Genomic DNA, 72,089 nt, shown 5'->3' on the forward strand with positions numbered 1-72,089 from the left:
TTATGCATTTATCTTCTCGTCTCCTAATTTCTATGTCTTTAATTTCTTTCTCTTGTCTAATTCTTTTGTCAAAGTCTTGCAGAACAATTTTAAATAATAGTGATTAGCAGACATCTTTGTCTTGTTCTTGGCTTTAATGAAATTGCTTCTGGTATTCTCAATTAAGCACGATGCTGACTTTGGATTGAGATAAATATATTTTATCATATTAAGGAAACACCCAGCTATTCCTAATATTAAATGATCCTTGCATTTCTGAAATAAGCTTCACTTAGTCATGGAGAATTACTTTTTGTCTACAGCAGTCTAACTGCATTCAACTCCCAGCACCATTAGGTACTAGTACTTGGATCAGGTAGAACACTTACCCTGTTTCCTTTTCTTTTAAAATGGAGATAAGTAGGTATCTACTCATTGGGTTCTTCTTTGAACCAACTAACATGTGGAAAATGGAGCAACTTTTCATATGCTTAAGAAATATTAGCTTTGTGTATGTGTGATGGGCCTGCTTGCTTTTTCTGAACTTTTCCTTTTTTTTTTTTTATTGTGAAAATACTGTACAGAGGGGTTACAATTACACGGGCAAGATAATGAGTACATTTCTTATCAAGCATTGTAGCCTCCTCCTTTGTTTTCCCTTCCCATCCCTTCTCATCCTCCCCCCTCCTCAAGGCTAACACTCTACCACTTGAGCCATACCTCCACTTTTGGCTTTTTGGTGATTAACTGGAGATGAGTCTCATGGACATTCTCACCTAGGCTGGCTTTGAATCAGGATCTTCAGATGTCAACCCACTGAGTAACTAGGATTACAGGCATGAGCCTGTGCACTCCTCAGAAATTAAATATTTTAGTTCTGTGAAATCTGCTCATGACCTCTTTGCTCTTTTTTTATTGAACCCTTTAAAATTATAAAACTCATTCATAGCTCATAATAGTTCCTAAACGGGCCTTGGGCCAAATTTGGCTTACAAGTCCTAGCTTTTTTACTCCTCTTACACACAAATTCATCCTAGTTTTTTCTTTCCCCTAGTAATCATATGGTTAATGTACAAATCTGATTAATTTGAAAGTGATCCTGGAATTTATGAGAAGCAGTTCAGTTTTCTTTTCCATATGGCTTATCTCTAGAAGCATGTCAGCTTTTCCAGTATCATTCATTCCTATTGTTCATCTTTTCCTCCAGTAGTTCAAGATACCACCTTTATTGTTCTTGAGTTTTCATAAGCAAGTGAAATTCAGCCTATTTCTGAATCATCTCTTGTGTTTCATTGGTCCATCTCTTCGCATGCTGAGGTCACATTTTCAGAGCTCAGCTTCCTGTTTTATTATACAGCAGGACAATTCTTCCATTCCAAGTGGTTTTCCAGGGTCTCCTTGGGCTAATCTTGAGCATTTGTTCTCAATGGACCTTACTGTCGATGTGTTTAGCTCCAGAAAAAGAGCTGATAGCACTGGGGTTGGGAGGTGTCACATGTCTTCTGTAAACAGTAGACTCCCAGATTTGAACCTTGTTTAACGTTACGGGACTAAGGTAATTTCTCCTGATTGAATTTTGGTAGAAGTCTATTTATCTCTTTGGTCTAAGCTTTAGATTTATTGGTTAAAGTTATTCATAGTATTAGCTTAACTTTTTATCTCTAGTGTATCAGTCGTGGGACCTGAACTCTGGGCCTGGACACTGTCCCTTAGCTCTTCAGCTCAAGGATAGTACTCTACCACTTGAGCCACAGTGCCACTTCCAGCTTTTTCTGCTTATGTGGTGCTGAGGAATCGAACCCAGGGCCTGATGCATGCCAGGCAAGCACTCTACCACTGAGCCACCTTCCCAGCCCCTGGTCTATGGTTTTTAATAGAAAGCTACTTATATTTTACATAACTTCATCTGTGGAAATCTTCAATAACTGGACTGAAGTTCCATTCTTGCAGAAACTTGTGGTTGCTTCTGCTAGTCATCTAAGATTATAACAGACCCAGGTCCACTGGAAAATTAAACTCAGTTTTGAAGCAGTACTTTGGACCATATAAGTAATATAAATGTAAGCTATAAACTTCTACAAGGGACAACATTCCTGGTAAATAACTAAAAACAAAAACCCCATTTTTTTCCCTCAAGGCCAATAAAAGGCAGGCCATATGTCTTTGCTATGATTTCTTATCTAGCATTTCTGGTTTCTTTAGCATTTTTTCTTATATTAAACACATTCTTTTATGGTCCTTGCTTTGAGGGAGATCTCAAGGAAAACCTCCCATCTTAAGTAGGCCCTGCTCAAATAATAAGACAGAGATGTCTGCCTCCTGTATCCATCCTTGTCTTCATGACAGAAGCTCTAGATAAGCGGGGATTAGCACATTATCTCCAGGGTAGTTTCCCCTTGTTTCCATTGAGCTGCCACAGCATTATTTACCTCTATAGATTCTCTGTCATTGCCTCAGCTAAAAGATTATACATATATATTATTTTGTTGGTCGTGGGGCTTGAACTCTGGGACTGGGTTCTGTCCCTCAGCTCTTCAGCTCAAGGCTAGAATACTACCTCATGAGCACAGTGCCACTTCTGGTTTTCTAGTGGTTTATTGGAGATGAGAGTCTCATGGACTTTCCTGCCCAGGCTGGCTTTGAACCGTGATCCTCAGAACTCAGCCTCTTGGGTAGCTAGGATTACAGGCTTGAGCCACCAGCACGCAGTTTTATATTTTATATTTTTAACTGAACTCTGAGTAACCCCCATTTTCCTAATTAACCAATTTTTCTCAACTTTTTGTTTGCTTTAAAAGACATTTTCAGGGGAGACTTTGATAAAGATGCATTGTATTCATAAGCTGCTTCCTTGAATGGCAATTCCTTTGTAAAAATACTTAAATAAAAAAAGAGAACAATAATGAAGACATTATGCTGTTCTTTCCCTACCGTGAGTTGTACATTTAATGTCTGTTGTACTTATTTTTTAACATACAAGTTTTAGAGCTATAAATACCCCCTCCCCAATGTACTTTTCAGGAAGAAAAAAAATGCTTTTAAAAAATGTTTTACATTTTTCTATCCAACTCAAAAATAGTTAAAGAGCTTAAAAAAGTTTAGATTGTAGACTGGTATTGTTTTCTAGTTTTATTACATGTTTTACTGGTAGATGCCATTGTAATAGTTCTCCATTCTAAAGTTTGTGCATGTTTTCTGTATGTTCCCATACACAGTCATGGAACCTGAAAATAAAGTGCAATAAAGGCACCATGTTTAGAGTAAAACCCAGTATGTATCAACTAGCTCTACTTTATTTAGATCTTCTCATGCTCTAATTTTCTTTATCCACTTGATCTTTCACAAGCTGACAGTTGCATTAAAATCTCCAACTAAGGTACTGCTTCTTCCTGCATCTCTTACAGTCTAATAAGTGGTTAGTGCACTTTGCTAGTATTTAATGCTTCTCTTTTCTACTCTTTTTCATAAGTCTACAAACCATTTCTTGTTTTGCTTGGTTTATCTTGTCCAACTTCTCTGGATCATTCTGAATCACACAATATGGAATTAGAGTTCATTTGACACGTGTCTTCTATTTCAGGCACATTTACTTTTATTAATATAACAAATATCTCTGATCCCCTTGTATAATTTTAATGTTTTTCACCTTTGTAGTTTAGTTGTACATACATGTGTATTTTCTAATAATCAGCAGTCTTAATTTTTCTCCTAACGACAGTCTCTTTATGCTTCCCATAAATTTTCTAGGTCTTTAGCCAGTATCTATAACACACACACACACACACACACACACACACACACACACACACACACACACACACACACACACACACACACACACACACACACACACAGGTCTTTAGCCAGTATCTATAACACACACACACACACACACACACACACACACACACACACACACACACACACACACACACACACACACACACACACGTACGTTTGTGCCAGTACTCAGAAATCACATTCGTGCTTGTTTTTGTTTTTTGCTGGTCCTGAGGCTTAAACACAGGGCCTGAGTGCTTCTGCTCAAGGCTAGCATTCTACCATTTGAACCACAGCATCACTCCAAGCTTTTTTCTGAGTAGTTTATTAGAGATGATAATCTCTTGGACTTTCCTGCCTGGGCTGGCTTTAATCCACAATCCTCATTTCTCAGCCTCCTGAGTAGCTAGGATTATAGGCGTGAGCCATTGGTGCCCAGCTTTGCTTGTTTTTTGTTTGTTTGTTTTTAATTGCTCATGGTTAATACTCTACCTCTTGAGCCACATATCCTCTTCTGGCTTTTTGCTAGTTAGTTGGAGATAAGTCTCTTGGATTTGTCTGCCCAAGCTGACTTCAAAACCTCAATTCTTAGCTCTCAGCCTCCTAGTACTTAGAATATAGACATGAGCCATTGGCAGCTAGGCAGTCAATATATTTTAATCCTCTAAGCTAAACAATGATGAAATTTATATACTTCTGCTCTCTACAAAAACATTCTAATAATATAACATGAACAGTCACTTACCTATTTCTTAACAAAAGCTACTGGTTTAACATGCTGATCAGTTAGAAGCTGTTTAGGAAAAATGGTCAAACTCACACACATTTCACTTCAGTAAGCTTCAAGTATAACATGGTATTAATGAGACTCAAACCATGAGACCAGTTTAGTGTGAGCCAGTGGGATGGTCAAATTACCAAGCTGCTAAGTCTAAAAGGTATGATGGCATCAACAGACTGTCACTATTGAGAAACAAAATGCTCATCCAATTGTGGGTAGTGACAGCCAGGTTACTAAAGAACAGTACTGGGAACTGGGGCCCATCATCCTGTACATTTTGAGCCCACATATTTCCTGTATAGCTTCTCCCAAGACGAAAACATGAAGGAAACAATCAGACTTATGCATCAGGAAATGCATTAGCCTTGGGCAGATTTCCAGTTCAATCTACTCTTAAGCAGTCAGTAGCTCCTACAAATAGGTGGGTTTGGTTAAGTTTCCTGAGGAATGTGACCAAAGGAATGCAAACCTGTTTGCATCTCAGTTCTGATATTTGCACCATGGACCCATACAGTAGGGTTCTCATGACTATACCTGAGCTCAATGGAGGACAATAGCTCTCTAAATCAAACAAGCCAGTGTACATCAGCACCTTCACATTGTCTCCTATTTACCTCTCCTTGATCTTCTGTATGCTTACTTTACAGTGGTCTAAACCAACCATGCTCTTTACTTTTTTTTTTTTTTGTCTGTCATGGGGCTTGAACTCTGGGCCTGGGCACTGTTCCTGTGCTCTTCAGCTCAAGGCAAACACTCTACCACTTGAGCCACAGTGCCACTTCTGGTTTTCTTGTGGCTTATTGGAGATATGAGTCTCACGGACTTTTCTGTCCGGGCTGGCTTTGAACCGTGATCCTCAGATCTCAACCTCCTGAGTAGCTAGGATTACAGGCGTGAACCACTGGTGCCCAGCTTTGCTCTTTACTCTTGGAGAGCATCATCCTCTCTTCTTCACTTAACTCCTGCCCATTTTCCAGGAACACATCTTTGCCCTAAAGCTATCACCCCACAAATAAGCTTTTCTTCTCTTCATCAGAGACTATGAACTTCATAACAGAAATGCTTTACCTGTTATCCTGATCCTAGCAGAGCTTGGCAATAAATGTCTTCTTCAGGATTTCTAAAAGCCAAGACTATCAAGGCACCTACTTTGCTTAGTAGTCAGAGATGATTAGCAAGATGTTCAAAGCAGTCTGCCACCTATCTTCAATAATTCAAAACAAGTCCTCCTACCTTGGCAAACAAATAGTAAACCTTTTATTTTCTTTTACTTGGAGATGTGGGCCTCACTATGTAGCCCAAGCTAGGCCCTAACTCAAGCTCTGCTGAGGGCTGTGATTACAGGTTGAGACAAGGCATTTTTACTGCCATAGGTTTGGAAGCTTTTCTTGACTTTTTCTTTGGTCTCATCACTTTTACATACAATATATATTGTTATAAGAAGACATCGCAGAAATTTCCTATTTCATTTTGATGTTGTAGACCAGAGAGGGGATGAACCCCTTTTAGTTGCTGGACAGAAGAACAGCCCACTAGGAGCAACAGGTTGGTGGTAAAACCTTTCACCAATTGGCCTACCTTGTGCAGTGACCCATGGGGTCATTCTTACGTGCATAGCCCCCAACAATTCACTTATATTATGCAGAGATATTAGTTGAGATCAGACATCTTGATGTCAGACTTGAATCCTGTCAGATGCTGATTATCTCTGCAACTTTGAACAAGTTAATCTTAACTATAAATCTAGTCCATTACTTTAAAAGTAATTATCCTAGAGTTATTAAGGAAGAAGAGATTACAGATGGTACAGAATAATCACTTTGTAAATACTCATCATCATTAGGGACTGTGAAAAGGTTTAGTGGTTGCAAATAGTACATGTAAGGGACCTTAATACCCTGTTTTAGTGCAACTAGCTTCTTCCCTAGAGGTTCCTAAGGAGCCAGGCTCAGTGTCAGTGTTCAGTGAATGTTTACTTAGTTCAGTGACCAAAGCTATGGCTCTAGAGGACCTTTGCTATTTATATTGGCTGTCCAGTACCTTAAATATGACTTCTGGGTTGAAGGAATTTATACACCCCAAGTTGAAGTTTGAGAATACAGATAAGCCCTATAGCTTCCTATAGCTAGCATACAACAGTAATTCCTACACTAAATTTTAAATCAGAAACTAGTGATTTATCAGTCAGGAACCACAGGATTCCTTATGAGAGGGGACATCCATAGACCCAGAGCCACAGTAGCAGTGATTGACAGTGAGGTGGGAAATCAAGTTCCACTTTATTAATAGCAAGGCCAGTGCCTAAAACAACAAAGTTTCCTTAATAAAATGGGAGTCCAAAACTAAAATGGTACAAGAAAGTATGTCTGTCTCATCACCTACAGCCAAACACTGACTGGTTGTACAAAGCCAGACTAAAAAAAAAACATTTGATGGAAAGCATCTTTATGTAGAAATGGACTTGGGGTCCTCTTCTCAGTTCAAGATTCTGGGAAGGAGAAAGAGGAAGAACCATGACACAAACCCGAATGAATGGCAGTTCTACCCATTAATAAACAGGCTGACCCATCTTGGATTCTGATTAGCAGTATCTTCTCCCTTGGTGGTTTGTAGGAGGAATGTATGAGCAGAGGCCTTGAGTAGGCTGTCCTTAGTGTTTACAATAATTATTAATGGAGTGCTTCACTCAGTCTGTCCTTCAAGCTACTGTATTAAGATAGTATGTCAAAGGCACTCATTAGCATATGTTAATTGAAATAATGGAGTAGCGACAGAGAAAGACATCTAGTCTGTGTGGTGTGGGACTGGCCTATAAACCAATCTGCTTGCCTGTGGAAACAAAGAACAAAAAAAAAAAGAGAGACAAATCAGGAAGGAGCAGAAAAGGGGAAAAATTTTTTTTTTTAAAAAGGAAGTCATTTCACAATCCCAATATTATAAAGATCAACTCAAGGACTAAATTTTGGCAGCTGGAAATCACTGTTGAACTCAGCAAGAACTTTAATGGTGGTGAGGGTGGGTTTGAGCATAGCTGTTCTCTGCTCTATTGCAGTTCTTAAAGGACTCAAGCCATCCCTTCCTCCCCCAGCTGATGTAATTGGTCTGTGGTCCAGTTGGGGAATGGGGAATGGAGATTTGTTTCAAAAGCTCCCCAGGTGATCCTAATGTGTAGCCAGGGTTAAAAAAACAAAAAAACTGCTTCATTGGATTGCAGAATTAATAGACAAGAGTGCAGGGGAGGGCAGTATACTTCAGTGGTAGGCAAGAGATCAAAGGGTAGAAGAAGGGCATTTTTGCTTGAAGAGGATGGCTTTGAACATATTAAAGTGCAAAACTGTATGTGACAGGATTGAGAGACTGTATTAGACTGAACATGGCATGGATTAAGGGGAGGGCCTAGGTCACAGGATTCTTCTTTCGAAGTTATAAGAAGGAAGAAGTGAGGAAGTGTGCATTGGAGGATCTGTGAGAGTGGGAAGTTCTACCTAAGGTTGTTATGGGCCCCAGAGAAGTGACAGTAGTTGGTGGGATTGAGAGGTGGAGGTTGCAAGGGTTTTACAATGACCAGTTCACAAAATTGCTGGAATCAAAGGAGGCACTGCCTGAGATAAATACTGAACAATTTGAGTTGTCACTGTGATTTTGGGGTGGCATCAATTTGCTTGGTCTTAAGGTATTTTTCACAGGACAATTGAAAAAATAACATATCTATATATATAGATATATATATAGATATATAATGATGAAATGGTCATATTTATATTCTCTGACACTTGTCTTTCACTTTTCAACTGAAAGTAACAGAAATCTGCAAGGGTCAGAACTTTTAAAGAAAGAAAATGTTAATTAACTGGTGTCTTAAAAAGCCTTCTTTTGGGGGGAGGGGGACAATACTGGGGTTTGAATCAGGACCTCACCCTTGCTTGCTCAATTGGCTACCACTTGAATCATGCCTCCAGCTGAGTCTTTTGCTGGTTATTTTAAAGTTTATCCAATTTTTCTGCACAGGCTGGCTCAGAACTGAGGTTCTCTAGATCTCAGCCATTTGTGTAGCTAGGATTATAGGCATACACCACCAGCACTACTCACCAAAATAAGAATTAAAAGCCCCTCAAAAGTGAAGAAGCAACATGGGACAACTTGTAGCACATTTTGGCAGATACCACAAACTCCTTAGTCACAGTAACTTTAGCAATTGGGCACTTGACTCCTCAAGTTTTAGCAACAAGTCATTACTACAAATGACACAAATAATAAATAAAATGTCATGATTTCTTTTCAAAGCTCTTAAAATTAAGGCAGCATATTCTGAAACAGTGAACTCATGACTGAGACAACAAAAATAGCCAGATGTTGGTGATCCCCAGTCCGATATTCACCAAATCAGGGCAGGGAAGCAGGGCTGTGGGAACTGATTCGGCATACTCTGAACTCTCTTAGCAGATTACCATGAATATAAGTGGCATTTATTGTACACCTGCTATGTACCCAAGGTAGCTTTAAAAAATTCATTAGCACATATTTACCCATTTAAAAAGGTTCTTCCCATCCATCTTACATATCATCCTTTCTCAGTATTTCCAATCTTTCAGGATCCTGCCAAGAGAAAATCTGGGAAATAGACATTAACAGTAGTCATATACAAAAGACTTTACTTCTGGAGGAGCTATAGCACCTGACCTTATGATACTGGTATGTTAAGACATCTCTATTCAACTGTGGTTCAGTGCCTATATTCAATACCCTGGAGAGCTTGTTAGAAGCTTGCTGGGCCTCCCCCACCCCATCTCTGGATCAGCAGGCTGCCAACTTAGGGGACCACTGGGACCAGGGAACACCCTTTGAGCCCCTGGTTGGTGCATCTTCTTTTCTCTTTGCCTTCCGACTTCCCAGCCTCACCAAGGTTGCTTCCTTCATGTACATCTTCAGTCCACTCTTCAATATTGTGTTTGAAATGTTTTAGTCCCAAGTCTTGACAGTTTTGTCTACATTCAGGAAAATAGGTTCTTTTAGCCATAATTGTTTTACTGGACTTACAACCTTACAGTCCACTCTTTAGTTATGCTGCTCATCTTTTTGTCCATATTGCTGAGGATCTTCATGTTTCTCAGACTTTTAACACAGGAAAAAAGGTGCTCTGGGCCACTCAGTGCTCAATTGTAGAATTTACCATTGTCACCTTCTGCTGTTTCAGGTGTTTGTTTTCCTTTCTTTCTGTCTTGGGGCTTGCCCTCAGAATCTGGGCATTGTCCTGAGCTGTTTTGTTCAAGGCTAGTGCTTTACCACTATGAGCCTCAGCTCTCACTTCATGGATATTCCTGCCCAGTTTAGCTTTGAGCTACAATCCTCTCAGCCTCATGACCAGCTAGGATTGCAGGTGTAAGTCAACAGCACCTATCTCGTTTCTGTTTCTAATGATTTTTTTTCTTATTTGTTGCTATCAGCAGTAAACTCTGCTGTCTTAACAGGAGGGGAAGATAAGAAAATAGTTAAGTACAATTAGCAGATCCAGCACTAGCAAAGGAAGCAGTTGACGAGAACAAACTTCTCATATGATCCCTCATACTACCCTGAGAGCCACAACACCCTCTACGATACACCTCCAAATCTGTATTGACAGCTGCTAGAGCAGGCCACACTCAACTCAAACAAGTGTCACAAAACACACAGGAACTGAATTCAGCTTCAAGGTTGAGGTTTTTTGTTTGCTTTTTTGTCAGTCGTGGCGCATGAACTCTGGGCCTGGGCGCTTTCCCTGTGCTCTTCAGCTCAAGGCAAGCATTCTACTGCTTGAGCCATAGCACCATTCTGGTTTTCTAGTGGTTTAGTGGAGGTAAGAGTCTCACAGACTTTCCTGCCTGGTCTCGCTTTGAATCATGACCCTCAGATCTCAGCCTCCTGAGTAGCTAGGATTACAGGCATGAGCCACCAGTGCCCGGCTAGGCTGAGTTTTTTTCAACAGTCTTTTCCTCCTCTCCAGTGTGAAGGTGGTTGCATGTTGCTCACACCACAGCCATGATGTTAGAGCAACGACCTGAAATGAGCCAGGCACAATCCGGACCCTTTGCCTAGAGCCCGAGTGACAACTTCATCATACCAGCTCCTTCATCTCTACAACTGTCACCTTCTCAATTAAAAGTGGCTTCAATGACAACTTGTAGGCTGTGGAAGACATGCAGCTATTACAGTGTCTCAAATCTCAAAATACAAAGCTCAATCTTTATCTTTTTAGGATTCACACCTAATTACTTGTCTTACATGTTAAGTGTGACTTAACAAAGGATGCCACTTATTTCGATGTTACCACTGCCAATGGCTAGATCCTATTTCATAATCCAGTAAAACATGTGAAATCTTTCACTGCAATTGGTTTTTAACTAATTCAATTGAAAGTATGAACTATTTTCTAATCTGCTACTCAAAGTTACTCTGCCCCATTTAAATATGATAAAACATAAATAGCCACTAAACTCTTCAATTACTACCAAAAAGCAATACAGGAATGTTAATACAAATGAAGTTATCCCTTTAGAATGCTGCATCTGAAAAATAACCTTAGGTAAGGAAAACTAACTTATCAAAGTTTTTCATGCAAGTAGACATTGTCTTGACTTTATTCCATTGTGGGGGAAAAAAAAACACAAAAAGCAGGATGCAGACAGATGCTTTGTATAGTCAAATGGGATGAGTCAAAAACCTATGAATACAGAAGAACTCAGTTTCAGTTTTACTTTTGAGCAGGTCAAACACTTGAGCTCAACCATCATCCTCAAAGTATGCAACACCAGCAGTTTCTTCAACAATGATTACAAAACCTGATTGTAAAGCTATACTTTTTCTTGAAAGGTAACTGACTCTTCTTAATTCATGACTCTAAACACCATGCCATTATAAAAAGGAAACTGAAAATTTTAAATACACTTGATATGTTAGCCTCTAGAAATGGTTAATACAGAAAATCAAGGTTGATTAATCTAGCATCCAGCACCTTAAAATGAGAAGCATAATTTATAACTCTGCATTGGTTAGTATTTGCCTGTTTAATATTCTATTGTCTTAGGTGACTAATTTTATTCTCATTTATTACAGGTAATGTTGCATTCCTGTGGTAATCCCTGTTAAAAAGTATTAAAAAATATATAGAAAAGCATGCCCAAGAAAGATAAGCATTCATGGAAAGCTCTCATAAAAACGTGGCTCTCAGACTGACTCAAATCCATTAACAAAAAACAACAGATTACAATCCAATGAAGAAAAATCTGGAAGTTTAGGCTTTCAGTTTTTGCTGTCATGTGATTTTCAAGCAAATCACTCAACCCTGTTTTCGTAAAATGGCATATCTCCGTAGAGATGTGTAAATAATTAAGGTTTTATATCATGGGTAGACTGACTAGGTAACATGGTATGAAGATGCACACCTCTGCACCATGCCTTGGTCACAGGAGCGATTTCTGCAAGAGCCACTGAGGATAACATAAAGAAAAACAGGATCATTCATAGTTTTCTCCCTTAAATCCAATCACGCGTTTTAAAATTGTGTCCAATAGTCCACTGTGGGATTAGGTGAGAATTCATTTAACAACAAAACCTACCTTCATCACTGAGATAATTCAGTAGAGCCAGTAGAGCTAACAGGCACCACCTTCTCTCTACCTCTGTGGGTACAGCTCACAGGGAACAGAAGTGCAGTCTTGACACTCCAACAGAACTCTCACTCCTTCAGGGGTGATTCTGAAGATGCCTGGGCTTTAACACTGTTCTCCCATCCCACATCCTCCATCTGCCCCAGCCTCCACCATATCCCTTGTGGGGGCCAACTCATATCATCTCACACTTACATAAAGTACAATGACAAGATTCATACCCAACCACCTGCCCACCTCATTGACAACGAAATTCTGGAGTTTCCACCGATAGGAACTGTAATTTTTAAAGAGAACACAGTAAAGCAACACACCAATAATTACACTCTGTGTGGGAGGGACAATTTCACTCTAGGGAAAGGAAGCACAGTACCACCCACACCTACATTAAAACAAAACACCGGGGCATGTGTGTATGCACATGCTCCTTTCCCAGGTGACCAGAACAGTGAGCATGTAACAAACAGCTTTCATGTCCTTCAGAGTAAAAGCACTCAGTTCATACAAAAAAAGAACCCTCTGTCAACCAGACCCCTGCATGACAGACATTCTTGATAATACTTTTGAGAAAGCTTGTCACTTTTCTCCAGCAGCTCCCGGCAGTCACTTATTCCTCAATTTGACAAAGTAATATCCAACTTCAGGCACGACTGTATATATAACTCTACATGCAGCTGAGCAGTCATGAACACACCAAGTAGAAAGGCATGTCAAAAGACATTTTTTCCTCTCCAAATCATGGCCCCAAGAAACCATTTTTATAATAAAAGTGTCAGTTTCTACTGTAGGTCATTGACCTCTAACAGTAACAGTGAAGTTCCACTTAGGACATAAGGCTTACACAGAGACCTGAAGGATGACATCATCCACTGACCATGTCAAGTTTGCTGCCCACCTAAACTATGTCTCCATATCATTACAGCAATGTGTATGTATAGACAATGTCCTCTTTCAGCAGAACAACTTTGGAGATGAGGGAAAGGACAATGCAGCTGCAGGTGATCCTATTACACCAGCTGCAGGCATGAAGTTCCCATGCTGCTGGTGTCTCTTGAGGCCACAAACTGAAACCTTGATTGACATATGGTATTGGCACTCTAGATGAACCAAGGCCTAGTTCAACAGCAAGCCTCATCTCCTGCAAGCAAAGCTCCATTCAGGAATTGGTTTTGGAACTGGATGTAAATTTGGGACTTCCTCAAATATTAAAAGCTTTATACAAAAGATATGCAAAAGCCATTTCTAGTATTTCAGGAACAACATCTGCAAAAAAGCAACAGCTCTCTAACGGAAGCTGTAGATAAAAGGATAATAACGTAATAAACAGGACATAGCATAGGCATCCTTCTCTTGAATTGTGGCTTCCATACTTTACTAATTAAAAGAAAGAAAGTATTAAGATTCCCACAATATGATTCTCTAAGTGCACAAGTCCTCAGCCAGGTGTGAAGTGAAAGAACTGGACAGTGGAGCTAGGAGAGACTGCACACAGTTTCAGGTCCTGTGGTGACAGTGCTCTCTAGCTGCATCCAGAGCCCTTTTCCTGGGGTGTCTTAAAAAACGTGGCTGCAGTTGAGTCAGTGGCTTTGTCTATGGTAGAGGTCCTGATCAACCACTCAGAGTCTGGAGACTGTGGGACTTGCACTGTCGGCGGGGCTGCTGGAGCTGGCTCCATCGCTTCCATGTGAACTGGTTGTAGCAGTAAAAGGAGGAAAACAGTCAGGGGAGAAGAATTAGAAGGAGAGACATATAACACTAAAATATCCTTAATCCTAATAATTCATGTACTTTAAACCCAAGTGGTTTTTCCTTTTTCTTCATAAAATTTTAAGCATTTCTCCATTTGAGAAAACAAATACCTTCAGTAGCACAAATTCACAATGTAGTAAAAAGTCAACCATTGAACATTCACATGCTATACTAAACAATATTACAGACAGGCTCTTTCTGTTTCTGTTTTTCCTTTCTCTTTCCTGCTCCTCTCCTTCCCCTTTTGGCAGAATGATGGGTTTAAACTAGGGCCTCATGGCTTGCTAAAACTACCAAACATTACCACACATTTCCAAATGACTCTGGTCGGGGGCTGGGAAGGTGGCTCAGTGGTAGAGCGCTTTCCTTGCATGCATGATGCCCTGGGTTCGATTGCTCAGCACCACATAAGCAAAAAGAAAAAAGCCGGAAGTGGCACTGTGGCTCAAGTGGTAGAGTGCTAGCCTTGAGCTAAAGAGCTAAGGGAAAGCGCCCAGACCCAGAGTTCAGGCCCCACGACCGGACCCCAAAAAAACCAAATGACCCTGATGCAGTAGTACAAACCACCATCATTAGCTCTCACTGCTGAGAACAAATAGGCATTAAAATAGAGTGGCACGTAGTAAAGCTCAGATTTTACCCTGCAGTCCAATAATTCTCCCAGGAATGTAACTGGAATGTTAAATTTTTTCTTTAACAGAAGGAAAAAAAAATCAGAAAATACAAGAGCATACCCAGAGTTCATTTCAGATTCATTTCAGATTTCAGAGTTCATACATCCACAAATATATACAAACATGAGTTTCTTTGTATTTAGCAGATTTCTGCATAATATAGGTCTCCTGGCTGAACCATATTTGATCGTGTGTATATACATTTTGTTTACCCATTTATCTGGCTATGGACATCTAGGTGGTCTGTACTTTTTGACTATTGTGAATATTAGTATCTATATGATCTGCTTTTCATTCTTTTTTTCTTTTTTTTGGGTCCTGTCATGGGACCTGAACTCTGGGCCTGGGTGCTGTCCCTCAGCTCTTCAGCTCAAGGCTAGCGCTCTACCACTTGAGCCACAGCGCCACTTCCGGCTTTTTTCTTTTTGCTTATATGGTGCTGAGGAATCGAACCCAGGGCCTCTGGCATGCAAGGCATGCGCTCTACCACTGAGCCACCTTCCCAGCCCCCTGCTTTTCATTCTTTATGGAGAAACAATTACTAAATCACATGCCATTTTTATTTACTTTTCTAAGGAACTGCCACAGTTTCCTCTAGTGTTGTGCCATTTTTCATTCCCATCAGAAATACACAGAGATCCAATCACATCTTTGCCAACTCCTGTGCTCTCTAGGTTTTGGTGTAGCTATACTAATGAGTGTGAAGTAGTTTAGAACATTTGCACTTATTCTCTCAGAGTCTAATGTGACACTTTGCATGAGAGCATAAAACAGTATACAATCTAAATGTCTTTAAAGAATATTTAATTGTAGTGGATTTATTACCCTTATACATGTAATACTAGACATATGGCAGTGAGAACTGAGTAACTGTGGCAAAGCAAAATCCAAATGGAAGAACAGGACTGGGAGAAACTTGTAACATCAAATAGACATAGTTTGAATTCTTTTACAGAAGGTTCAGAAACATGCCAAAACAGACAATATATTGAAGATACATATGTGTATTAAAACTACTTGAGAAGGGCTGGGAAGGTGGCTCAGTGGTAGAGCGCTTGCCTTGCATGCATGAGGCCCTGGGTTCGATTCCTCAGCACCACATAAGCAAAAAGAAAAAAGCTGGAAGTGGCGCTGTGGCTCAAGTGGTAGAGCGCTAGCCTTGAGCTGAAGAGCTGAGGGACAGCGCCCAGGCCCAGAGTTCAGGCCCCACGACCGGACCCAAAAAAAAAAAAAAAAGATCTAAGGATCACAGTCCAAAGCGAGCCCAGGCAAGAAAGCCCATGAGACTCCAACCACTAGAAAATGGGAAGTGGAGCTGTGGTAGAGCATTAGCCTTCAGCAAAAAAAAAAAAAAAGCTCAGGGACAAACAACTATTTGAGAAAAAAAAGGCCAAAAGAATGATAAATAACTGAAAAGAAAAAAACGAAGTAACTGTTACCTCTAAGCAAAGTGGGAAGAAGCATTTAAAAGTAATATTCTTACTTGTGGATAGGAATGGGAGAGAAAAACTGGGAGAGAGGAGGGAAGGGGTGCCCCTTTGTACATCACCTTTATAACAATGATTTTTTTTAAGTAATATTGTTAACTGGGTGCTGATGGCACCAGTGGCTCTCATCTGCAATCCTAGCTACTCAGAGATTGAGATCTGAGAATTGCGGTTCAAAGACAACCCGAGCAGTAATGTTCCCAGAACTCTTTATCTCCAATTAAAAAAAAAAAACTGGAGGTGGAGCTGTGGCTCAAGTGGTAGAGCTCCAGCTTTGAGCGTAAAGGTTCAGGGGACAGTGCCCGGGTGCTGTTCAAAGCCCAGGACCAGCATAAAAACAACAAAAATAATACTCTTTTTCTTAAAGCAGATAATGGGTTCATGGATATTACCTGCTTGTCTTTACACTTCACATATCTACTAAATGTTCTTTTATGGTCACTCAGTATTTCCCATGTAAATAATAGAATAATACCTAAAAATACTATTTCAATTTTAAGATACTATTAGTTTATCCAAAAAGCAAGTATCTAGGGAACCTATTCTATGTGCTAGGTATTGGACAACATATTGGGGGCTTATCAGGGAGAAAAACCTTGCTGTTCTGAATGCACCCCTAACTAATACCATTGGACTGATGTTCAGAGTCTCATGTAACTAACGGATTAACTGTTAAGGATCCTTCTGAATGATGCTCTAAGGTCACAAATCCTATTACAGGGAAAGGAAGGTCAAGAAAGGCTTATGGAATACCCAAAATAATCTAGCCTCTTAATAGAATCTCCGATCGTCCCAGTTCCCATATACTATGTGTTTAGTCTATGAAGAACTGGCTCAAATCTATCATCTCATGAAGAAAATCATCTCAAGAACTCTAGTTTTCATCCTTGTGCTTCTTCTTCTTCTTTTTTTTTTTTTGGGGGGGGGGTCCGGTCGTGGGGCCTAAACTCTGGGCCTGGACACTGTCCCTCAGCTCTTCAGCTCAAGGCTGGCGCTCTACCACTTGAGCCACAGCGCCACTTCCAGGTTTTTTCTTTTTGCATTATGTGGTGCTGAGGAATCGAACCCAGGGCCTCATGCATGCAAGGCAAGCACTCCACCACTGAACCACCTTCCCAGCCCCATCATCCTTGTGTTTCTTATAGCTGCTTAGTCTCAATATTTAGAGAAAGTCTTTTTTTTTTAAATTATTCTTTACCAAATGCATCTTTTTTCCTTTTTATGTTTTTAAGTATGAGACTAGTATTTGAACTTGGTACCTGACCCTTTCAGTCATTGGCTGGACACTCTACCAACTGACCCATGTTGCCAACCTCTCCCAAGTACATTCTAAAAGATCAAACAGCATGTTTACTTCATCCTGAGGTAAAGATTGGGGCACCAGTCTCAGAAGCAGGTTTGCACACTTACTCCCTAAGGTCCAGGGCACAGCTCTATGCACTAAACATCTGCATGCTATTAAGCCATAAAGGGGAGGGAAGAGAAGATTAGAAGAAGAAATAAGGTGCTACACTTCCAAGATGGGTCTACTTAGTGACTCAATGAAGGGGTTCTTTTCCCTAGCCTTTTGCTACCACTAGAACAAAAAGACAAATATAATATCACCATTCCTTCACATTCTACCTCTCTAACCTTATTAATATCTTTAAATTCAGTTCAATTTCAACTCAAAAGTTTCTACCAATGGGGGAAGGGGAAAGAGAAAAGATTTGTGGCTGCATGTTTAAGAAAGAAGCTGAATTCATCACAATGACAGGGGAGAGTGTTGGCAGAGATCTGAGCTATTTATTCTTTTAGGAAAATCCTATAAAGAATGACACAAGGAAGCCTCTATCTGCAGTCTTGTTCATCACACTGGTGAAGAGCCGATAACAGATGTATGCAGTAGCGTGATTTACTGCCAGGAGCTGGCCCCTGATGTGTATTAATACAGCGGCAAAGCAGGACGCACCTCTCTTCATCACTCATTTCTATAAAAGAGGTGGAATCCGAGATGGCCCGATGTTAGGCAGAGCAAGCCCATTTGTTCTACTGACTGATGGCATGGGCTCAGGCTATGTCCTTCACCTCCATGGGGCACTCAGGTTGTGGGGAGGGAAAAAAAGAAAGAAAATGCTCAGTATAGCAGGGCCTAGTCAACAAGTGAGAGAAGAGGATTTGGCATCATAGGGAAAATATTTAAAGCTAATGTTTCTTTAATGCGCTTCCCTGGTACATTTAAAAAACTTTAATATCGAATAAGCATTTTAAATTCTTCCCAATGGTTCTTTTCTTATAAAGAATGAAAAGCTGGGCTGGTGTGCTCAGGGACAGAGTATTTGCCTAGCATGTTGTGAGGCCCTCTATTACTGGAATATTAAAAAAAAAAGTTAACAGCTAAAAGTAGAAGCTAGACATAAGGAAGAAAAAAACACAAAGGTAAGAATGCTTTAACACTATCAACTGGATGAGATCCTGAGACTGAGAGAGGATCAGTTTGATCAATTCTACTGTATGAAAAACCATAGAACACCTTTAGTATAAAAAGGACAATTCTAGAATAATAGGGGATTGGATCTGATCTTGGCTTAGGATTTATCAACAAGTCTCATTCAGGAAGTAATTTAAGCCTCATTTTTTTCTTAACTGTAATTGGGAATAAAAACAGCATTAATCTAATAAAGCTGCTGCTTTACATGAAAAATAATGAAGTAGAATAATGCAGTACTCTCCACACAGCACTTCAAAAATATATAATAATTATTAGGTCTATGATCAAGATTGTTTAGTATGATCATACCCCATCAAGCAGTCATCCCAAATACATCAAAGAAGCCAATTTCAGAGTGTGCTATAAGTGACTAAACAAAAGAAGGTAGATGGGTTTCATATCTGCTTGAGGCTTATTCTTCACTTAGTTATCAACTGATCAGAAATATCTAATACTTAGTATAAATTAAATATGCCTCATTCAAAATGCTTGGGACCAGAAATGTTTCATATTTGGGAATTTTTTGTACTTTTTTTTGTTGTTGTTAGTTATGGGGCTTGAATTCTGGGCCTGCGTGCTGTCCCTCAACTCTTCAGCTGAAGGCTAGTGAACCACAGCACCACTTCTGGTTTTCTGGTGGTTTATTGGAGTTTTACAGACTTTGCTGCCAGGGCTGGCTTTGAACTGTGATCCTCAGATCTAGGCCTCCTGAGTAGCTAGGATTACAGGCATGAGCCACAGGAGCCCAGCTAATTTTTTGAACTTTTCAATACTTGCATAAATGAGTTACTCTGAGATGGGACACAAGTTCAAATACAAAGTTCATTTTTGTTTCATAAACATCTTACACACATAGCCTTGCAGATAATTTTATACAATATTTTTACTGCTCCTGTTCTCAGACTGCAAGTTGTCATATGCAATCCAGGAATTGTGTGTGTGTGTGGGGGGGGGGGGTTGTTTTGTTTTGTTTTGGTCCGGTCATGGAGCCTGAACTCTGGGCCTGGGCGCTGTCCCTCAGCTCTTCAGATCAAGGCTAGCACTCTACCACTTGAGCCACAGTGCCACTTCCGGTTTTCTGGTGGTTAACTGGAGATAAGAGTCTCACGGACTTTCCTGCCTGGGCCTGCTTTGAACCGAGATCCTTAGATCTCAGCCTCCTAAGTAGCTAGTATTACAGGCACGAGCCACCCACACCGGGCTGAATGGTAATTCTTTTGTATAACTACTTAAAAGGTAATAAAACCAAGTTTCAGGTTCTGAAGCATTTTGAATTTTCTTATAAGGAAAGTTCATCCTGTATTTCTAAGGAAAATAACATAATCTATGATATTCCATACCCATGTCCTTGATGACACACATACAGTAAAGTACATAAACCTTCAGTGTATAACTCAAGAATCTACCTATGCAAACAGCCATGGAAGCCCCATCTGATTCATGACATGTAGGATTCCCCTCTTGGTCACTACTTCCCACCAAAGGTCACCACTATTTTAGTTTCTACCAAGTAAAACATTAGTTTTATATGAAAAACTAAAAGAATTAAGCCTGATAAACCATTTTAAATTCACAACATCATACCTAGTGAAATACTACACTAGTAAAGAAAATAAAATTTTAGCTGTTTAGCAATATCATGTCAGCTACTAACTAGATGCCAATTAAACCTCCTTCCCCAAGTTAAAAAAGAAAGAAAAAAAGGAAAAAAGAAAGAAAGAGAGAAAGAGAGAAAGAAAGGAAGGAAGGAAGGAAGGGAGGGAGGGAGGGAGGGAGGGAGGGAGGGAGGGAGGGTACCCACATGATTCCTTACTACTGACCAAACTGCCTCTCAACTCAATTTTCATTAACACAGACCTATTTTCCTGGCAGTGCTACTATCAGCTATGGCTAATAGTAGAATACTGGATTTCAAATTCTAGAAAATCATATGACAAGGTGAAAAACGCAAAGATTTTAGGGTCAGAGAGCACTGGGGAAATTCTAACAGCCTCAGTTTTCAATCAATTACATAAAACAAGGCAGATGCCAATGACCCAGGCCTATATTCCTATATTCCTAGCTACTTGGAAGGCTGAGATCTAAGGATCAGAGGCAGACAAATCTCTAATTAGCCAGCAAAAGGCCAGAACTGGAGGTGGCGTAGAGTGGTAGAGTAATGGCAGTGATAGATTGGTAGTGCTGGCAGTCAGTGAAAAAGCCTAGTCCAGAACAAATTAATAAACAAAAAGATTTAAGTAGATATAATTATGCTCCTAAATATGACATAATTTAGTTCCTAGCACACAGTAGGTGCTCAAGCTGCAAAAAATCACCTGCACTAGGGCTAGACAGAGATGCTGTGGCCACAGGCTTCCGTTTCCTCTTGATGTCACGTGTACATGGTGATCCCCAGTGTATGTTTCCCTGTCTACAAAAATGAGAAGAAAAAAAATGGTTTTAATTTTGTGATTCTTATTGTAAGGCATTAAACTCAGCCCAGATTAAATCCTTAGCCCAACAGACATATACTAACAAAAGGGGAACCACTGTCAGCCACAGTATTGACACATGGTTATTCAGAATTCAGAGTTGATCATAACCCATAAAACATACCACTCTAAACTTTTTACCTGACTTCAGAGTAGCAAACATTCAAAACTAATTTCAATAAAATTGTGTTTCATCACATGCTGATTTTTGCACAATTATTTTTCATGAAAACTATAACCATAATTGTTCTAAACTCACTAATGAAATACCTACTCCCAAGTGATGACATACTAAAAAGTTTAATGCTCCATGAAGAGAGATATTTGCATAAAACTTTAATAAGAAATTTAACCCTTCTTCCACTAGATATCTAGATTTTTAATACTGTCTACATCACAAGTAACTGTGGCTTTTAAAAATATTAATTACATGCTAATAATATATTCCATCATTTGAACATTATACAGCTTATGTTTTTTCAGCTATATGCAATACACTGGGCTCTTCAATGCTAGAAAAGCCAAAGATTCTCTAAAAGATAATGAACGGAATAACTGGCTCACTAGTTTAGCTCTCCACTTACTCTTTTCTCACAAACTAGACAGATCTGGCTCCTGATTAAGTACAAACTTGAGTCTCACCTTTACACAAAGCTTTGAACATCTGAAGCCTCACCTACCATGAATCATTATTTGACTGGTGTACATCCATCATCCTTCCTTAATGAGGCTTAATCTCCTTGAGATTAAGAACAGGGATCTTGAGAACAGGAACCATATTTACACTTCTTTCATAATTTTCTTATCTACCAACCTCATACAAGGGACATTTCTGATCTTCATTAGGTACATGCTGACCAGAAATTGGTAAAAATAAAAATTCTAAAAATCAAATGGTCAACTGGATAAACACTTAAAAGTAGTTAAAATGCTAAATTTAATATTATGTATACTTTACAATTGTTATTAGCATACATTAGATGTAAAAAGGGAGTTTTATTGTGGCACTTAAATGCACATAAACAATTTTTCTCAACCAATCTTCTTCTATCACTCTCCCTCATTCCTTTCCCTTTGCAAAACAACTTCGTTTCATTGTATTCAAACAAGCAAACAAACTACGTAGACCATATTATTCCATTCATCCTCTTCATTAACCTTTCACCTCCTGTGCTGCCCCTCATTTTCCAGTTAAGATTCTCACACATATATATATACACATACATACACACACACACACAGATCATAAAAGGAGTCTTTATTAATAAGATTATATGAGATGAACTCCTAATTGGTAGTCGCTGCTGGCAAACTAAGACAAGCAATAAGGAAAACGTGCACATTCCTTAAACTCTGTAAAAATGCTTTCCTCTTCAAGTGTTTCTCTTAAGACTATCTCCATGTTGGAAAGCTATTTCATAGTAGGCAGAATAACATGTTTTAGATTGAGTACATGAAAAGCATTATTTTTCTATGCCCCTACCTCATCAAGATTGGGAGAGAGAAGAAAAGAAACACTCAAACTACTCAAAGAAGACAGATAAAGTTCTTGTTTTTGGTTGTTTTGTTTTTGTTTCTGTTATTATAGTGTGGACTCACTACAGCCCAGCCTGGCCTTGAACTGCATTCTTTTGCCTTGGCCTCTCACGTGCTAGGATTATAAGCATGCATCATGACTGTCATTAGGACTTTTTTCTTTCTTTTTGGTTTCAGAGTTTACAACCTAAGAAGATGTTTTCCACCTGAGAGATGCATTACTGGGAAGAGCTTCAGAAGAGCTTTTTAGCTATTTAGGGTTAAAAAAATCTATTGTACAAGTTAAGCTAATGTCTAAAATATCACACTCATTTGGAGTAGCAAATGGTTGCTAGCTTAAGGAGCTTTTACAAAATATACATGCCCGCCCCACCAAGATCCTTATTTAATAGGTTGGGCAAAAGTGGGAGCACAATCAATAAGATGCTTATTTTAAAACTTCGTCCCCATATAATTCTAATGGCACCTAGTTACTAAGGAAATTACTGAGTTAAAAAACAAACAATCAAACCAGGCAGGGTGGTGCATATCCACAATTCTAGTCACCTGGGAGGCAAAAGTAGGAGATCTTTCCAATTTGAGGTCAGCCTGGGTATATGTTTAAAAAAAAAAAAAACTGTCTCAAGGAAAAAAAAACAAAAAACCAAATTTAGTCTAAAAAATAACAGGAGATAGTAACTGGAGAGGGGGAATTATTAAATGATCAAAGCACATTCTACATATGTATGGCAATGTTGGGATGAAATCTGCTTACAATATATGCCAGTGGAAAAAAAAGAATAACAGAATGACTAAATGAAGATACATTTAGATACAAATATTGTTCTCCAGTATTTGAGCAAGTAACTTAAAGAGAAGACAAGCTCTACTCATCTGCTTCCTCTGAGTTGGGCCTCAGGGACAATCTTCCCTCAGGCCAGAATACTTTCCACCCAAGCTCTTTCACAGTCTGCCTGGACCAGTACTTTCCCTAAGAGCATTAAACCCTCCCACTGTAGACCATGGGGGCACTTGCAGAAAAGGATGGAGGTGGGGGAAGGGGAGGTAGCATTAAAAACAACAAACACTCTAAAAATTGTTCCTTTAGAAAGTCACTAAATTTTTATTGTGTGAAGGTGAATGCTGAAGATTAACTATTAATTCAAAGTGTATTCTTTAAATCTATGCATAACATTTCTACTTTGCTTTCACTGCAACGAAGGAAAAGGTCAGGTGAGCTGTTCAAACTGCAGTGTTACTTAGGAAACCCGGCAGATCACTATGTCCCTGGGGCAGGAATGTACTTTTAGGGGAAAAGTTACTTGAGTAATACATGCATGTTTAATAGAACCAATGTTGGCAGAAAATAACTGAAGTGACTGCTTTTGGTCTACAACAAAGATGTTGAGAGTTATTCCTAAGGAGTAAAAAGCTTTATGAGCCAATGGCAAGCAATTTAAGGAACAGTTCACCTTCAAAATCACTCCTTTTTTACAGCTATGGAAAAGTTCATTTTTTGGGGGTATAAAATAAAAATCAGACAATGTAGGAAGAGGTATTTATTTGCTGTACTTTTTTTAAGTAACAAGGGAAAACAGATGTTTCTAAGGACCAAAGGTCTTACATGTCATATATTCCAATTATTTTCTTTAATAACTAATTTATTTACCTCAATTACTTTTAAGAAAAATTTATGGGGGCCTGTCCCATGTAAAACACTGCACTGGATGATGATAGGATAAATACATGAAACCAAGTCAAGACTTACCCTGCCCTAAGGGGTTCATTGCATGGCATGAAGGCTGATTTACAAATGGAGACCTAATAATCTGAGACAGTGAGCTGTAATCAAGATGAAGTCAAGTGCAAGGGTAAAAGGAGGGAATTAAATCTACGGAAGTAAGAGAGACCCCACACTCACTTGTGATTTATCTTCAAGGTTGACTGACATTTATTAAACACCCAATTGGGGAAAGATTTTTACAGACTTGCACAAGGGGAAAGATCTAGGCCTTATGAACCATGAGCAGTGAGGGACAGAAAACCTGAATATCACAATAACCGTAAGGAACAGAGGTAGCTTATCTAGCAGGAAGAGACCCTGGCAAGTCTAATGACTCTAACTCAAAGCTAACCCTAATCTACTTTCCTTAGTTAAGCCAAGGTAGAAAGGATATAATGAAGCTGTGTCATGCGACCCACAGAAGCAGAATAATTTCAAATCAGTTGGAAAAGTGAGTATAAAAAAATATATGAAGGGGCTGGGAAGATGGCTCAGTGGTAGAGCGCTTGCCTTGCATGCCTGAGGCCCTGGGTTCGATTCCTCAGCACCACATAAGCAAAAAGAAAAAAGCCAGAAGTGGCGCTGTGGCTCAAGTGGTAGAGCGCTAGCCTTGAGCTGAAGAGCTGAGGGACAGCACCTAGGCCCAGAGTTCAGGCCCCACGACCGGAGCCCCCCCAAAAAAAAGAAAAGAAAAAAAGAGGAAGAAAATGTTTCCATCCCTTTACATGAGCAGTAAGATGTGGTCAGTTGAGAGCTGCTATATGTAAGACCCTCCAACAGAGGACAAAAGACCATAATGCGGGAGATTCCAATAGGCTCAGAGGGCCTATAGACAACATCACAGCAAAAGCATTTCCTCAGACATAGCTGAAACTAAGGCACCAAAGAGGTTAGTAAGAGCTGCTATGCATCACAGCATCCCCACCAGAGAGAAGACTAATAAAAGGTCCCTTCCCCCAAGCCCTGGGGGTAAAACCTGAGGCTGTTTATTATAGCTCCAAAGGTCAAAATTAATAGCATGAATTGAGTCTTCTTCTTGCTCTTTGAAACTCCTTGTCAAGTGGCACAGCCAGCTGGGCACACAACTCTGATATGCAGATCATAATGTTTATGAACAGATAAAATGAATTACAATGAGCTAGGGCTATCATTTATCAGCTCTCCAATGGACAGGAAGGTCTCACTTTTTCACTCAAACACTGTCCAAATAACTCTTCTTACAGTCCATCTGAGGCCATGTCAGGTCCTCAAGTATCTGTATGACACTTTACTAGCAAATGACTACAGAAGCCAACTCAGTCTTAACACTGTCATCATCATAAGGACAGAAGAGGGAAATTAACTATATGACAAAAATACTACTAGTTACCAGGCTTGCTGAAATATTTATATACATTAGTGCATTTTCATACCCACTAGTCCAGTAAGAAGTTTCTATTTTAAACATGAAGAAACTGAGGAATGGAGAGGTCGAGTATTTGCCCAGGGAAATAAAGATTCTTCTGTGGGTCTATCTCATATTAGTATCCATGCTCTTACTTTCATACTGTATCTGCCAACATCTCATGGATAATGAAAAAAATAGGAGGAAACCAGGAAATTTGTATTTATTCAGTAAAGAAAATATATAACATTTGCATATCAGGTTGTACCTGCCATCCTTATTGGAATTGAAAACAATATTTCTTAAGTGAAAAGGTTATTTATAAAAGAAAAGATCTGTATGAAAATAAGCTACAATCAAGTGCATTGCTATTTCAGACTTAAAGAAAGTACAAGTAGAAAAGGGTGGGGCCTTACCAAATTACCACAGAAAATATCACAAAAAATTAAAAAAACTCAGAACTACCAAGAAACACTCAAAACAACAGTGACTTGTGCAACATGCAGAGCAGTGTAGCAAACAGTAAGTTCTAACTATGGTTTACCATAGGCAATAAGGGTAAGAAAAGCTATTCTTCACAGTCAATCTCTCATTTTGGGAAAGCTGCCTATGGGTCTAGTCTTATCACAAATTATTGCTCTTGACAACAATACCACTGTGTCTATCAGAACACCAATCACACCATCTGCTGTTAGAGTGGCAGCAATTCTTAACACTGAGTATTATAAAAGCAAACTACAAACCAGCAACCAAAACAATAAAATAAAAATAGTTGGTTTACCAATTTTATCCACATATGCAGCCAATTCTACAACTGTCCACATCCCCCCACTGACCTTCACTCTCCTATTTATCAGTAAGTACACACATGACACTGTGCCAAACACCAACACTCAACTTCACCTGCAGCAGCTTCTCTGGCAAACTTTACCCCCCCACCCCCCTCAATGAAGAATTAAGGAATTGTGCTCAAAATACAAAAGCAAAGAACCTGTGCTAATTATGAAACCAAGTCCCAGTTAAGCCAATCACCAAGTACCAGTTATAAAAATCACATGCTCGGGGCTGGGAAGGTGGCTCAGTGGTAGAGCGCATGCCTTGCATGCCAGAGGCCCTGGGTTCAATTCCTCAGCACCACATAAGCAAAAAGAAAAAAAAAAGCCGGAAGTGGCGCTGTGGCTCAAGTGGTAGAACGCTAGCCTTGAGCTGAAGAGCTGAGGGACAGTGCCCAGGCCCAGAGTTCAGGCCCCACGACCGGACCCCCCCAAAAAAATAAATAAAAAATAAAATCACATGCTCTTATGGAGGCAATACTAAACCCTGACTTCATATTAGTCACTTGAGGAGAATTAAAATAATGCCAATGCTGGACCTCATCCCAAACCAACTAAATCAGAATATCTGGAGGTGGGGTCCAGCATAGATGCTTTTGCTTCCCCAGAAGTGCAGACAGGGTTGAAATCCATCAAATTTAACTTATTTCTAGAGGGGTATTTCTAAAATACTTGTAAATCTACAAATCTTTAGAATGGAACAACAATCACAAAACTCCCCTTCTGCCATCTTAGCTGTATAATACATCAAACTGTGTCACTTTAAAACTATGACCCTATTATTTGTTTATAGCAGTGTAAGAGTACCTTGAGGTCACACGTACACACTCTGTGGCCCCTGGCCCAGGAGCTGTATGTGAGTCTTGTGGTGGCCTTGCTGGCATGCAGATGCCAGGCACTGAATAGAGTGCAACTGGCAGTGTTCAGGCAAGAAACAGTCTCAGTTCAGTACCCTGGCAGGAGGGAACCTTCATAGTACAGGCATGATTATCAGACTCTTTGTGCTCTTAAAGGAGAGTAATTATAGGCATGTGAAAAAAGGAAAGCACTCCCTGAGGAACTCTTCCTCACATGCTTCCCAAGAGGCGTGAGAGCCATTAAAAATTCCATGATGAAGAGGAAAAACAGCCTGGGAACAGCCAGGAGGCAATACAGCAAATTAATACACCAGCCCTCCTCAGGGAAAGCTGTGATAAAACAGGAAACACTTTTCTTTTTGCAAAATAAAATTATACCATTAATGATAACATAGTCACCACACACACACACACACACACACACACACACACACACACACACACACACACACACACTCACACACACTGTTCTAATGATGGGTGTAAAATTCCCAATGCTGCCCAGATGCCTTGAAAGAAAGCTTTTCCTGCTACAATTAAAATGGGACAAGAAAACGATAAAATTTCTATTTAAAACGTTTTTTTTTAATGAGGCATTTGGCTGCTGCTTCTCTACCACCACTGGTTCCTTTACATTCTCTCTTAGAAGCCAGACTATTGTTAGTTTACATGTGCAAAACTCACAGCCTAGTTCCTAATTGGATTTCAATATTCTCCCACACTAGAGTTAGACTCTTTCTCCACTCACTCTTTGCTGACAAGGACCTCTTTCCCCTATTTCAAAGGTGTGAGGGGTAGCCCCAAGAGGTCAGTGCCTCCTGATTCATATTTTCCAAAATGTACACAGGTCACCTGCACTTATCACCTCCCACAGAACAGTTGTTGCCAAACCTGATGTGTACCTTCACTGATTAAAAATGTGAGGAAAGAGTTGTTATAGATGTAATACAAACCCATAACTATAAATATGTACCACTAGACTAATATAACTATTTAAATTAAAACAAAGAAGTTTTTAAGGAGAAGATAATAAATAAATGCTAAGTTAAAAACCTTCATGCATGCAACCATTTGGTGTCCACAATCCTAAGAATGCTGTCTAGAAGTAAGACTAAAAAGACAATCTCTAATGTTCTACATTCTCTCTCTTTTAGTAACCATCTATATCAACAGCAGTATTTCCCTGGAGCCATGAATACCAGAAGCTCACTGGGACTTTCTAAGGTTTCCAAGTCCAGTCACAAACACCACCAGGTAAGAGGACAGTAATGATGCAGATAATGAGATACACCAAGAAACAAGCTGTTGCCACCGTGTCCAACCAAAGTGAGGCGTCTGAAGGGAAAACCTGAGAGAAACATAGATACTGGCCTTAGTACAACAGCCCAGCTCTAGGTAGCAGAAGTAAAAGGAGGAGAGTAATCACTTTGAGCATTGGACTTGACAGGCACTTACTCATATCATTTTCCCAAAGAATATTCATAGGCATTACTTTGGTGCCAAAACAAAAAGCTACGGGACAGCTTTCCTACAGACTGAAGTCTTGTCTTTTTGAACACCACCACCTCTAAGATAACCTCCCCTGAGCTTGAGTTAGGAGCTCATCCTCTGTGCTTCACATAATTAGGAAGCAAACTTTTATTGCAATTGTCAATTTCCATACCTGCCTTTCCCTGAGGCTGTAGTTCCTAAACAAAAGGCCCAGTACTTAGTAGGGAGTCAGTGAATACTGAATGAATAAACAAAAAATAAGCACTACTACTAAAAAAAAAGCCTCAAAGTGATAGTTTATATCACCCTGCAATTTTCCATTCTTTTTCTTTGGGTGGTGCTAATGTCTGAATACCCTATCTTGTTACTCAAGCCATGGCACCAGCCCTAATTTTCCACATTCTTAGTAACACCATCTATGATGGTCTTTCTTTTCAAAAGACTATCTCTACTGAAATGCTACTTGTCTTGTAGACAGATCTATGGCAGGGCTGGGAAGTTGGCTCAGTAATAGAGTGCTTGCCTCGTATGCATAAGGCCCTGGGTTCAATTCCTCAGCACCACATGCCAGAAGTAGCACTGTGGCTCAAGTGGTAGGGCGTTAAGCCTTGAGCTGAAGAGCTGAGGGACAGAGTCCAGGCCTAGAGTATAACTAACAAAAAAAAGAAAAAAAAGGACAGATCAATGCAATAGGTTATGGTATAGTCTATTCTAAATGTATCCATAAAAAGAAAACTTCTTTGTATAGCCTGTACCCCAATCTATGAACATATCTACTTAACTTATTAGGAAGAAAAAAAATCATCAGAATCTCAGGAATTCTTTTCCCTACAAGAAATAATCATAGTTCTACTGTCCAGCCTATTAACTATTCTTTTGTGCACAACAGCATTGCTAAAGAACGCTGTCATTAAAACCATATTTATTTATCATCTAAATTTCATTCATTTGAAAGATGGTGAATGTGTAAGAAATGCCAGTCCACATGCTAGTGATCTACTGGGGAGTAAGACAAGGACCTGAATTTTGAAGTTTATATTCTGGTGACAGAGACATGGAGGAGAAAGAAATACACAAATTTATTAAAGACCATGCGAGCAATGAAGGGAACAAATACATAATGAGCAGAGAGTGTTGCAGATGGCCTAATGGTCTGAGCTGTCCTCTGAGGAGGTAACATGGTAAGCTGAAGTGAGCAGCAGCTTAAAAAGTTTCCAGGCAAAGGGAACAAGAGTAAAGGTCCAAGGCGGGAAAGAATGGCTATTTTTGAAGAATAAAATGGTACTCCCTGATGTAGCTGAATCTCTCCCTCAGAGAAGGGGGAAGACATATGAAAGGAAGCTAGCCATGTAGGCAGAAATCAGATTATGCAGGGTTTTACAGGTCATGGCAAGGGACATTAATAATGTTCTTTGAAGAGGGGCTTTTAGCAACAGAAATAATATGAAATATGAGCTAGAAGAGTTAGGTCACAGTTGAGACTTAATCACAAAGCAGCTGTGTGACCACAGGAAACTACTCACCACTTAGTCTGTTTCTCACTTGTGCAACATTTATTTACCTTGAATGGTTATTATAAGGATCAAACTGGATCCTGTCCATAAACATTGTAAATCAGAAGAGTTACCTGGCAGAGCAGTGTGCTGGTGAGCATCTTCGATGAGAAGCATCAGTAAGAACATCCAGAGAGTAAAGGGGAGAGAGAGGATTAGACTGTGGGAATAAATAAGATTATTTTAATAAAGTTTAAAGGGACCAGATCTGCTCCCAAAGGGTATCTACTACTTGATTACTTTTCTCTTTGGCTGTTCTATTCTTCTTTCATACTAAACATAGATACACCATTTGATAAAGCTGTGCTTTCCAACTGTGACCAGGAATATGGCACACTTCAGAAGAAAAAAAAACCCTATTCTTTGTTAAACAACAACTAATACACATCTCCTAATACATAAAAATTACTTAAATGGCAGAAGATAGTACTTTCCCAACTGATACGGTAGAAACTTAAGTTCAATGATTACCAAATCCTTCTCCTAAAAAGCTAAGAACTAAATTACCTTTTCATTCCCTTACCCTGGCAATATTTCTAAGAATAACTGGTTAGCACAATCCAGTGGCATAGTAAAGTAGAATCAAAACTAGATGGGAATTAGAATACCTATCTTTGAATCCCAATCTACCACAGGACTGACACATGTTTAAAATTAAACAACCTTTGAGGTTTACTCTTCATCTACAGAGTCCTACCTATTTTAGAAGACATTGACTAAAATATTGCTTTCGAGTTATTTGTGAGCAATTGAGAGTATAGTACAGCAGTAAACTTGATGCCTGGCATACAGGAGACCCTGGCTTCAATCTCTAGCAACAAAAAAAACAAACCAAATCAAAGATTGTAAGGATTAAATGGTATGTATATGTACATATCATATACATATATAATATATATGAAAGCACCCCACTTTATGTTTTCTAGCTTTCTTTGAATTTTTCCCAGTATAGTTTTTTCTAAAAATGTGTAAGTTTTTACATCTTAAGACTGAAAGAACTTTTGAAAGGTAACTGCAAAAGTATTTTAAAAGCCAGGTACTGGTGGCTCACGCCTGTAATCCCAGCTACTCAGGATGCTGAGATCGGAGGATCACAGTTCAAAGCTAGCACCAGCAGAAAAGTCCCTGTGGGACTCCCCTCTCCAGTTAACCACTCAAAAACCAGAAGTGGAGCTGTTGGATCAAAGTGGTAGAGCACTAGCTTTGAACAAAAGAGCTCAGGGACATAGCCCTGAGCTATGTTCAAATCCTACAACTGCCAAAAACAAAAAAAGTAAGTTTTTTAAAAGGACCTAACAGCATAGAATTCTAGTGTTAAACTAAATGATAACACAGATTACAAATGAGAATGCTTTCTTAATGCAAAGGTCAAAACTAAAATAAAAACAGGATTCTCTTGAAGGTGTTACATATAACAAATTGATTATCACAGTTGAACCAAATGAGGGGAACTAGGTACAGTTCTTATCAGTATGGAATATTCTTGGAAAGTGATCCTCCAAGAATATCCAATTCACTTGGAAAAAGATACCCTTACCTCATGTGTACAAGCAGAAATGTGAGGAAAATCAGAAGCCAACGCTTTATTCTTTCTAAAGACAAGGAAATCAAATGATAAAATAAAGATGACAAAGAAAAGTGATCTTACCTGATTTCGTTCTCTTTTTCCAGCTGATGGTAACCAGAAGCTAAGGAAAGGGGGAGAATAACAGGAAAGAAAGCAATAAAAAGATAGGAAATTTATGGAAGGGAAAAGATAAGAAGATAGAATGAAGATAGAAGAAAATGGGAAAAAATGCAACTAGAGGAGAAAAGGAGAGATACTGTATCAGCACTAAATGTAGCTCTCTAAAGGAAAAAGACTTGCAACTGAATGTAATAACTATACCAGCTAAAATAACCGCAAGATTACACTGTAAAAGCAGCATACTCCCAGCTATGCAGTGACAAGAGGACTCCAACTCCAACTCCACACGCATATCTTGTTTAGTTGGTAAATTTAAAATTACATTGGGCTAGATGAGTACTAGACTGTCACTGGATTCTCATCATCTTATATAAGGGACAAAATACAGGCTAACAATTTTTGTAAGTCACTAAATTCCTTTGACATATATATTTATTCAACAGGCATTTAGGTTTTTCCCAGTGAGGAATCATTCAGTGTCCAAGTGTGAAGGTTGCTAGACAATAATTATAGAGAGTCAATCATGTAGGGCCCAGCTATCATGACAAGGGACAGATGATTCTTCTGCAGCTACATAAGGTTTGCTGTTGTCCTCACATAATAAGGTAGAAAGAGTTCTCTACAAACAGGCCTAAAAGTAGGAAACAATATAGGAAAAAGATTTTTCTACAAAGAGGCCTAAAAATGGGAAACAATATAGGAATATACAGGCAACCACCTATCTTGAACAATCAAAACAAAAAAAGTTTGAGAGACAACTGGGCACTGGGGGCTCATGCCTGTAATCCTAGCAATTCAGGAGGCTGAGATCAGAAGATCATTGTTCAAAGCTACCCCAAGCAGGAAAGTGCATGGGATTCTTATCCCCCAATTAACCAGCAAAAAAGCCAGAAGCAGAGCTATGGCTCAAGTGGTAGAGCACCAGACTTGCGCAAAAAAGCTCAGGGACCGTGCCCAGGCTCTGGGTTCAAACCCCAGGACTGGTGCACACTCACACAAAATAAAAGAGAGAAAGAGAGAAAGAAAAAAAAAATGAGTTAAAAATATAACATCCTTAGTGATGTATACTAACATAGAACCTAGAGATTTAAAAAAGGCAAGAAAATAAAAACTAGTCTAGAAAGGATAACTACTGCCATGATTTTAAGACATTGGCCATCTTAACTAGCACAAAGTAAAAACCTTTCAGTTTTTCAGCGCTGTAGTTCAGTTTCTACGACTTCACAAAAGTCTCCTCTGTTTCCTTCCCCAAGGTACAGGTTAGGACAGACAGAAAATACTTAAGGACTTACTCTTTCTGTTGGGGGTCACTGATGATATGGCTTATCCTCTCAGTACCAAGAGTGCTTATGCTGGCCTCCTAAAAGTAAGAGAAGGACAAGAATATTAGCCAACTACAGAACCAAATATATACAGAACACATACACACATGCGTGTGCACCACACACACACTCACACTTCCCATAACTATGCCAGCCATGCAGATTTCAAATGCATTTGTCAAATGTCAGTTTTTAAAAACAGCATGTTGAGTATGTGTGTGTGTCTGTGCGTCTGTTTGCCTGTGTGCTTATGTGTAGAAGTAGAACCACTTCTTCAGAAATACTCAACAGCCGCCAATGTTTTTTGTCTTTCTGCCTCAGCCTCCTGAGTGCTGGGATTACACCTATATATACTCACAGTAGCCAATTTTTTTTAGGCAGGCCAGCATATCAGACTCATCAATTATGTGATTATAGCTCTATTAGCCTTTCTATGGGGACATGCTTATTCAGGTGGCTTATATAAAAGGCTATCTTTATGTATCTTTTATACTGGATACAAATACAAGATATCTGTTGAATGAATGTATACACATCAAAGGACTTTTGTGACCTACAAAAAATTATCACCATGAATTTTGTCCCTTATACATCGTCTGAGAGTAAAAATAAAATTGATTCGTAAATTCAGTATTCTCAAGATGATAATATGAAAGCTTACCCATAATACCACAAGCAATTCAAAAACTAATAACCTACAAAAATTGTAAAGTGGCAGAAGGCATTCATCCTTCATTTAACTTGAGCACATTTATAGTGAATAGTTATCACAGTACCAAAGAATGCATACCAACCCGTATATGAATAAGAGTTACACACATATGAGTAAGCGCTAAGACAAAAGAACGTAAGTTATGAAAATAAATGTCAAGAACATTGAGCTTGTTACTAAAATAAAACTCATTTTTTTTCTGGGTAAATGTTATTATCTATATTCATCTATGTATATGGATTAGCCTAAACATTAGGATACACATTTTAGCGAACGACTGGCTATAGACATATTAATTTGGAGGTCAGATTGTAGAAGGGAGTGGAGCTAAATGAAAAGGGCCCACACACTACATTCTTCATATTCTTCATCCCTCATGGCTATGCCTACTGGTTGCAGACACAGAACAGTAGAGGAGCCAAGGGAAAAGATGGGTGAAAAATGAGCTATTTGTTACAGCAGAAAAATTATTAACTTAAAATGCCGTAATGTTTAAATTTACAGTTTATTACTGTGTAAATTACAAGCAGTACTTTGCGTAATTAGCAGCTCACTGGCAGGGAGCTGTGAATGAAACTCATTATTTATGGTTACAATTTAGAAAAAGAGAAGAAAGATGGGGGAGAGGGATGGGGGGAGAAGAGCGGTGACCTCTGCTAGAAATGACAAATATTCCTTTAAGGTGATGAAGATGAATTAAACAAGTAAACATTATCCTATTTATTTGAAATCATTAGAGGCATGTCCAATAGACTCTAGATACTTTCAGACATGCAAAAGGGACCTCTAAACTGACTCACTTCCACAAAAGTGGAAGGCTCTCAAATCCTACATAATACTGTTCACACATACACTCCCCCAAACATTCAATTGGTTTCATTAACTCCAGGTATTTTGTGGCACCTTTAGTTGTCAACAGGGCACACAAATCCCATAGGGAATGCCACCTTCCCACAGCACCTAGGAAACCATGAGAGCTATCACCTTCCCAACCAGCCTTCTTCGTCCCTTCCTGAGGCATCTAGCTGCAGCTCCTGGCAGGCGATTTAAGCGAGCATGGTACCCTAAAAAAAAAAAAAAAGAAAGAAAAAAAGTCTCAGTTACTAAACACACAAAATCCATAAGCATGGGTAGCCTATGCCTATGTAAGTGTTCCTGTCTCAAAAGAAAGGAAGAGGGGCTGGGAAGGTGGCTCAGTGGTAGAGCACTTGCCTTGCATGCATGAGGTCCTGGGTTCAATTCCTCAGCACCACATAAGCAAAAAGAAAAAAGCCGGAAGTGGTGCTGTGGCTCAAGTGGTAGAGCACTAGCCTTGAGCTGAAGAGCTGAGGGACAGTGCCCAGGCTCAGAGTTCAGGCCCCATGACCGGACCAAAAAAAAAAAAAAAAAAGCAAGAAAGGAAGGAAGAAAAACGGAATAAGGAAGAGAAGGAAGGGGGGAGGAGGGAGGGAGGAAAGGAAGAAGGAAGAAGAGAGAAATGTAAAAGGGAGGAGGTATGAAGGAAAGAAGGGGGAGGAGGAGAAAGAGAGAGAAACAGAAGTTCATAAGCAGTCAGATACTTCTAGTCCACTGGGACCCTTACCCCAGGCTCTTCACAAGACCATTTGCCATATCTGTTATTGTTCCCATATATGTCACTAACACTACAATCTTAGGCATGCTATTTATCTTTTGACTTTGGTAAATTTATAAAAGGGCATACTTGCTAGCCCAGGGATATACCTAATAAAACAGTATAAAGAAGGTACTTTATAAACCTCAAACACTATACTAATAGAAAAGGTTCACTTAACAATTCCTAATTTTTTTTTTTGGTGGGGGGTGTTGGTCATGGGGCTTGAACTCTGGGCCTAGGCGCTGTCCCTCAGCTCTTCAGCTCTACCACTTGAGCCACAGCACCACTTCCGGCTTTTTCTGCTTATGTGGTACTGAGGAATTGAACCCAGGGCCTCATGCATGCGAGGAAAGCACTCTACCACTAAGTCACTTCCCAGCCCCCAATTCCTAATTTTAAGTGTTAGTTACTATCTCAAAAATGTACTAATTCATGAAATAGTGATGAAAAATAGAATACCATTTTCTGTTATGTATGTTCTACACACAAAGAAAGAGTAAGAATAGACATAAAAATGTTATTAATGACTTGATCTTTGAAACTGAGATTATAGCCATTCCCAGTTTCTTCTTGATGTTCTTACTTTTTTGTGTCTACTTTAAATGGTTCAGGGCTGGGAAGGTGGCTCAGTGGTAGAGTGCTTGCCTTGTATGCATGAGGCCCTGGGTTCAATTCCTCAGCACCACATAAGCAAAAAGGAAAAAACTGGAAGTGGCGTTGTGGCTCAAGTGGTAGAGCGCTAGCCTTGAGCTGAAGAGCTGAGGGACAGTGCCCAGGTCCAGAGTTCAAGGCCCTACGACCAGACCCAAAAAATAAAAAAATAAAAATAAATCAATGGTTCATAAAGAACTTACAGAAATATTTATTGAAACATTCAATAAAAAATAAAAGTTACTGCCAAGGTGCTGGTAGCTCACAGAGATCTAAAGATCAAGATTCAAAGCTGGCCCAAGTAGGAAAATCTATGAGACTCTTATCAACAATTAACCACAAAAAATAAAATAAAATAAAAAATCTGGAAGTGGAGCTACGGTTCAAATGATAGCGTTGAGCAAAAAAACTCAGGGACAGCACTTAGGCCCAGAGTTCAAACCCCAAGACCAGCAAAAAAAAAAAGTTACTAAGGCAGCAAAATTTGTGTCTCAGAAAACAGTAGTCCTTACCAAGAACCAGCTGCATTAAAGCCTATCAATCCAAATTAATAAAAATTAAATCCTGGGGCTGGGAAGGTGGCTCAGTGGTAGAGTGCTTGCCTTGCATGCCTGAGGCTCTGGGTTCGATTCCTCAGCACCACATAAGCAAAAAGAAAAAAGCCAGAAGTGACGCTATGGCTCAAGTGGTAGAGCGCTAGCCTTGAGCTGAAGAGCTGAGGGACAGCGCCCAGGCCCAGAGTTCAGGCCCCACGACCGGACCAAAAAAAAAAAAAAAAATTAAATCCTACATAGAAGTTTACAGTTCTCAGTATAATCGTGACTACCCTACAATGCTCAACAAATACTTGGTACTTGTTACAGAGACTCCTAGAATTATAAATTTACTGAGCTGAAGAAATATATAAAAGAGTCTTGTTCAATGTCATGTCTTAAGCAATGACCCTGACATCCCTAGGGATTGAAGTGCCTTGGTTACAACCACAGAGCTAATAGACTGTATAAGGAGAGTATTATTACCACAATAACATCTCCATATCTTAGGCTCTTTCTACCCTACTTTGCTATCTTATAAATGAAGGAAAAACAAAAGGAAAGGATATGCATTTGTGCTGAAATGTGTGATAACAGGATCATTAATATGATCCTAAAAGTGTTTTTTTAATTTTTAAATTATCCATGTAAAAATGCCATTATACCTTGTATGTGAATGTTCTTATGATAATCTATTCCTTTACTAGAAAAAAATCTCTCACTGAGCTTCCAATGAGCTCTCAATAATCTATTATCTACACAAAAAGATGAGCAGCCACTACATGTAAGGCTTCCTAAATCTGGCACAAATTGGCAACAAAGGCTAAGGAATGCCCTATTAATATATGTCCCAAGAATCTCCATAGATTGAATTAGCTAGAACTGGAAGTTTGAGCTTTGAGGCTCAAGAATCCTCTAGAAAATCCCTAGCATAGCAACACAATTGAGATACTGGTGCATATTTAGAGGCATGTTTGAGCAAAGACAACTATAAAAGCATAAATTATATTTTACATTTTAGTCTCCTCCAAACTCACCTCTCTGAGCTGGCCGGGAAGGTAAAAGGAATGTGGGGTCTGAAAGTTTATCCAGTCCAGAGTCCATTCTTTCTACTTCAGTGCAGTGATCAGGAGCCCACTTGGGTAGAAGATTAGGGACAGTGAATCCTGGGACACATTCTCCTTCATAGAACCAATCACTCTGCTCATCATCCCCTAAAGCAAATAGGTCATGTCATAAGCTGGAATTTCAACATGCACCAAGAAAAAGCAAATAGGAGGATGTCTTCTCAGTGCTACAGTTTTAATTTTTTGTTGTTGTTGTTTTGCCTGTCTTGGGGCTTGAACTAAGGGCACAGGCACTGTTCCTAAGCCTCTTTGTGTTAAGGCTAGCACTCTACCATTTGAGCCACAGTCCCATTCTGGCTTTTTCTGAGTAGTTTATTGGAGTAGTCTAATGGACTTTCCAGCCCAGGCTGGCTTTGAACCGTGATCCTCAGATCTCAGCCTTCTGAGTAGCTAGTATTATAGGCATGAGCCACTAGTGCCTGGCTTGATAAGATTTTCAAATAAAGTACCAAAAATTGTTCTGGCCCTTCTTCCTAATAAATATTTCAATGAAAACTGAGATACCAAATTAGTGTCACATGAACGCTATTCTGTGTTAGACTGGATTGCTCTAATAGTGAAAACTAGTAAGGCTGCTGTTTACTCCTTACTAAAACTCTGTAAATATGTAATCCCTTCCAATCCCTATATTAATTCCAACTTACAACAAGGTTTCTAATGTCCATAGAGAAGTCAAGTTAAGTTACTAAATGAAGACACCAGAATTTGAACCTAAAGCTGGGTTAACAAAGCTTGAAGTCTTTTCCACAAAAAATAAACTGTCTTCCTTACCATTCTTCCTACTAAATACAAATTTAGGGGTTCACAGCCACAAGGTCACTTTAGTCCTACTCCTGCTGAAGGTGATTTGTCTTTTGGTGTATCTTTTTTCCTGTAGTTGCATTTCTCATAATATGTTTGCCTTACCTTGTTTAATAATCCTTGGTATCTTGTTCAACTAACAATATAATTCTCTAAAGATTTTCAGAAAGTGATCTCATGTTGCCAAAGTTATGCTGTTTATAAATGATAAAGTCACAACTAGACCCATCTATCTAGACTCTTGGTTCAAACCTCTTCCTACTAGCTACTATAATAGCTTCTCAGTTTCCAAAAACAAGTTATTCCTACCAATAAGACAGATAAGAATAAGGAAGGTAACTTCCTGTTTGCTGCCTCATCACCTTTTCAAAACTGCAAGGATGAAGGAAATAACAAGAACATCGAAAGAAGCCCACAGTACATTCAGTCTCTAATATATACTGGACCCCAAAGAAGCCCCTCAGGACATGACAGCCACATGAAGCCACTATCACCCAGGGTAGTGAAAGTCTTAAAGTAAAAACCTCCAGAAGGGGCAGTAAAAGATGCACTCTGGTGAATAGCAGCAGATATTGCCACTGAACAAGTTACTCAAAGTGGTCCAATATAAACACAAACTACAAACAATTGTCTCTCTAAAAGAGAAGACCTCAATGTTTACCTTGCACCAGAAACACCACTCATTATAATAGAGGGGGAAATAGAAGGGAGACAGAAAAAGGTTGCAACACATGGGACATAATACACCGACTGCTGAGCACTACCCCCATTTCTGATTTTGGCGTGGGTAAGACCAAAAACTTGCATTTCTAACATGTTTCCTCATGAAACTACGCTGGTCTGGGGTCCATGTTTAAAAAACACTATTCTAAGAACATCTTATCTTATTGACTACTGATGAACCATGATCACTTCCATGTTCATTCCTTTCTTATCCAGAAACTCTCCCTAGGATAGTTCTTGAAATAGACTATCTACTCAGATCAGTTTTTCTGATGATTAATGCCAAACTATAGCTGGATTTTTTTTTTTTTTTTAGTTCTCAAGTGTCTACTCATGATTTCCAATAATAGAGAAAGGAGTCATTGGGTCAAGATTATTTGCAACTATGAAAATAAGACTAATGGGCCAGGTGTGGGTGGCTCATGCCTGTAATCCTAGCTACTCAGGAGCTAAGATCTGAAGATCCCAGTTCAAAGTCAGCCTAGGCAGGAAAGTCTATGAGAATCCTATCTCCAATTAACCACCAAAAAACTACAAGTAGAGCTGTGGCTCAAAGTGGTAAAGCACTAGCCTTAAGCTCAAAAACTCAAGAACAGCCAGATCCTAAGTCCAAGCCCCACTGTAATTGTTCTGTAAAAGGAGAAAGATAAATAGGGAGGGGGTAAAACTGACTGGGATACATTATAAACATGTAGAAAATAAATCCTTCCCCTATATAACCAGTATAAACTACAGGATTCATTGTAACATTGTGAGATCCAGACCAAAAGTTTTCAACATGAATTCACTATAATGCCTGATGCAGGAATTACTTAAAAGGAGTGCTGCCAGGAAATAAGGAAGAGGGTAAGTGATCAGGCTCCCCACCTTTAGTTCCTCTAGCATCTTGATGCAGATAGATTCAGATGTTCTTATAATTTGGGATTCTATGTACAATGTTGTCTGGAGAAGAAAAGGAGAGTGCTCTCCCTATCGTGGTTTCTCATTATTTATTAGAAGCTTATTAGAAAGCAGGCAATGTGATAAGTATCATAGTTATAAAGTAATAAAATAATTCCTCCCTTTGGAAAACTTCAGTGGAAAACACTAAACAATACCTATGATATATGATACCTATGATAGTTTTTTTAAGTCAATAGGCACAAGGGACCACTAAAGCATACACACACAAAAAGATAAGGACTGTCAGTCAAAATGTTTCTCATGAAAAATGCACACTTAAATGGGATATTCAAGGACACTTTAATGATGTGACTACTTATAAAGGTACGAGTGTATAGAACAAGAAAACTACCAAAGGAGGCAGAAGCCCAGAATCAGCACAGCAGAGTTTTTACCATTATTACACCTGGAAAAAAGGAAAGATTGGTTATTAGAGCCAAAGAAGAAACTGCAATTTTAGGCTAAAGCTACGATACAGGCGTGGTAGTCTTCAACAGAAGAGCAAAATTCAAAAGAAAGGGAGTCGGGGAGAGTTTCAATCCAATGTGGTAGACTGCACTATTATTCCATTATCGCCTGCCTGTACTAGAATGATTCATCCACATTCTTTGCCTTTTGCCACTCAATTCCACATTGCCTTCCCCTTTAGGCAAATCATTCTTCTTTATCCTACTGACACTGGGCCTGTTCAGATGACTTGCTGTAAGTAGCAGAATATTAGCAGTTGTGACTTAAGGCAAAAATTTTTAAATATACATGCACAGTCTGGCTTGGTAATTTGGCATTTATGTCTCTGCCATAAGAAGTCCATGTTGTATATAGCCACTGCTCCTTTAGCCAACATAAGATACAATAAGTTGAGGTAACTATAACTATTGAGGGCAGCTAAGCCCAGGCAAGATCATTTAAATTATAGTCAATAAAATCTTCACAGTTGGGCTGGGAAGGTGGCTCCCGTGGTAGAGTGCTTGCCTTGCATGCCTGAGGCCCTGGATTCGATTCCTCAGCACCACATAAGCAAAAAGAAAAAAGCCGGAAGTGGCGTTGTGGCTCAAGTGGTACAGCACTAGCCTTGAGATGAAGAGCTAAGGGACAGTGCCCAGGCCCAGAGTTCAGACCCTATCACCAGACCAAAAAAAAAAATCTTACAGTAAGAAATAAATGTAGTAAACCACTGGAAGTTTGGGGGTTTTAAGCAGCATTATTACAATAAAAATGTGGGACTAATACAAATCTAATTAATTTCTCTCCAATACTACTACTGCCTCCTATGGGTCAAACCCAACATGAAACACAGAGCAAGAAAACACACTGATACAGTCCATAAACATGCCCTGAGGCAAAAGGGGCAAGGCTGTTGGAGAATGAGACAATCTACCCAAAGAAAGGTATAGATGAGATTTCAGCTAGGGACCAACATGAACAGGACCAACATGAACATGACCAACATGAACAAAAGAACAGAGAATTCTTAGCATCTCAATATCACCTGAATGTATAAAATTGAAACAAAGAAAAAGAGGAAAGCTGAGGCTATAGAGTATTATATAATTTTTTCATGATAAATGAAGATATCATTATTACATCTTCTAAAGGTTAAAAACTTGATTTGCTGTAATAAGTATAGGCTTTCTTACATTTCTATAAAATTATGCATCACAACCTTTAAAAGGTGAATTATGCTACTTCACAGCACTGTAGAAAGAGGTAAACATCAGTAATTCTGAATGGTATGTATAGTCTTTATGGAAGACAATCAGACTTTCTTGGTATGAAATAACAGAATCAAGACCCTAACTAGAAGCCAGGCATAAGGGTGCATACCTATAATTCCAACACTCAGGAGGCAAGAGGCAGGAGAATAGAGAATTCCAGACCAGCCTGGAATACATAGCAGGACTCTATCTCAAAAGAAAAGACAAGACAAAAGAAAAGAACTTGAGATAGAATCTATCTGTACACACAGTTTCCAATAACACAACTTTCTAAAATGAGAGAAATATAAACAAAATCACCACCATTGTTGTAAGAAGCTCAACAACTCCACAGGATTAAATTATCTCTATGGCTACAATGCTATGGCATAGATGAGTACCCTCCCACCAGTCCCTTAGGATTTGGATGCTTGAATTTCTGAGGAACCTACCTGGATCATTCTAGGCATGTGACCAGTGCCTCTTTTATCTTGGAGAAAAATTACTGGGCCATAGAAGGCAATTTTATAATATACCCAGCTAGAATACTACAATCACTTATAAATAAGTAAATTTCAGCCATAACAAAAAAAAAAAAAAAAAAAAGGATTCTAGAGATGCTTGAATTCCTCAAGTAGGTTAAGAAAACTTACAAAATTCTTACTGGTTGATAAGTATTATGACCTTGAACAAGTATAGAGGACAAGAATTTTGTTAAATGCCCTTATATAGACAAACACAAAGTTTCAAATTACTACTTAGAATACTTAAAAAATAAAGACCTGATGATTAACATATACATGCCTTATTCACAGACTCTATAATATTCAGACATTTTAACTTGGGCTAGAGATGTGGCTCAGTTGGTAGAGCAATTTGTCTCATATATTCAAGGCCCTAGGCTCAATCACCAGCACTGGATAAAGAAACAAAAGGATGCTGGAAGCATAAGTTAGCACTAGAGAGATGTACTTATCAAGTGATAGGCTCTGAATTCAAACCTCAGTATTGCCCCTCCCACTAAAAAGCTTCCCTAAAGAAGATATTTACTTAATATGTTTACAAAGAACACTATAATCATTAATAAATAAGGTAAATTTCTCCCTTGGTAAAAGAACAACATATCCCCCTCCCAACAAAGAAGAGGAATGCATAAGGATACTTGGTTCTATGGGGGAAAAAAAAGAACTTCTCTAAGTACCAACCTTGACCCTCTTAACCCTCTAGACCAACAATACTCAAAACCTGAACTACTATGTAAGAACCACTTCAGGTGCATATAGAAACTGCAGACTCCAGGAGCAGTTTGATTTCTAGAAGCCCAGGAATGCAGTTTTTTAACAGATGCCCAAGTGGCTCTCATATGACTTAAAGTTTGAGAACCACTGCCACAGGTCACCATCATATTCTCAGTAAGGCACTCCTATAGTTACTAGAGTCAATGTCCCAAAGCTGGGGTCAAGATTACCTTGCCGTCCTTCATCATTGGTAAAGAGCCCAGTGTCACTGCTGCTACACACACTGCTGGTTTCACTGAAAAAAGAGTAAGACATAAGAGAATGTATCAACTCCAGTCAAAAACCACTGTATATTCTTCTGGTTTTCAAGTGGAAAGAGCCCAAGCTTCTCTAATCTCAATCTAACATGTTAGTCACGCAGCAGATTTCATAGGAAAACCATAAGTAAAGCTTATTTCCCCTCAAACTGAAGAAATGTAAGTGGAGAAATCTAAAACTTTTACTTAGGTATATTTCAATGTACTTAAAAATATCTCAAGTGGCTGGGAATGTGGCCTAGTGGTAGAGCGCTTGCCTAGCATGCATAAAGCCTTGGGTTCAATTCCTCAGTGCCACATAAACAGAAAAAGCCAGAAATGGCGCTGTGGTTCAAGAGGTAGAGTGCTAGCCTTGAGCAAAAGAAGCTCAGGGACACAGTGGCCAGGCCCCGAGTTCAAGCCCCAGGACTGGCAAAAAAAATAAAAAAGTTACTCTATTAGTTTACAATAAGATACTAAATATAAGTAATCTCAACCTGATTTGATTAATAAATTTACAGAACAATTTTATTCTTAAATATTGCCAAGAATCACTTTCAAATAAGCTATACATTCATAAGATGTCTAGTACCTTGAGCTGGAGCTTAGCAAGCACAGGTTGTGTGAGCCTTGAGTTCAAACCCCAGTATTTCCCCTGACCTCAAAGACATCTAGGACCTCAAGTTTTCTTCTACTTACAAAGCAACAAATAAATCCATAAAGACAAAAAAAATGGCAAAAATTCTAATTTCCAAAGTTTTATGTCTTCTTTAATATCAAACATATATTTAAGACTAATTCTGGAAAAAGGAATTATAAGTTAAAAATTAAGATTAAAAAAAAAACACTTGGGGCTGGAGACGTGGCTCAGTTAGGAGAGCACTAACCAATGAGTGAAAGCATCAGATACTAAGTTCAAGTCAGAAAAAAAAATCTTCATTTTTGAGTCACTGAACTAAAACTTTTGTTCTAATAATTGATTCTGCTTCATCTTACATTGTTCTCTTACACCCAATCTTCACTGGATTTGATTTGGTTGGTTCAAGAAAGTTTTCTCTATCTTTAAAATATTAGTTATTAACCATCCATGACTGGGAAAGTTTCCTTCTAAGCTAGTCAATTTCTCTGAAGATGAAAGAAACAAAAAGAATGAACAACCATCTTCACTCTGCCACAGAAGAAACAGGCTTGGTAAAATCCCAATCTACATTCCTGGATCAAAAATCTGAAAATGTTGTATTTTGCAACATTTCAAAATAGCTGGCCAAGACTAGGTCCTCAAGAGCTGCTTAAGTTAATTGCACTGCTTTCCTCATTTAAGCTTGTCTTTGAGCAACAGATGCAAGGTAGATGACACAGCAAGATCCAAAAAAAAACACTACCTCTGTATAGGTCATTTCATTTTCTTTTCTTTCTTTGCCAGTCCTAGGGCTTGAAATCAGAGGCTGGGCACTGTCCCTGAGCTTCTTTTGCTCAAGGCTAGTGTTCTACCACATGAGCCATAGCGCCACTTCTGGCTTTTTCTGTTTATGTGGCACTGAGGAATTGAACCTAGGGCTTTGTGCATGCTAGGCAAGCACTCTACCACTAAGCCACATTCACAGCCCTCATTTTATTTTCTTGTGTATTTGTAAATGAGAAGATTCTCAAAGGTCATTTCTCAACTACACTACTAGAATCATCAAAGGGCTCTACAGTAGAATTCAGAAGACATCCTCACCAAGTACTGCATTCTTCTGCTTCTGAGTTCAAGGTGCTGTGTTTATTGAGCTGATAAACTCAATGATGATGTTTTTGTATTTTTAGCAAATCTGAAGAAAGTGGTCTAACTCTACCAAGTCTTACTCATAGAGTACTGTTCATTACTTTTTTCTTAATTTTTTAAAAGGTTTATATCATTTTATTGTGTTGATCAAACCCAGAGCCTTGTACATATTAACATATATTCTACAACTGTTATTTCATTATTCTTTTTGTCAGTCATGGGGCTTAAATTCAGGGTCCAGGTGCTGTTCCTGAGCTTTTTCACTCAAGCTAGTACTCTGACACTTCAAACTACAGTGCCACTTCCATGTAGATTAGTGGTCTCACAGACTTTCCTGCCCAGGCTGGCTTTGAACTGAGATCAGATCTTAGCCTCTTGAGTAGATAGGATTACAAACATGAGCCACTGGTGCCTGGCTCAACCATGAGCCCTTTTACTTAGGCAAGGGGAAAAAAAAAAAAACTGTTCCTCATTTATAAGAAAAAAAAATTGGAGGCTGGGAATGTGGCTTAGTGGTAGAGTGCTCATCTAGCATGCATGAAGCCCTGGGTTTGATTCCTCAGTGCCACATACACAGAAAAAGCCAGAAGTGGAGCCATGGCTCAAGTCGTACAGCACTAATCTTGAGCAAAAGCAGCCCAGCAACAGTGGCCAGGCCCTAAGTTCAAGCCCACTAGTGACTAAAAAAATTGATTCAACCTCATGTCCATTTTGTTTGTAGTCCTCTGAAGCAGAGCCAAGAAGACTGAAACCTAGCCTTTATTAATCTTCAGATGAAATACAACAAGAAGACCATACAGATAGCAGATAATGAGATCCTGTCCTCATAAAACTGATGCCTACCTTTGCCTCCAGAGTTTCCCTGTACTCCCTGGTCTCATCCCTTACGAGATTCTAACCTTTAAATAGTTTGTATACAAAAACCTTCCCACACTATTTCTAAACTGTCATGGAAAAAGCTATTAACCTTGCAAATAACTTATCCATTATTTAAAAAAAAAAACCAAAAACCTAATCCTGCTGGGCACCAATACCTCATTCCTATAATCTTAGCTACTCAGGAGGCTGGTATCTGAGGACCACAGTTGGAAAGTCAGCCAGTCTAGGTAGAAAAGACCCTGAGACTTTTATCTCCAATTAACCACCAAGAAGTAGGAAATGGAGCAGTGGCTCTACTGTAGTACTCTATAGTACTAATGTTGAGCAAAAAAGCTCAGGGATAGCATCTAGGCCCTGAGTTCAAGACCCAGGACTGGTCAAAAAAAAAAAAAAAAAATCCAATCTCAAATTGGGAGGATTTGGAGTTTTTATCAGGAAAAGAAGGGAAAAAGATTTCTCCACTATTTCTCCTAGACCTTCATTTAATCATTTAAGAAGCATTTCTTAGCAGTGGTACTGAGACTAGACAGTATGTTGGAAATTAACTATACAACTTGTGAGTGGGGATGAGAAGGAAAAACTTGGAAGAGAGCAAGGGAAGGGGTTACATTGTCCCAAAAACAAATATACTCTCTACCCGACTGACATAACTGGAACCTCTCTGTACATCACCTTTATAATAACAATAAAAAAAAAAAGAAATAAATGTCTTCCATTATAAGCAAAAAAGAAAGAGAGGAAGGAAGGAAGGAAGGAGGGAGGGAGGGAGGGAGGGAAGAAGCAATTTTTTAAGTATTTATAAGACAGGTATAACCAGCACCACACCTATCACTTAGACAAGACTGTGTGAGAAGGGAATAAAGAAGTAGAGACTATGCTTTCCCATAACCAATATTCTGCAAATAATAAGCAGTATAAATCTAGAATTTAACCTTATAGTACTGAGAAAGCCATCCAATTTTAGATGTATGAAAATATTTGTATGACAGTAAAAGTAATACTTCATACTTCTCTACAATGTTCTTCACTCAAAAATGTTTCTGTGTTTATTCAAAAGCATTTAAATAAGACAAAATTAGAGCCAATTTTGAACTACCAATTATATTATCTACTTACAATACTAGAAAAGCAAATGAACCATCTGCAACTGAAGTAACAAAAACATAAAGAAAGTCAACTTCACTAGCAGTTCTAAAGACTGATCTTCCTGCCAATAGTTCATTCTGAAAAATGTTTAAACACAGTTAACAGTTTAAAGAAGTTAACACCACACCCCATCACTTAGATTCTGCCAGTAACATTTTACTTCCTTTGTTTTATCACACATCTATCTAATCTTCCCACCAGAGCATCTTTGTAATTAGAGGCGCTGTATTCATTTGCACATATGTACATTAGGAACTCAGTCTAATGAAACTACTCAAACCCCTCCACTGAAATAATTCAGGACAAACACTGCTAACCAAACATTACAAACTTTGGTACTGACTCGAAATGCTTGCATCTCTAAGATGCTCTTCCTTTCAAGTTCTGAAAATGAACTGCTTGCTCTTTTTAGGGGTAGTCAAAGGTTATCATTTTCAAATAAGCAAAAAAAAAAAAAAATCTCAAGCTTAAAACTGTGTATTTGTTCTATAGAAAAGATCAATATTGTAATCTAAGTTTTCTCAATTTGAAACTCAGACAGTGAAGTAAAATCCAGATACAGTGAACTGGAGGCAATTTTCCATGGCCTGCTTGAGGTCGTTTGGCAACATCTAGAAAGTTTTTTGAGTTTTGTTGTTGTTGTTGTTTACTTGTTTTGTTTTCCTCGCAGTGCAGGAGGGCCTTATGCATGCTCTACCAAGTGCTGCCCTGAGCTACACACAAGCTTCACACACACATGGAAACACTTTTGATAGTCATGACTTGAAGGGATAAAGTACTAGCACCTCATGAATAGAAACTAGGGATGCTGTTAGCCATTTCAGAGAATTATCTAACCCCAAATGTCAATAGTGCCCAACTTGAGAAACCTGATATAGAGTAATGAACAACAACAAAAAAAAACAACCCAAGAAACTTTTTTTTAATCATAAGTATCAACGTACAGGGAAAAAAACACAGTGAGTTCAGTGTAATCCATCCACTATGAGTCTTGAAAATGTATCATCAAAGACAAAGATAGGGGTGGGGCAAGGAACTACTGTTCTATTACTAAATGTAGCATCACATTAGGTTAGGGGGGAAAAAAAAATCAGACAGCTAATAGCTATCTGTGGTAACCAGCCTCTAGTCTTCAGCCTCCAACCTGTAGTTATTTTACACATTAGTACAGTCCTTCTAACATGGTGCCAAGGGACAGAAGTAACTGTATGAAACTTCTTAAATTTGGTGATTCAAGACTATGGCTTCCACTTTGTACTCACCACCCCTGCACACAGCTCTCACATTACTCCCTCAAGAAGGGCCAATTACCATGTCTTGAGAACACTGACAGTGCTGTAGAGGGACCTAAATGAAGACGAGTTGAAAACTGAGAGTCTCAGCCCTACAACCTTGTGAGGAAATAAGATCTACCAACAGCAGTTTGAGTTATCTTGGAACAGTCTTCAACATCAGCTGAGCTTTGAGAAGACTATAGCTCCTTATCCCTTACCCTCAACAGTGGGACTGTAACTTTATTATAGATCGTAAGGACCACCCAGCTAAGCCATTCCTAGACACCTAAACTCAAGAAACAGAAGATAATAAGTAGGTCTTGTTTAGAGTAATGACACCTTAGAGCAAGAGTTTCTCAGCAACAGGTAATACAGTACCTTTCAGAACTCTTTTCTGAAAATACTAACTTTCCTGCCCAGGCTGGCTTTGAAACGCGATCCTCAGATCTCAGCCTCCTGAGTAGCTAGGATTACAGGTGTGAGCCACCGGCACTCAGCTGTAACTTCTAGTTTCAACAAGACAAATCTCTCCAAATTCTGACAGCTGGAATAAAAGGAAAGCTCCTCAGCTCCTCCTCTGACCTGAGTGTTAGCTAATCATTTTTTACCAAACCACAAGAGACAATGTACATTTAGAATTGAGTACAAATAGGTTATTCTGTCTAAATTACAATAAAGAGGCAAAGAATTCACTTATCACTTCTAATCAAAAGTTGGTATTAGAAAGCAACTACCCTGGTTTGTTTCCCTTCCCATGTAAAATTATACTAACCAAGGAGTTTAATAAGAGGTGTCTTTTACATCTATTTATATATCTATATCTTTCAGGGAGTATTGACACATCTGAATCCTAGTATTCAAGAGACTGAAGCAGGAAAATTATAACTTGGAGGCCAGCCTGCTACATAGCAAGACCCTGTCTAAATAAATACATACATACAAACATACTTATATACATACATGTAACAAAATGAAAAATTGTTTAGAATTCAGAAAAACAAAAAGTAATATGCCATGCCTAAATTTACTACTTAGAGACATCTCTGCTCTTACTATTTGTTTTCCCAATCTTTTGCTAGGTATAGGTAGAATCTTTGTAACCATATATAATCAAATTTCTAATAGTACATATGACCGAGTGGTCAGAGAACTTTCTCCTTCAATTCCAAAATCACTTACATATGGTAAAAGAACAAATAATTAAGAAATTACCTTTTTTAGTTTCATTCAGATGGTGCCATGAACAAAGGTAGCAACTTCTCCAGTTTACAGGTTCAACAATGTGACTACTGCAGCCAGGTATACTTTACCAAGATCCAGATCTTCTTCAGGTCTCTGACACTGAACTGAGGACTAAGCTCAGAGAAGTCCACCCATCCTTGTAAGACTAACCTATTCTTGGAGCTAATGATCATTTACCTCGAAGTGGATGAGCACATATTCTGAGCCCTGCATTCCTGAGAATATCTTTCTTTGCCTCTGCACATGAAGTATATCTTACCCCATGTAAAATTCAGGATGAGGGGGTAAGCAATCCTCAAATGTAACCCCTCACCCTTAATTCTGTAAAAATGGATGCCAAACCTGTTCCAACCTGACCATCCCTTCTAATATTTAAGTGCTTGAGTGTTCTCTTTCATGCTCCCTTGCTCTCCCTCTCTCCTCTCTCCTCTCTCTCTCTCTCTCCTATTTTCTTTAGTTTTATCTTTTTAAATTCTGCTTTTCCAATACTTTGGCTTCTTCTTTGGGACATTTACTTACAAACTGGGCCTCTAGTCTCTGTCCTCTAGACCTAATTTTCTCTCCCACTAGTTTCCTCTCTGCCTTTTGGAACAGCTTCCAAATTTCTCCATATCATCAACCAAGTCCCTTCCTACAGAAGGAATTGTCCTGTTTTACTATTATAATTACATCTTAACTTTTTTCATAAATTTTCTTTCTTGAACTTTCAATCCTCCTGCTCTAGACTCCCAAGTGCTGGGAGTCATACCACCATGACTAGCTATCTTATTATATCCTGATGACAATTCCTAAAATACACTTTTTGTTTCCAGTGGCAATCATCATCTTTTTTTTTTTTTGCCAGTCATGGGGCCTGAGCTCTGGGCCTGGGCGCTGTTCCTCAGCTCTTCAGCTCAAGGCTAGCACTCTACCACTTGAGCCACAGCGCCACTTCTGGCTTTTTCTGCTTATGTGGTGCTGAGGAATAGAACCCAGGGCCTCATGCATGCAAGGCAAGCGTACTACCACTGAGCCACCTTCCCAGCCCAGCAATCATCTTCTTAAGCTTGTTCTTCCTCCCAACTTTCAGAATACATTCCCTTCTACTTAGTTTGCAGAATGTGTTGGGGTCTCTTGTTCATATTTGCCAACAGAAAGAGTACATAGGTTAATTACCTTTGGTTATATTCTCAATGGGTAGCATGGCCTTCTCAGAGCTACAACTGGCCAAAAGGACATGCAGAGCCATAATGTAATTGTCAATATTACTGGCAGGCTTTTATCTCATATAGGTTTATGAGGCTGAGATCAGATCATCCCCTAATCCTCATGACCTGATTTTGACCTCATTCTTGGGATCCATAGTAAATACAGACATATAAAACAGTACCATCTATTGGTCATACCAATAGTAAGATTCATTCTACTTCTCAGGACTCAATATCCCCTAACTGCCTCCTATATCCAAACACAAACATATACCCAAAAACTACCATCCCCTCTCTAGTCAAGAATATATTAGAAATCACAGCCTCCACATACAAAGTAAAAGATAGAACATTCTACAGAGAGTGCAGCTGAACTACTCAACTTTCTGACTGAGGCAAACCTTACATTTCTGAAGGAAAGACTGCCTGTGGAGAAAAGACATGACATTCTATCTGGGTCCTAGGTGTTTCCTTTAGAGCCACAGAATAATTGTAATGTTTCTTTCAAGAGGAAGACTACTGCGGGGTACTGTGGCTCACAACTATAACCCCAGCTACTCAGGAGGGTGAGATCTGAGGATGTAGATGTGAAGCCAGTTCAGTCAGACAAATCCAAGAAATTCTTATTCCAATTTATCAGCAAAAAAACAAAAGTAGAGATGTGACTCAAGTAGTATAGTGTCAGCCATGAGCAGAAAAAGTTGAGTGAAAGCATAAGGCCTATGGTTCAAGCCACTGTTCAAGCCAAAAAGAGAAAGAGGAAATTTTCAAGTGGTGGACCTTTTTTGCAAGAGGGACTTAAATATCATATCCATCACTCAGTGTTCTTAAGGATAAACAAGCAGAATTTGGAATAAATCTATTAAAAGCACCCTATACTACCTCACAATGCTCTCAAATGAATACTACAAACTGCAATAACAGTGAATACACTCTGAGTCAACAACTCTATTTACAGAATAGAAAATGGGACATCACCAACCTACCACATATATTCTTTTTCACAGCTCTAGTAACCCCTGATTAATGACCTCCACTTGCAAAGGAGGCTACTTACCTTAACCATGAAATAATGAATGTTATTGATCCAACAAGCTACTGTTATAGAATGTTATTGATTACCCAATCTTTGGTTAAAATGGTCCTCATTTAGCAATTTCACTGTCACAAACACCTGGAGCAAGCACACTCATAATTAAAGAGTTTGGGGGAGTTAGAGTGAGAGGTGATGGACAGAGATCTCAGCATTCTCCCATTTATTCTTGCTTCTGAGCTATTGTTTGTGTCAGAAGGGACATTGATTTTCTATAAAAATAAGAAAACAAGAGGCACCAAGGGGCCGCAGAAGGTCAGCCTGGGCTGGAAAAGGAGGGGGGAAGTTTAGCACTCTATCTCTGTCACTTGCCTTCCAAGAGAAGGGAATATTTTCTTTCCTCTGAGATCAGCCTCTAATACATCACCTTAGGAAGGTTCCTGAATGTGACTTCAGACCCAACATCCAACCAATTCACTTACAGAAGAAAAAAACCCTGAACTATATTTAAAGAGAACAATTTTTTAGTGAATAGAGCTATGCACCTAATTAATAGCAGCTAGTGAGAAAAATTTGAATAAATTTTCTAACAAAAATTAATTTTGCAAGAGTTGTCCCATTTTAGAATATTCACGTACAAAGAAAAAGATTAAAATAAAAGTTTGATCTTTATGTAGATATTTTTAAAAACTACTGTATCATACCCACTTTTGGTTCTTCAGAAATATGAGGGATTAGTTGGTAAAGAATTAAAGGAAGAGGAAGTGGCGCTGTGGCTCAAGTAGTAGAACATTAGCCTTGAGCTGAAGAGCTCAGAAACAGCGCCCATGCCCAGAGTTCAAGCCCCATGACCAACAACAACAACAACAACAACAAAGAAAAAGAATTAAAGAAACAGAAAACAAAAAGAAACTCATGTGTTTTTGTTTTGTTTTAAAGAAATCCTATCCACTGACTAGGCTAAGCAATAATCAAATTCCGATCTTTTTTTCTTTTCTTTCCTTCCTTCCTTCCTCTTTTCCGTTTGCTAGTGGTAGGGTTTGAACTCAGGGACTTACATTTGTTCGGTTTACTTGCTTGAGTAAAGCAGGACTACTTGAGCCACACCTCCAATCTGGCTTTGTTTGTTGGTGGTGGTGGTCTAGCTTCAAACTGCCATTCTTTAGATCTCAGCCCTCTTGAGTAGCTAGGATTACCAACTTGAGCCACCAGTACCTGACTCTTATATTTTAATATGGTTTGTGATTCGGATAATCCTCAAATTACTGATAAAAAGTAAAATTCAACACTATGATCTGTATGAAAATAAATTAAAATAACCAAAAGGATTCTTGAGAATGCTGATGGGGTAGCTCAAGTGGTAGAGCACATTATCTAACAAGCATAAGGCCAAGGGCCTAAATTCAAAACACACCACAGAGAGAGAGAGAGAAAGAAAGAGAGAGAGAGAGAGAGAGAGAGAAGAAAGAGGGAGAGAGGGAGAGAGGGAGAGGATTCTTGAAAGGAATTCCTTTAATACAGAGAGGAAAAAAGGTAGAAAATTTTGCCAGAATCAACTCAAGAGGGAATAATATCCAAATCACAAAAACTATTATCTATTTATACTCTACTGATAGCTCCACTTATAAGTTTAACAGTTGAGAACAGGGCTTGCATGTACCTCAGTGGTAAAGAACTTGCCTAGCATAAACAAAGTTCAAGGGTTAATCTGTAGCCCTAAGGACTAAAAAGAAAGAAAGAAAAGTGTGTGTGGTATAAACTGGTATAAACCCAGCACTCAGAAGGCTGAGGCCAATGGAACAAGTGTTCAAAGCCACAGCTAGATGCAGGTGGCTCACACCTGTAATCCTAACTACTCAGGCTGACATCTGAGGATTGCAGTTTGAAGCTAGTCCAGGCAAGAAAGTCTGAGACTCTATCTCCAATTAACCACCAGAAAACAGAAGTGGCTCTGTGGCTCAAAGTGGTAGAGTGCTAGCCTTGAGCAAAAGACCTCCTAGACAACATGTAGGCCAAGTTCAAGCCCCATGACGGACCAAAAAAAAAAAAAAAAAAAAGTGGAGGCTTATAAACCTACACAGGTTATCCTGTTATTGGCATAGCCTCACCTCAGAGTGCCTAACACTTAGTCTTTGCTTTTAAGACAACCAATAGGAAGTCCTAAGAAAAGTCATACATTCTATAGTTGTAAAAAAAGAAAAAGAAAAAAAGAAGTTAAGACAGAAAAGGGTCATGGAAAAGCATAAGCAACAAAACACAGTAAAATATTATCTTTGAAATCAGGTTTGAGACTCAATGTGATCACTGGATAACCTTGGGAAAACTGTCTAAATTCTCTTAACTTCAATTTCCTCATATAAAATACAAATAGTGGAACTGTAAATATTAAATAAGAGTAGTCATTAAGCACAGGATACAGTGCCTACCACATATATACTAACCTCACACAGTACTTAACAAACACCAAGCACTATTAAAACTAATACAATGGTCTCAACCAGAAATACTCAAAATCCATTTGCAGGCTGTCTCTGGAGGCATTTAGGTTGAAACAATGAAAAGGAACAAAGTAGAGAGGCTGAATATCCTGTAGTGAAAGGGCAAAAGCGGCTTACCAAAAAGGTTTATTTACAAACTGCCAGACCTGGCAACTATGCATTTTTTTTCCTGGTTCTAAAGAACAGCATCATAGGTAAGAATGAACTACATAATATAAACAGCAGCAAACTGTTTCTTAAAATAAAATTCTTTGTTTTGCGTATGAGGTACATATTTAGGTCATTTTTAGAATCACACTGTTCCTATTATACATAGTGTTCTTGACACAGGGAAATTAGATTCTTGCAGAGGCTGACTACTGGGTAACTAAAGGCAGGCTACTAAAGTAATACTAGAGTGAATGCTTTGGAATAAAGTGGGACCCATTACAAGACTATGGATTTTCACGTTGGTATACAGGAAAACTTTTGACCTAGGAAGGGAGATCTCACCATTCTGACATGTTCTCATCAGAGCCCTGTTTCTGTTCATCAGCTTCACACTCCATCCTTTCTTTTCTTCCTGTTTTGCTTAGGAAAGTCCTACTTTCTGCTGATTCACACAACCCATGGCTTGATGAGGTCCAGGGAGTATTCTCCTTCCAGCGGGACAGGCGCTGCTTCTTAGCAGACTTGAACCTGCAGCCTCTCTCATAGCTCCAATCTGACACCTTCAACTTCTGCTGAAGGCTGGCAGCTACTTCTGATGTCACTCGCTTCACCTTCCGCCGGCGTCTGAGTGGTCGACAAGGTGCATTTTCAGTAAAGGAGTCAGATTCATGCCAAGAATGTTGCTTACTCTTAACTAGGGCATTGAGAGCTGGGTGTCGTTTGGCCACCATGGTATCATCTGAGTCACTGAAATTGGTGGCTGGGGCCACTTCTCGACAGTCCTTGATGGTCTCATCCAGACTTGACTCCGAGGCCTCACTGTAGCAGCAGGTATGCTCCGCCAGGTGAGTAAAGTCAGACCTGCGTTTCCGGCCTCGGCGCTTCCGAAGCTGCCGCCTCTGTTGCCGGGGACTCAGGGTCATCTCCTCCCACAGCTCACCAAGCTTATGCTGCTCAGATGTCTGCTCCAAGGCTGAAGCTAGATCATGTACCAGCTCATCCATGAGGCCACATCTGCCAAAAAGTAAAAAGGGAAAGTTCATAAGTGAAAAAGAAAATAGGAATAGGATCTGCTGTTCTCCAATAATTTTATAGAGCAATCATGGCTTTGCACAATCCTCCCAGTCTACAGAAAATAGACACCTTTCATCTGACTACAATTAACACACTGTTCCTACCACCTATGTTCTCTTAAGCCACTAAAAATAGAATCTGGCTGAAGTCAACATGCCCTGAAGTACACAAAGTCAACCACTTAATAGATAACAACTACTACTGTATCAGCAAAAAAAGGGAATAGGGCTTTCTCTTTTTTCCAATTAAACTTGTCATTGAATTAGCTGATGATAAAATCCAAAAAGATTAGTAAATGCGCAGAGAAGAAGAGAAAATCACACAGCTCTAAAACCATAGGAGCACTGGGATAACAGGGTGGGACTCAGTCACACTACAGTATTGACAATGGATGAAGGACTGCTCTGTTGTCCAGAATAGCTAGTGAAAATAAATATATGTGGCAGAGAACAGAAAGAGAACTTAGTGATAAACTTTGGGGAGGTTGGCTTTAAGTATTACTGACCCAAGTTCTTTCATGACCCAAGTTTGTATACAGGAAAAAAAAAAGCCAAAGTTTGATAACATCCTAGTAGCAACTGTCATCTGAAAGTTACTAGAATTCAAACCTTACAGAATGTCATTTATGTTTCAATAATTGGCAATTTTTAGTCTCTTTTCTTCATTCTGATCATCCTAATTATGTGCTTTAGGGTCTCACAATCACATAAAAATAGAATATAATGACAGGGACATGGGAAGTCTAAGATTTCTGGCTAACTACTTTCTAAAATGTCCTAATCATTTCCTTTAAAAATCTCTCTAGGCGCCAGGCGCTGGTGGCTCACATCTGTAATCCTAGCTACTCAGGAGGCTGAGATCTGAGGATCGCGGTTCAAAGACAGCCCGGGCAGGAGAGACCGTGAGACTCCTATCTCCAATAAACCACCAGAAAACCGGAAGTGGCGCTGTGGCTCAAGTGGTAGAGCGCTCGCCTTGAGCTGAAGAGCTGAGGGACAGCGCCCAGGCCCAGAGTTCAAGCCCCACGACCGACAAAAAAAAAAAAAAAAAAAAAAATCTCTCTAGGCAAACTAGAACATTCTCCTCAAACTATTACATTTCAGAGGCAAACCTTTCAAGGAATATACACTAACAAGGAATATACACTAACAAAATATACACTAATTAGTACTTTTTTCCAAAACTCTGTTGAACCTAAAGTATTCATGATCATAATGAGAGCTTAAAGCTGTATGTGACACTTAATATAGTTCACATGTTGTAAAAGGTTTTCCTTCATGTGTGCAGTACTGGGAGTTGAACACAGGGCCTTACACCCTGCTTGTGTGCTCCTGGATGGCCTCTACTACCTGAGCCATGCTTCCAGTCTGGCCTTACTAGTTAACTGGAGATGCAGACTCCAGAACTTTTGAATTGCTTTGAATTGCCATCCTCCAGGTCTTGTCCTCTGGAGCCAGGTGTGAACCACTGGCACTCTGTGCAAAAGGAGTTTCTGAAACTTTCCCGCCTTGTTCCTATGTCACTCAATTCAAAGACAAGTCCTCTGGTTTATATGTCACACTTGTGGACACACCGAGCTCCAAAACTGCCACCCAAACAAAGCTCATAATGTAAACACACACACACACACACACACACACACACATATGCCACAACCCTTTAAGCTGTTTAAGTAGTAGTTTAAAGTGTCACGGTTGGGGTTTGGAATCAGCTATCCTTAGACCAAAATAAGTGGGAGCAGTAAGTCTAAGCCTCACTACTCCCTAATAAAGAACTGCTTTTAAAAAACTCGGGCAGAACTGCACAAACTTTTAACGTGGAAGGAGGTCAGCAAGCAAATCGACTGGTTGTGCAGAATCTTTTCTGGCCTCAAAGACTGCAATTCGAAGAGGAGTGACAGGCGAACCCCGGGCCTTCCGCACCTCCAGGCTCGCTGGGGGCACCGAGCGGAATCCCAGGCGCAGGCACAAACCCCCCCCCCCCCACTCCCCTCTCCCACCCCTTCCACCCCCGGGCCGAGAGGTAAGGCTGAGTCACTCCTGGGAAGCAAGTTCAGGAAGTCCGACGCAGGGTCGGAGCTGGGGAGTCGGGGCGCAATTGCTCTTCGGGCAGAAACCGCCAGAAATCAAGTCCCGGCAACATGGCCACGTTAGGAGAAAAACGGTGTCGCGAAAGACTTCATCTGCCCAGCCCTGGCCGGGCCGCTCCCCGAGGGCCAGGAGGACCCCGGCCCGGGCCCCCAAGCCCTCCCGCGGCCGCCAGCCAGAAGGACGGAGAGGCGAGCAGACGAGGGACCGTTGGGCCAGGGGCGACATCAGCGCCCGGGATGAGGGACCGGCCCGGAAACGCAAGGCCTCGCCACGCTCGCCCCTCCCGCCCGCCGCCGCGGCCTCGCCCTCCCCGCTGCCGCCCAGCCTCAGCCCGCGGCCCCGATACCCGCTGCCACAGGCCTGGGACCCCGGCCACCTCAACGCACTCCTCCCCCTCACCCGCTGCCGCCGCCAGCTCCGAAGGGCGCCGCTTTTTGGGCAGAGTCTCCCCGCCGGAGTTTCCCTCTCTGACCTCATTTCCGGTCTGGGCCGGAGGGGCGGGGTGTTGATGGAGTGGGCGGGGCTGAGTGAGTAAACGTGAGACCCGCCCACACCCAGCGCTTCCGCCCCGCAGCACACCCACTTCCGCCCCCATGGTGGGCGGAGCCACGAGGAAATAAGGGAAGGCTCCTGGGCCAGCCAGCAGGCGGGCATGCCTGTGGATGGATGCTGAAGCTGCCGCTGCGGGAGGGCCTTTCTGGGGAGCTTTTAATGAAAGTTGAACCATTGGAAGTAGGGGTGATTTAAAGGATCAGTGTCAGATCACCTCCATGAAGATTTTCCCTCGCTTGCCCACTCCTTTGGCTCCTTTCAACACTTGCTAGAATCTTCATTCCTGCGTTTTCTTCAGCTTCGAATTAGAGGCAGTTATGTGTGAGTTTTCCTCCCCAAAGTAATCACTCATCAGCAAATATTTACGGTGCTTATCCCCGAGATAAGAATATGCACATAAAACAGGCTTTCTCCACTGCCCCAGAGGGACAAGTAATGAAGGCCTAAAGTAATGAAGCCAGATCACTTAACCTTCTCTGCCTGGTGGAAGTGTTTTGTTTTCGGACTTAATAGGAAATGAAGAAAAGCAAGTAATAGTGAAGGTCTAGGCCAAGACTCTTTACAATGCAACTCATTGGAGAACATGGAGAGCAGTGGCAAAAGAGTATCTGGACCTAATTTTGCTGGCGACCAGAAGCAGGCAATAGCGGGGAAAATGAGCTTTCATGAAGCACCAGAGCACCAGGAAAGACCTGCCCCAGAAATGCACAGAAGATTAAGTTCGGTGGTAATATGAAATACAGCCATGTATTGCTTCACAAGAATGATGTATTCTGTGATCTGTGGTTAAGCAATTTCATGTCACCATTGTGTCTGGACACAAACCAAATGGGTACTGGGTGATCACTCCATGTGACCCCAGGACTCAAGCAAGAGATGTAAACAGTAGATGTACAAGGCTGCTGCCACTGTCACTGGGCATACCATTTGACATAAACTTTGTTCTAAATAGAAATAGTATACTATATGGTAACAACAAAAGATACAGGAAACATAGTTATTTACTGTCATTTCAAGATTTGTCTTCTATATAAAACTGGATGTGATATACTTTCATATGACTAGCATAACCTCAAACACATGAATAATCTGTTGCACTACATCTTTGTGATGTCAACAGCACAAAGGATTTTTCAACTTCATTTAATCTTATGGCTACAACCTTACATAGGCTGCATTGTGGGCCAAAACATCATTTTTGTGTGTGTGCCAATACTAGGGCTTGTACTCAGGACCTCAAGATCTAGCTCAGCTTTTTCCAGCTCACACTTTACCACTTGAATCACATCTCCAGTTCTGGCTTTTTTGTTGGTTAACTGAAGATAAAAGTATCTTATATTTGTTTTCCCAGGCTGGTTCTGAGCCAAAATCCTCAGATCTCAGCCTCCTGAATGCTAGGATTCAGGAGTGAGACACTGGCAACTGGCTCAAAACATCATTTTGTGGTGCATGACTATAATGGTCTTTAGCATCATTTTGAGCCCTCAATAGTTATCATACACTATTCTAAATATTAACATGGATTAACTGATTAATTACAGAAAAATCCTATGACTAGATAATATTAATAAATCTTTTACGTAAGTAAGAAAACTAAGGTACAGAAGGGTTAATTAGCCTACTAAGAAATAAAACTAGTGTTGGGCACTGGCTCACACTTGTAATCCTAGCTACTCAAGAGGCTGAGATATGAGGATCAAGGTTCAAAGACAGCCCAGCCAGGAAAGTCTGTGAGACTCTTATCTCTAATTAACCACCAGAACACCAGAAATGTCACTGTGGCTCAAGTGGTAGAGCACTTACCTTGAGCTGAAAAGTTGAGGGCCAGAGTTCAAGTCCTACAATCGACAAAAGAAAGAAAGAGAGAAGGGGGGGGGAAGAAAGGAGGGAAGAAAGGAAGGAAGAAAACTAGTTATCATTTAATCAGGCAGAGTGATCGAGGAACCATACATTCTCTGAAAACTATTGCTAAAGATTGAGAGCATATGCCTAGCATCTTGCATAGCACACATAGGTGATATTTATTGTTATGCATATACTATTATGCAAAGAAAACTATACCATGTATTTACTGGTAAGCCCATTTCACTAATTATCAATCCTTTAATAAAATGCTATCATTCTTATACAGATGCAGAAACTGAAGCTCAGAAAGGTTAAATAGGGTCATACAACAACAGGTGACGACTTAACTATTATCTGAACTAGGCCTCTGATTACAGAAGCTACTCTGTCCTACATGTTTTTCTCTTCATTGAGGAGGTATTTGGCAGGAGTTTCCTGCATTAACATCCATTCGTTACCTCAGTTAAGACATATATGTTCAATACCTGCCATGTTGTAGATACAAAAGATGCATCTACAAACAAGTCCCTGACTTTCCAATTTTTTTTTTGGGGGGGGGTCCAGTCATGGGGCCTGAACTCTGGACCTGGGCGCTGTCCCTCAGCTCTTCAGCTCAAGGCTAGTGCTCTACCACTTGAGCCACAGTGCCACTTCTGGCTTTTTTCTTTTTGCTTATGTGGTGCTGAGGAATCGAACCCAGGGCCTCCTGCATGCAAGGCAAGCACTCTACCACTGAGCCACCTTCCCAGCCCCTTCTTTTTTTTTTTTATCCAAACTTTTTTTTTTCTGTCGGTCGTGGGGCCTGAACTCTGGGCCTAGGCGCTGTGCCTCAGCTCTTCAGCTCAAGGCTAGCACTGTACCAGTGCCACTTCCGGCTTTTTCTGCTTATGTGGTGCTGAGGAATCGAACCCAGGGCCTCATGCATGCAAGGCAAGCGCTCTACCACTGAGCCACCTTCCCAGTCCAAATTCTTAAGGCAGTCTCTCTCTCTCTTTTTTTTTTTTTTTGCTGGTCATGGGACCTGAACTCAGGGCCTGGGCGCTGTCCCTCAGCTCTTCAGCTCAAGGCTAGCACTCTACCACTTGAGCCATAGCACCACTTCCGGCTTTTTCTGCTTATGTGGTGTTCAGGAATCGAACCCAGGGCCTCATGCATGCAAGGCAAGCACTCTACCACTGAGCTACTTTCCCAGCCCCTGACTTTCCAATTCTAGAAAAAGACTTCAGAGGAAGGAGATAAGTAATAAGTGGACCAATACATAAAATGTCAGCTGGTAGAATAATAAAGCATGACAAAAAGAAGGGTTGGAGGGAGACTTACTGTTATTTGTGGTGTCTCTGATAACTATCTGGGCAGGTACTTTCAAGGGAAGGTATATAGTGTTCTATGCAACCATAGGAAGGATAAACATTCTAGGAGAGATGAGAGTCTATGGACTTTCCGGCCCCAGTTGGCTTTAAACTATGATCCTCAGATCTCGGCCTCCTGAGAAGCTAGGATTACAGGCATGAGCTGCATCTCTGTAGCACAATCTTAGCACATCTGGTTGTTAACAGAAAGGTTGGTGATTTGGGCCCAGCCAGGGACATTATTGCAGCATTTTTTTATTCATCAGGCTCTCCCTTGTAATCCTAGCTAGTCAGGAGTCTGAGATCTGAGGACCACACCCAGCCCGGGCAGAAAAGTCTCCCTGAGACTCTTATCTCCAGTTAACTACTCAAACTCCAGAAGTGGGACTGTGGCTCAACTGGTAGAGCTCTAGCCTTGAGCACAAAGAGGCTCATAGCCAGTGTCTAGGCCCTGAGTTCAAGCCGCCCTACAACGAACAAAAAAGAAAACAAAAACAAAAACAGCATGAGCAACTGGCACTCAACCAGCTTACAATGACTCTTTTAAAAATCACCTTCACCAAGACCAGTGGATAGGACTTGAACACATCTTTCAGAGGAACACATGAGACACTGGTGTCATTAATGGCCTCTCTTTGGACACAATTATTCATACTCCTCTATTATGGTTTGAATGTGAAATATTCTCCACAGATTCATGTGTTGAATGTTTGGTTCCTAGTGAATGTCACTATTTGGGAAGATTTCGGAGACTTTGGGAAGTGGGACCTCACTGGAGAAAGTAGCCTGCTGGACCTGCCTTTTTCTTGGGGCAGGGGGTGGGGGGAGTCAGGGGTCAGTTCTGGGGCTTGAACTCTGGCTCTGGGCCCTATCCCTGAGCTCTTCAGCTCAAGACGAATGCTCTACCACTTGAGTCACAGCGCCACTTCCACTTTTCTGGTGGTTAATTGAAGATAAGAGTCTCACAGACTTTCCTGCCCAGACTGGCTCTGAACCTCGATCCTCATATCTCAGCCTCCTTAGTAACTAGGACTACAGGCATGAGCCACCAGCACCCAGACTGGGCCTGCCTTTTGAGGTTATACCTGGTCCCTCATCCTGTCTGTCTGTCTGTCTCTCTCTCTCTCTTTCACTCTCTCACTGCTTCTGTCTCTCTCCACACTTGTCCACTCTGAGGTGAATAGCCTCTACCATATGTTACCACCACTATACTGTTGTTCTTACCATGAGCCCAGAAAATGGATCTAGCCATGATGGACTGAAACCATGACCTAAAATAAATAATTCTTCCCTTTAAATTATTTCTCAGTTATTTCATCACAGAGGCCAGAAAAGCTAATAAATACAATCTTTCTATTATATTTTGGGATGGCATGTCCTAAACTATCAGCAATCCTACATTTTACTTCTACATATTACAAAAATCTTAAACTATGTTATTTTCTGTCTTCAGTAATCAATTATTATTAAAGATATTTTAAATAAAAATATCTTATAGTTTTACAGTTTTACAAATTTTTTGGTACCTTTGTGTGTGTGCATGTGTGTGTGTGTGTGTGTGCGCGTGCGCGCGCACGCATGTGCCAGTTCTAGGGCTTGAACTCTGGACCTCAAGCTTTCATTTTGCTTTTCTGTTCAAGGTTGGTGCTCTACCACTTGAGCCATGCCTCCATTTCTGGCTTTTAGTTAGTTAGAAATAAGAATCTCTCAGACTTGTCTTCCTGGATCGGCTTCAAACCTCAATTATGAGATCTTGGCCTCCTGAATAGCTAGGATTGAAGGCATGAGCTACTAGAACCTGGTTCAGTTTGGTCCTTTTGATTCCTTTCTGTGCATTCACATCCCTCTATTTTCTTCTGACTGAAATATTCTTTTTTTTTTTTTTTTTGAGTCCGGTTGTGGGGCCTGAACTCTGGGCCTGGGTGCTGTCCCTCAGCTCTTCAGCTCAAGGCTAGCACTCTACCACTTGAGCCACAGCGCCACTTCTGGCTTTTTTCTTTTTTTGCTTATGTGGTGCTGAGGAATCGAACTCAGGGTCTCATGAATGCAAGGCAAGCGCTCTACTACTGAGCCACCTTCCCAGCCCTGACTGAAATATTCTAACATTTCTTGCAGTTCTGGTATTTGATGCTGATTCTTTTAGGCTTGCTTTCTTTGGAAACGCCTTTATAGTATCATCCTTTTTGGGGGAAGGGGGGCATCGGTGGTGGTGGTGGTGATTGTGGGGCTTGAACTCAGGACCTGCATGCTGTCCCTAAGTTTTTCTGCTCAAGGCTAGTGCTCTACCACTTTGAGCCACAGCTCTACTTCTGGTTTTCTGGGAGTTAACTGGAGATAAGAGACTCATACTTTCCTGACTAGACTGGCCCTGAATTGCAATCCTCAGATCTCAGCCTCTTTTTTTTTTTTTGGTTGGTCATGGGGTTTGAACTCTGGACCTGCGCACTGTCCCTCAGCTCTTCAGCTCAAAGAGAGCACTCTACCACTTGAGCCACAGCACCACTTCTGGTTTTCTGGAGGTTTATTGGAGATAAGTCTCACTGACTTTCCTACCTGGGCTGGCTATAAACCTGATACTCAGCCTCCTGAATAGCTAAGATTACAGGCATGAGCCATCAGCACCTTGCTTTATCTTTATTTTTGAAAGATACTTTTGTTGAATGTAGAATTTTAGGTTGACATGGTTGTTGTTTTGGTTTTGCTCCATTGTCTTCTGGCTTCTATTATTCAAAGACCAAACTTGCTGTCCTTCTTCCCCTCTTCCTCTACACATAATATATTTTTATCTTTTTTATTGTTAAAATTTCTTCCTTATCACTATCTTTAAAAAAAATCTATTATTTGTTGTTTGGTTTTGCCTTGTTTTTTTTTTTTTTTTTTTGTCTTTTTAGGGGCAAAGCAGGGGTGCAGAAATGAAGGGAGGAGGGGTGGACAAGTACAGCTACATATTCAGTATGTGGAAAATAAACTATACAACTTGTGAGCAGGGGCACAAGAAGGAAACTGGGAGAAAGGGAAGGAAAGGGTAACACTGTCCAAAAAAAAATGTATTTATGGGTCTGGGAAGGTGGCTCAGTGGGACACTGCTTGCCTTGCATCCATGAGGCCCTGGGTTTGATTCCTCAGCACATAAGCAGAAAAAGCTGGAAGTAGCACTGTGGCTCAAGTGGTAAAGCGCTAGCCTTGAGCTGAAAAGCTGAGGGAGAGCGCCCAGGCCCAGAGTTCAGGCCCCACAACTGACCAAAAAAAAAAAAATTGTACTTATTACCTGACTTACGAAATGGTACAACACCTAATAATAATAATAAAATTGCATTTTAAAAAATTTGATATGACAGGGCTGGGAAGGTGGCTCAGTGGTAGAGCACATGCCTTGCATGCCAGAGGCCCTGGGTTCGATTCCTCAGCACCACATAAGCAAAAAGAAAAAAAAAAGCCAGAAGTGGCGCTGTGGCTCAAGTGGTAGAGCGCTAGCCTTGAGCTGAAGAGCTGAGGGACAGCGCCCAGGCCCAGAGTTCAGGCCCCATGACTGGACCCAAAAAAAAAAAAAAAAATTTGATATGACAAATATATAAAGTTCATTTAATATCTGGAAATCAATGAAATATTTATCACTAGAAAAACTTTAAATCTGATTATCATGTATTTTTGTGTTATATTCATTATATTTCTTGTCCTTAGAAAACATTTATAGATTTATATATAGATTTTATTTATAGATTTATAGATATTTTTTGCTAAATATAGGGAAGTTTTGGCTAAAATTTCTTTATTATTTTTATTAGCATACCTTAATTGTACTAAGGAGTCTTATTGTGATGGTTTCATGCATGCATATACTGGCTATGGCTTCTCAAGGTACCTTCTTCCTCCCACTCCCATCAGACAATGTCTGATATATACTTATGATTAATAATGTATGGTTTCTTTTACTCTATGTAATAGGAAAGAGTATCCAAATAGCCATTCTGTTTTCTTTTTTACTTTCAGTTAAGTATCCAATAAATTATCTGATGTATTTAATAATTTGTTATAGAATAGCCCTAAGAGTGTTAGGTGACTTTGCCCATTGTAAGCTAATGTAAGTGCTTTGAGCATGTTTCAGGTAAAATGGGCTCATCTGTGATATTCAACAGACTATGGATATTACACGTATCTAAAACACAGTGAGTCTATTGGGATATACTCCAGTATATCAATGAGCATCTGTTCACATTTATTGGGCTGTTCTAAATTGTTCTTTTTCATTTCCATTCTTTCCTCTTTTCTGTCTTCTGCCTTCCCTTCCTTCCCTCCTCTTCCTCCTCCTCCTCCTCTTCTTCTTGTATTATTTTCTTAATTTATTTTAGTTTATATTACTATGTCTAATCTGCTATCATATTCAATACATTTTTATTTATTTATATTATATAGTTATACAAAGGGATTTCAATTCTATATTCATCATAACTCAGTTATGAGTATAATGCATCTTGATCAATACAATTTTTTTTAAAAGAATCCCAACCATTGTATTTGTATGAAAGTTAGATATGGAGGGGATTTTTATATCTTTCATGTCTCTTTTTAATAGCTCCAGGTTTTTAATGTCTTGTTAATCATATGAAATATAGTTATAATGGCTGTTTAATTTTCTACAAGCCAATTTTCTACTATCCTTATAATTATACTTACCTATTTCTCTGTCTGTCTATCTCTCTCTCTCTTTTTTACTGTTTTTCCAGACACTGCTAACGTTACCTTGTATGAGACTGAAAATGAAAACATGCTCAAAGCACTTTCATTGCTTAAGATAATAGGGCAGGCAAATCCAGTCTCTGTTTTTCTATCAATGCTTTGTCAGAGTTTCTGTCACTATGACTGAGAAAACAAAGAATAAAATTTATTTTGGTTCATAGTTTGAAGGGTTGTCTGGCTTGGCTCCATTCTTTCTGAGTCTGTGGTGAGGCATAGCATCACAATGGATGGACAAACTAGCACAGAGCTGCTCACCCCCATGGTGGCCAGGGAGCAGAGATTGGGGGAGGGCAGGAAAGGGCCAGGGAACAAGACTTACTCCTCAAGGACATACTACCAATGATCCACCTCTTAAGTGTCTATCACCTCCCCAAAACCCATCAAATTATAATGCCATTAATGAACTAACCTATTGATAAGGTCAGAAGTCCTCATGATCCATTCACTTCGCAAAAGTCCACCTGTGAACACTGCCAAACTGTAGGCCAAGTTTGCAATACATGAGTCTGGAAAGTATATTTCGGATCCAAATCACAGCAATGCCAGAAATGGAAGCCTCAAGGTTTGAGTTCCATTGAATATCTTTTACTGGCTCCAGCAGCTGAAGACAGGAAGTTATTTTTGCCAATCCAGCAGGTTCTGAGCTCTTTAATATCCTTTTAAATCATGTTAACAAACTGGTCATTTTCATCTTTAGCTCATCTCTCAAATACCTCATCAAATTTAGTTTGCAAGAGACATCTGACCCTTTCAACATGCTACCTGGAAATCTCATTACTCAAATCCATCAGTTCATTAAGTACTTTCCTCTTCCAAATTACCTCAGAACACAGTTTTGCCAATTATTTCACCAGACATCATCTAGGTCACCTTTTCCAACCTACTACAGTGGCTTCTTTGCCATCTTTCCCAGCCTTCACTTACACTCGCAAATCTAACATATGTATGTTAGTCAGTTTTAGTGTGAATTGGTTTATGACAGCTTCTGGTTTCTTAGCATCAATTTGTATATCAATTACCTGTTGCCACAATATGTTTCATGACAAATCGCCTTGAAATTTAGTTGCTTAATCCAACATTCATTCATTGCTTCTCACAAGTCTATAAACTCACTGGAAAGTTCTGCTCATCTGGGCTGGGTGTGGCTGATCTTGGCTGGACTTGCTGGTAAGTCTTCATCAGCTAGAGACTGGATGATCTAGGATGTTCTTATCTATGATCATTTAAATCCCTATGCCTCCCTGGGCATGGCATAGTCATGTTCTCTTGATCAGAAGCTAGCGGTGGTATGTCTTCATGACATGGTAGGATGTTAAGAGGAGGCAGAAACATACAGTACTTACACTTCTTGAAGCCTGTGCTTGAATCAAGGTTGTAACTGACATATTGGCCAGTTCATGTGGCCAAGCCTACAGTGAGTATGGAAAGATATTATCAAAGGCTGTAGATAAAGGGAAGTTCAAAAAACTGGAAGCAGTAATCAATCAATTCACCTTACAGAGAAAGTAGGTATTTGGGCCAGGTGCCAGAGGTTCATGCCTGTAATCCTAGCTACTCACGAAGCTGAGATCTGAGAAGTGAGGTTTGAAGCCACCCCAGGCAGGAAAGTTCATGAGTCTCAAATCTCTAATTAACCACCCAAAAGCCAAAAGTGGAGGTGTGGCTCAAGAGCACCAGCATTGAACAAAAGAGCTAAGGGACAGTACCCAGGTCCTAGTTCAAGCCCCTGGACCAGCAGAGAGAGAAAGTATTTAGACTATCTTATATTCACACACATTTTACAGATAAGAAACTGAGGCATAGAAAAACTAAGCTTCTTGCCCAAGATTATGTGCTACAGTGTGGTAGGGGTCTGGCTTGAGCACAGGCAATTTGGTATACAATCAGGGTCTTCAACACAACACAAGACTCCACCCTGGGGAAAGCTCCCCCCACCACTTCCCTGCCCCCACTTTCACATCCTGGGAGCCTCCAACGTTGGGATAATGGGTCCTGCAGCCTCCTCTTGCAGCCATCCAAAGCAGGTAAGCTCGTCACTTCCTTGGTCTCGCTACTGGCCTCAGAAACGATATCTCGGTCCTTCCTGATCTGGCTCTCCTGGTTAATAGAGATTCCCTATACAGTGTGTATTTCTGCACCTCACCAGTATCCGTGGCCCCACAAGTAAAAGCCTTTCAGGGGTTAAAAGCAAGGAAGAGAGAAACAAAAGAAGGAATAAAGTCAAGAAATGTGCCATGAAGCTTCTTGCAGCGCAAAGCAGAGAAAGTCATTTCCAACTTCTTTCATCTCCAAGATGAAGCCACTAAATAAAGGGGCAAAGCAGTGAACACAAGGGCTTTTAATCTGTCTCATCTCCTTCATAATAACTGCAAATTTTCCCTGGGCCCCTGGGAGGGAGCTCTTCCCTCCGCTAGGCCTTATCTCCCCCTCCACATTGCCTGTGCACTGCCCCGGCTATCCCGGGGAGGCCTGGGGGAGCCAGCGCTCCCGCTGCATTGTTCAAGAAGCCTGGGGCTTGGAGGAGGGAACGGAGGAGGGATGCAGGCCGTCAAAGGGAAGCGGGCACCGTGCCTTCATTAACGTGGCCTTTCAGCCTAGTGCATATCAGAGCCAGGCCTTTTCAGAGGCGCTAATTAGCAATTTGGAGCCTTGCCCCCTCTGGAGAGGCGCCTTCAATCTAACAAGTGGGAACTGCACTGCGCTCCTTTTCTTCCTATACTTAATATTTATTGTTTCCCATTTTCTCCCTCTCCTGCTCTTGCCCCTCCCCACCTACCCCATTGTCCATCTCCCCACCACTAGATAAGGCTGGAGGGGGGGAGGTATGCATCATTAATCACTCTTTTAATTCTCGGCTAATGATAACTTTCTCTCACACACTGAGAGAAGTTAATCTTTCTTGGATATGGAGAGACAGGGGAGAGTTGGGCAGAGTTGGGGTGTGGTAGACACAGAAGGATGGAGAAGATGGAAGGAATTGCTCTAACTCTTCTTTTCTGCCGTGATTGCCTCCATTTATAGGTGACCTGTTGGCATTACAACTGGATCCTCTCACCTTCCTGCCCCTCTATCCAGCAGCCTTTCCCAATGTGCTAAAAACCTGGGACGTCCTTTAAAGGTCTGCTGACAAGCCACTTCCTCTGTGAAGGCCAACCCTGATTGGCCTGGCTGGATCTCTCTACTTCCTCCTGCTGGAATCTCCTATAATTTTTCATACAATGAATTCCACACACTCTATGGCTGTTTACAACGCAAAGTGTGGAGACCAGCATCTGATCTTCAAAATGGCTCTATCCTAGCTTGTGCTATAATCCTATCTTCTTGGAAGCTACCAAGAAGATTACAATTTAAAGCCAGCCTAGGTAATCAGTCCTCTGAGCGTATTTCAACCAATAAGCTGGGTGTGTGGCACACACCTATCATCCTAGCTATTTAGGAGGCAGTAGTTAGGAGGATCATGGTTTGGAGTTGCCACCAGGCAAAAAGACAACACCCGATCTGAAAAAATAAAATAAAATAAAGGGATTGGTTGGGGGAAGGGGTAGTTAAATGTTAGAGCATCTGTGTAGCAAGCATGAGACCCTGAAGTTCAAATTCCAGTAACTTAAAAAGTCTACTTCCTTCATAAGACCAGTATACAGGGACTATTTGTTAAAAAGATGGATTGACAGATTCCTGACTGCCACAAGCAATTTGTTTTTTTAACCAAACCTTTAGATAGCACTTGCTAAATTGCCGTGTACTATTTAAAGCACTCATAGTCTGGATATTGAATGACCCTCAAAGGTCCATGCATGGAGGTTTGCTCCCCAGGACGGTATATTGGGAGGTAGAGGAAACTTTGGCAGGTGGGGGCCTAATGGGCAGTCCTTAGGTACGTGTACCCTTGAAGGATTGTAGGGTCCTCGCTGGGTCTTCTCCCTGTACCTCATTTTCCTTCCTAGCTCACCACGTGAGCAATAACTCTCACATTCATCCCTGCCATAATGCACTGCCTTTGCCAGAGGCCCATATCAATGAGACTGACTGATCTCACATTGGAACCTCCAGAACCATGAGTCAAAATAAGCCTTTAACCATGGGTATTTCATGATATTTATGTAAAGCGGACTCACAAATTAGTATTTATTTAATCCTTACTACAACCCAATGAGGTAGGTGCCATCCACATTTTCCAGATGAACCACAGAGAGGTTAAGCAGCCGTGCTGAGATTCAAACTCAGACTACAGAGTCTGCATTCCTAAAACCTCTTTGCTAGGATGATCTTAGCTTCCTCTGGCCCCTGCCTCTCAAGGGCAATTGGGAGGAAGGCTCACACCCAAAGAAGCCTTGGGTGCAGAAGGGGGAATACTGGTGGAAGACAGCCACACTCTCAACTACAAAGCCACACAACAGTCAGACCCCACACCTGATGCTTGGCACTGGGCCACAAAGAAAGAACTGTCAGTAGGTCCCAGAGGTCCCAGGTCCCTAGCCATGCCCCTAGCTGTGACCTGTCTCCCTTCTTATCCTGGGTTCACAACATTCACTGAGGCAGCAGGAGCAAAATTCCCAAACGAACTCTGGGTTCTGCCAAGCAGAAGGGAGACGAGTAGGGTATAGAGTGGGAGGGAGGACAGCAGTGCCTCTGAAAATCCCCTCCGAATTATAAACATATCCTCTTTAAGTACATTTCTAAGGATAACATTTGTATTACTCTGTCCTGTGCCTGCAGATAGAGCCTGCTTATCTCCTCCATCTCCCCTCCTTTCTCTCCGCTCTGCTGGGAGCAGTCCCTATCTAAAGCCACGCTGGCAATCCGCTTCCCTGCAATTGTTTCGATCTAGGGGAAAAATTAATTTCTGCCTATCGTTAATTGAGAGAATTGTGTGGAGGGGGAAGCAGGGGGAGGAGGGAGGAGAGGAAGGAAGGAGGCGGAGGGAAGCAATCGTGTTATTAACCGTGTCCCTTTCATAAGCAAATATTCTGATTGCCATCAGTGAGATGAGAGGCTCATTAATGCAGGAAGCAGAGGTGATTAGAGAACTTTTCAAGAGCTATCTGGCTAAACGGAGGGAGGGCTGCAGGCAGCTGGAGGCCCAGGGAATTTGGGAGGGGATGGGCTGAGGGAAAGCCACTGGCCTTTAGATAGGCTTTGCTCTCTGTTCCCCCACTTCAGCCCCTCTTCTCCAGCCTCACGTCTGTCCAAATGTCCCCAAAGCTGTTAACTAAAGTTGGAAAGAATGCACAAAGTGAGTGGAAACTTTACTAAATACATAGCCCTCTAAAGATCCCACCCTGGTACGAAACTGGTACTCTGCAGGACAAATTTCCTGACACCCCCCCCTCCTCCCCAACAGCCTTCATCCTACCTCATTCATTTATGGGCTTGCCTGGCTTTGTTATGCAGCCAGGCAGAGGCGGCAGAGCTGGAGACTGCTGGCAATGGAGATGGGGGCTGGGGATTGGAGGGAGGGGATGGTGAGGCAAAGTGGC

General features: G+C 40.3%; 1 protein-coding gene across 4 annotated transcripts; it reads right to left on the reverse strand.

Moving 5' to 3' along the window:
- Positions 1-6,800: 6,800 nt before the first annotated feature.
- On the reverse strand, positions 6,801-58,612 carry Gpatch2l (G-patch domain containing 2 like). Of its 4 annotated transcripts, XR_006149434.1 has the most exons (12): positions 58,529-58,612; positions 55,308-55,979; positions 43,726-43,790; positions 38,008-38,184; positions 35,156-35,235; positions 33,430-33,497; positions 31,988-32,042; positions 30,525-30,610; positions 20,879-20,973; positions 12,133-13,872; positions 9,067-9,525; positions 6,801-7,028 (listed from the first exon to the last, which is right to left on the reverse strand). XR_006149434.1 is itself a non-coding variant. In XM_042692593.1 (10 exons), the coding sequence occupies exons 3-10, from the start codon at positions 55,967-55,969 to the stop codon at positions 13,792-13,794; spliced, it is 1,314 nt and encodes a 437-aa protein (XP_042548527.1). In that variant the 5' UTR covers positions 55,970-55,979; positions 58,476-58,487; positions 58,535-58,602; the 3' UTR covers positions 13,706-13,791. The 4 variants fall into 4 exon arrangements, 3 of the variants coding, with proteins under 3 accessions (XP_042548527.1, XP_042548528.1, XP_042548529.1); XM_042692593.1 differs by lacking the exons at positions 6,801-7,028; positions 9,067-9,525; positions 31,988-32,042 and adding an exon at positions 58,476-58,487 and having other exon boundaries at positions 13,706-13,872; positions 58,535-58,602; XM_042692594.1 differs by lacking the exons at positions 6,801-7,028; positions 9,067-9,525; positions 12,133-13,872 and adding an exon at positions 58,476-58,487 and having other exon boundaries at positions 20,890-20,973; positions 30,525-30,551; positions 58,535-58,602.
- Between the last annotated feature and the right edge of the window lie 13,477 nt (positions 58,613-72,089).

The sequence above is a fragment of the Dipodomys spectabilis genome, unplaced genomic scaffold, assembly GCF_019054845.1.
Source record: "Dipodomys spectabilis isolate Male_0828 unplaced genomic scaffold, ASM1905484v1 ptg000157l, whole genome shotgun sequence".
NCBI lineage: Eukaryota > Metazoa > Chordata > Mammalia > Rodentia > Heteromyidae > Dipodomys > Dipodomys spectabilis.

Coding starts and splice junctions, on each gene's coding strand:
- Gpatch2l (XM_042692593.1), bottom strand. CDS start 55,969: ATGGATGAGCTGGTACATGATCTAGCTTCAGCCTTGGAGCAGACATCT. Junction 30,611..33,429: donor AGTGACCCCCAACAGAAAGA/GTAAGTCCTTAA, acceptor TTATTCCCACAG/TCTAATCCTCTCTCTCCCCT. Junction 20,974..30,524: donor CCAGCACACTGCTCTGCCAG/GTAACTCTTCTG, acceptor TCATTTTTGTAG/ACAGGGAAACATACACTGGG.